A 72,089-nucleotide genomic window follows, 5' to 3' on the forward strand; every position below is an offset into this window, starting at 1 on the left:
AACCTCTTGAGATCATCTAGTCCATGTCTCCTGATTAAGCAAGGTCAGCTAGACCATTTGTCCAGGTCACTGTCCATGCAGAAAAGTTTTTTCTTGTGTTCAGATGGAATTTAATTTGTGCCCCTTTCTCTTGTCCTATCTGTGGTCATCACTGAGAAGAGTCTGGCGTGAATGGAGCATGCAGCCTGTCACTTAACTAGCATGAACAGAGGAATATGCCTTTGAAAGGAGCCCAGGAAGCCTAAGGCATGAGGTATTTGTTCCCATGAGGAAGAACTAAGGAAAGAACTTCTCTGAACTTCAAATTGATTGTTCCCATGCTATGGCTTAAAAAAAAGTTCAGAAAAAAATTAAGACATATTGTGAAGAAGCTTGCATGTCAATTGGACTCTACAGAAACTAGTATGTTTTACAAAAAATATAATAAGGAGAAAAATAGTTCTCTGAAAAGTAAAGATCAAATGTATGAGTTTGATGTGTTCAGAGTTTTGAGTAATGTTATCAATGTTGGAACTCAATTCAGGAAATGATTCTCTGTAAGTCAGAACTAAAAATACAATGCCCAACAGAAATATTTCTTTAAGCTACTTACTGTGAAACTAAAACTCTCCAAATTGTAACCATTAAAGTGGAAACATTAATTATATCAGCATCCCATATTCACACTGTTTTTTCTTCACCACTTAAGACTGTAGTAATTTGTTATGTAATACTGATCTGAAACACCATCTTTGATCCAACTGGAAGCTCCATACTGTTCCCTCTTAACAGAGCTTAGAAACATCTCCATGGGTATTCAGCTAAACTTTCTCAGCAGACAAGGCTTCAACAACCAAAAATCATTTTGTCTCTGCAGAATCCTATTTAGTACATCTCAGTGAATGGTATCTAGACCAAAGTTAATGCTGAGCAAGTCCTGAAGTTGGATTGGAACAGCCTCAGGACAACCTGCTGTTTCTGCTGTCCCTGTATTTCTTGTTGAACAGATTGGAGAGGGGAATGAGATTTCTTTTTATTTTTTTTACGCTTCAGTGTTCTTCTCTCACCTGGTAAGCAATGTATGAAATCACATTAAGTACAAGTCATTAAGAGCTCTTTGAACAGGTCGTTACTTCTTTCTTTCTGAACAAACAGACTACATGATTACTGAAACTCAAGCAGTTATATTCATGACTCTGGAAACATTTATGGCTCCAGACATGACAAGCTGGGCAGCTTAATACTTCTGTGGTACACAGTTTTGAAAACAAGGTGCACACAGCTACTGTTGTAACTACAAGGACAATGGGGTATAGTTCTCGATAAAGTTGGTGTTTGTTGTTTGGGTTTTTTGGTGGAGTTTTTTGTTGTGTTGGTTTTTTTGTTTGTTTTTTTGTTGTTGTTCTTGTTTGTGTTTTGATTTTTTTTTTTTATGAGATATCTTTCTTAAATAGGCAAATGCACCTGTGAAGCATATGCCAAAGACAAAAAAAAAATAATTATACTTTAGTACACAGCAGGATGTCACATGCTGTCAGAATGGGCCGTTTGGGAATGAGAACAATTTCTGCTTCATCAGAACCAAAGCAGATTTCTAGTTATCTGCAGCACTGTAGAAAAGTTAAGGAGACAAAAAAAAAAAAAAAAAAAAAAAAAAGCTTGGGATTTTAAAGAAACCACATTATGACACTGCTGCTATAATTCACTGATTTTTTTTTTTATATTCCTTTTCATTCTGTTCTTCCTCAGTATCGAATGCTTGCAAAATAAGCCCAAATTGGAAATAAATGTTTGTCTTGTGACTTTCCAATAATCCCACAAAGCAAAGAAATTTATTTGAATACTCAGAATTCAGTAGTTCAATGAGTGAGAAGTGTATTATTCACCTGTTCAGGCACAGACTGATGAATTTTAATTTATCAATGCTGATAGATTTTGAAGTAATCTGATTTTAGTGGGTTATTTTTACCTTAAATACAAGATAGCTTGATTTTCCAGGGGTTACAGAGTTAACAACAACTATCACACTGAGTAAAGCTGTTCACTAATAAATCTACTTTGGCAATTAAAACCAGATACACATGAATTCACTCTTGCAGAGATATCTAATCTATGCACACATCCATTATTAGGGACAGGAATCCTGCAGCAGATTTGAAATTAAACTATGCACTACTAAGAGACTTCTTGTAAAGTGTGGGCTTGCAGTGCTGGAAATCAACTAATCCTGACATTTCCAAGGATACAGAGCATCATCTTTGAAGTGCTCTGGGCAAATGGAAGGAGGCAATGTTATCCTGCTACTGCCTGTGCCATTGGTGACTCCAGGAACTGTTTGTTCTTGCCTGTTCTTACTGCTAGCTGAAGCAATCATGCTTCTGAGTGCTCCTGGAGTGGCACAAGGGAGAGCAGAAATCCATTGGCTTCTCAAATGTCTGTTCACACTCTAGAGATGTAGTTAGTTTAAATTTGGGAAAAAATGCTTATCTGTTTAAGATGATTTGAGCCTGGTTACACTTACATGTTGGAGCCCTAAGCAACAAATTTATTTGTCCATTTTAAGAGGGCAGTTTTGAAGAGCTTCAGTGAATTTAAAAGAACTAATGACATATGCATTCAGGTAACACTGAGCATTTTAGACTAGGATTTGGACAAATATTCAAGCGATAGGGTGAAAGGAAACAGCCTCAAGTTTCATCAAGATAGGTTTTTGGGGAATGTTAGCAGAAATTTCTTCACTGAAAGGGTTCTCAACCACTGGAACAGGTTCCCCAGGGAGGTGGTTGAACCCACCCCCGTCTCTGAAGGCATTTGAAAGACAGATGTGGCGCAGAGTGACACAGTTTAGCACCAGACTGGGCAGAGTTAAAGAATGGTTGGAGTCAATGATCTTAAAGGTCTTTTCCAACTGAAACCATTCCATGTTTTCATTATTCAACTTCTCAAGCATCGCTCAGTGCATGATCTCATTGAATCCAGAAAGGAAGAGTATAGCAGGTTATCGCTGAGAATCACAGCACTGGCCAGATGGCTTTCTAGAAAACAGCTGTAGAGCAAGAGCAATAATGTGATCAGATACTTATCCACATCCTAGTTGTTATTCTGACTTTTTCTAAACTCCACTTGTCTCTAGGTTTACTAAGAGTTGGGATCTGGTGTTAGCTACAAACAGACCTATTGAATTAATCCTTTACATAGAATGGCTTCTGGAAAGCCTGATGCTCTTCCAGCATTGTGAAAACTCCTGGTGCTGACAGTAAATGATGATTTAGATGCACATATACTCAAGGAAAACAAATGACTGCCACAAGTAATTTTAACTTGTTTGGTCTGCAGTTAGGGTTTGGAAGAGGACTATAGTAATACTGCACTGACTATTGAACTGCATGTCCCCAAACTACTGTAAAATCTGACTGTGCAAGACATACAAATACTATCAAGTACATGGTATGGACCTCCAGTTTTCTGATCCTATTACTATTTATTCCTAAGATTCTACAAATTTTCTTTACCTTTGTCAGACTGCTATGCTATCACAGTTCTGTGTTCTACCAATGACATTTCCTAGCAGATTACTGCAATCACTGCATGCTTGGGGTTTATTCTAGAGATGCTTAACCTTCAGTTTCTCCACAGTTGTAAGATATTCCTTCTCTGGTTCTACTAATCAGAATCACGATTCTATCTACATAAAAAAGGAAACAGCTAAAAAACCTGTAGTGGTAATATTTCCTGAGTTTTGCTCGATGTCCTTATGTTCAGTTATGTTTATTTAAAAGTACATTCACAATGTTTTGGGAATTATTGTTCCTGCTCATATTAAACTAGAAATCACTGAGGAAATAAAATGAGTAGAGGAATTCACTGGAAGCATCTGAACCTCACTTCTGTTGCTTTGACAAATGATTTTTAATAAAGATTATTACATTTTTTTTCCTTTTCTTTTCCTCTCCCACTTTTCTTCTCCACTAACTTCCATTAGAGAGCTCTCTTGGTTCAGCATCCTTTGAGTTTAAATGTGATTGATTGCTAAGCAAACCTTCCCATCTCTCTTGCCTACAGATACAGTAGGAGCCTTGAACACCACTACTCTGGTCTCACACTTAACAGCTGTGGGTAGCATAGCAGAACAGTTTGTTTAATAAAGACATACTTTTGAGCACTGGGCTCTTCAGCCAATAGTGGGAAAAGGCTTAGCAAACACGCATTAAACTTCAACAGAACTCTGCTTTGCATCTTTCACAAAGCACTTGTAAAAAGCACACCGAACCTCTGGTATAACTGTCAAAGGTCACTGAAAGACATTAATTCCATATAAACAGATATGCAGCAGTGGATGCTCTTTCCTATATTAACATCAAATACTTCATTAAAGCCTGAGAAAACTGTTTTCTGAGTGGGTCTACAGTTCATTTCTATTATAAGGACTAAACTAGAAAATAGGGTTTTTAATTAATTTTGATTTAAACAGCATAAGAAATTGTTAGCAATATCTAATTACAAATATGAAATGCCTACCCTTCGGTTGATGCTTAACAGCCAGATTATTTATATGCATGGTATTAACATTTTTGTGGGTAGAGCTGTATGCTTTTTCCATCAAGTAGTTTGTTTTATAAAGCAGATTCAATATGCCCAAATAATAGGAATTTGCGTCAGTTATGCTGCTCTATTCATTAAAGAATATAGTCTCTCAGAAAAATCTACAAATGTAGTATCAAGCTTGTCATTGAAAAACAGCTGGAATTTTTAGTTGAAAACTGGTTTTCTTAATATTTTCTGCAATGTTATTCAAGATAAGCACCTGATGCCACTTTAAAAGAGCTGATTTCAAATAAAGAATTTAGCTTTCATCAGAACAAAACATTGTGTTAGCTTAAACTGACTTTTTAAATTTCTGAGACAGATACCACCATCCACAGTCCATTATTTACCCAGCTTTACCAGTGATGTGTAATGTTCCCTACTAAGAATGTTGACATTTACTTGATTTTATTTCTTTGACAGAGAAATCCCTTGAGGTTGTTATTGTGAGCAAACCCCTTTTTATTCTGACTGTTAGAGGCTACATTTAGCAAAGAATAGCGTAGAAGGAAGAAGAAAAAAAAAAAGATCTTTGTGCTATGGGTTGGGAAGCAAAGAAAGCTTTCGTCCCAGTTACTTTTTGGAGGATGAGTCAGCATACCAGCTTCCCCCAAAATCAATTTCACATTATGGTCAGTATTGCTGCACTGACTTTGTACCACATCATTCAGACTCCTTCACTTTAGTGGGGTTAATCTATTTCTTCATATCACACAGCTGCTCCCCAATTTTGTACTCAGAGTAAAACACAGCAAAAGATGCTTAAAGACTTGCATCTGTCCCTGATTAGCTATCTTGGAAACTAATTAAGCAATCAATAAACAGAACAAGTACAAGTCAATGGCATCTCTGATAAGCATGCATGATCTTAAACGTAAAGCAACACAGTTGTCAGCAATTACAAGGAAAACTATACCATCCTAAGGTTCATTAAGATACACTTGTACAGCTATTAAATGTCCATCTACTAATAGATTTTTGTACAAAATGTGAGGCAGGGGTTGAGGGTTGGCTTTAGCTTCACTGGTATATAGAATACATTCCACTAAATTATCAATACTAGATGTACTTGCATATATATATACACACACACACGAAGCATAAACAAACCCTTTTTTTTCCCTAAAGCATAGTTGAACATTTCTGTTAAACTTATGTCAGTAGTTATAAGGCTCGGAGTTGATGCATTTAATGTGTTGCTATGGAATCATTATGTCCCCTCCTGTGGCAAAAAATTTATGCCTGAATGTGAAACAGAATCTGGCTGATTTCAATCTTTCAGGAAATCCTGACACAGAAGTTGGAAGATGAGATTTTAAATTATGTGTTTACCTGAAAGCATGCACAGTTGTTACTTTAAGGTAAGAAAAAATGCAAACTTTATCACAGCCCTTAATCTTACTGAAGATGTTATGTGTAATTACAGGGCAAAACAAGGAAAGAACAATCCTGTCCTAATTCACAGAATCACGGAATGTTAGGGCTTGGAAGGAACCTCTAGAGATCATCTAGTCCAACCCCCTTGCCAAAGCAGGATCAGGCTGCACAGGAATGTATCCAGGTGACTTTTGAAAGTCTTCAGAGAAGGAGACTCCACAAGCTCCCTGGGCAGCCTACTCTGGAGCTCCATCATCCTCACCATAAAAAATTCTCTCCTCATGTTGAGGTGGAACCTCCTGTGTTGTAGCTTGTACCTGTTGTTCCTTGTCCTATCGCTGGACACCACCAAAAAGAGACTAGCACTTTCATCTTGACACCCACCCCTCAGATATTTATAGATGTTAATAAGATCCCTTCTCAGTCTTCTCAAGACTAAACAGCCCTGGGTCTCTCAGTCCTTCAGAAGTATGATGTTCAAGTCCCCCAGTCATCCTCATAGCTCTCCATTGGACTCTCCCCAGTAAATCCCTGTCTCTCTTGAACTGGGGAGCCCAAAATTAGACACAGTTTTCCAGGTGTGGTTACACCAGGACGGAGTAGAGGAGGAGGAGAACTTCCCTAAATCTGCTGGACACACTTTTCTTAATGCACCCAGGAAGCCATTGGCCCTCTTGGCCACATGGGCACATTGCTATCCCATGGAGAACTTGCTGTCCACCAGAACTCCAAGGTCTTTCTCCACAGAGCTGCTTTCCAGCAGGAGAACTCCTACTCTGTACTCTGTTGTTCCTCCCCAGATGCAAGACTCTACACTTGTCCTTAGTGAACTTCACAGGGTACTCCTTCACCCAGCTCTCCAGCCTGTCCAGATCTCATTGCATGGCTGCACACCCTTATGCATGTGTTTAAATATATTTCCCAGCCTACCAGTGTAAAGAAAGTGTAGAAAATTATCAGTACAAAAAAACCCTATCATGTCACTTTCCTGAATTATTAGCTTCTGAAATTCTGATCTCAATGTTATGTGTTAATACTTGTATTTTATACAGAAGTTAAATTGCCATGACACTGGTTAAAAATGGGACATTACTTTAATAGAGTTAATAAATGGATCAGGGTGACAATTCAGCAAAGTAGATAAGCATGTGATGGATTTAGCACCATGCTCCAGGTTAGCCACATGTCTAATATCTGGGACAGCAGCTAAAAACCACAACTTGCCTTTTGAAATAGGAGAGGCAATTGTCAGTAGGCAGAATGTAATTTTCCACATTGGAATTTGGCCAGCACAGTAGGTGCTCCTCAGTGCAACTCTTCCAAAAAGTATCTTCTGCTCTTTAATGACTATAAGACATAAAACCAACCTTCTGACTGCTTATCTGAAATCTGGCAGCAAGGTCCTACGAGCTATTATCCAAAAAGTGTCAAACAATCCTATGAGCTTTTATCCAAAAGTGTAAAACAATCGAGATGTCCTTGTAAGGAATCAGCATTAATGACAAAGATTATTATTATTTATAATAATATTATTATAATCATTATACATATATTGTATATGCATACATAATATATAAATATATATGTATATATAAATAAAATATAATATGTATATTATATATAATATTATACATAATTATAATATAAATAAAATATATATAATAATATTCAGCCTTGAAAACAATGTTGTTTTCAACAAAGCAATATAATGATTGGTTTTCTAGCATTTATTCACAACTGTGAATTTAAAACTTCCTCCTTTGTACACCTCCTTGGGTATAACTCTAAACTTATTGCCAAAGCCTATTGAAATACAACATTATTCTTTCATTATTTGGCTTTAAGGACATCAATTCTGTCAACATTGTTAGTTGAATGGTGACATCAAAACCTCTTTTTTTAATATTTCACATTTTTTGTTTGGCTTATTCTTGTGAAATATAAACAATCTATTGATTTTGAAAAGAAAAACAAAGCGTAGAAATCCAATACAAGACAGCCTGAAAGGTGATTATTATAGATCTCATCTTTCTACTTCTTCCCTTTTGAGTTTTTATGTTCTTCCCTTTCTCATCACAGTCTCCTGTTCCTTGATGTTTCCATTTTTTCTTACTATTCACTCCTGCATCTCTCCCAACTATTTTTCCACCTTCCCTTGCTCAAGCTGTTCATGGATCATTACTGAGAAACTTCTGCTAATCAAAAAGGTACATGAAGTAATAAAAATCAACGGTAATAATTCTGCAGTGTACTATGTGATTTCTTAATTAGACCACACAGCTGAGGTTTGTTTGTTTGTTTGTTTTTTGTTGGTTTGTTTTTAATATCATGTTAACTGTTTGTACAGCACTCAGAAAAATTCTGAACACCATGCCCTTTTTGTTTACATATCCATGAAGTGCAGGTAGCTCCATCAGTGATTTGACTGGAATAACCCTAGTGTAAAATTAGAACGAACCCTAAAGTTTCCCTATTAGTGTATCATTTACAAAGAACTTAACAATCTCACACAAACTGAGCAAAGCTTGCAAGTGCAAGTGACTGCTCATGTGGGCAGCCAGATTCACTTAATTGTGGCTGCTGGCATTTGCAAAGCTGCTCACCTGTGAAAATATTGGACTGAATAAGATTAAATACATGGCATGACGACATGGCATGTTGACAGGGATTGAAAAAATAGGATGGCATAGACTAGGAAAAATATTGCAAAATCAAGACTATTTAGAGACTGAATTCACATCTATTCCCACCTTGATGAACTGGTTCTTTTGCTTGTGACATATACATAAGCAAAACCCTACACTTATCAGTGACTTTTACTTACTATGTAGAACCCAAAATTTGCAAAACTTTATTCTTCAGATTCCCTTTAATTTTCTTACCTCCAGCATGTTGCTTTTCTTTATAGCCTTGACATTAGGTTTATTAACTTGGTTCTTAAGGGAGATGAGGCTCCTTGAGAACAAAACCAAACCAAAACACCAGCATGGCAAGATCTAGTATGTAGGTTCTGGTTCCAGAATCTGTTATAATATGAGATATATGCTAAAGACTTTATAATAACAAAGTCAAGAGGGGCAGGACATGAGTTCAAGGACCGACCTAAAATTGCCTGTGTTTAGTTATTAGCACGCTCCCTCACATGGTTTTGCTATTGACAAGCTAGTAATTTCCCAGCAATGATAGCCATGGTTGGGGAGAAACCATATGGAAGGAATTAATCAGTATGGACAAGCCCTGTTTGAGGACAAAGTTTAGACTGGTTTCAGGAAAAAAATCTAGCCCTAGGGATGCAAACTGCGCTGTGTGTCTGTTGGGCCAGAGAAAATTTACCACAATTGTGGGCAGAGTTTGGTTCCCAGCAACCAGCCAGGTGAATACTAGTATTGTGAAGTGACCCAGCAGGGTAAAATGTGCAGACAAGCCCTTTCATTCTGAACAACATTAAGGTGCAAAATGTTGCTGGCTTTGAAACCCTTTTCAGTGCCATAACTCTGTTTCAGTTACAGAACTACTCCTCCTTCCCAAAAGACAGGACTCCACAGAGCAGCATCTAGGAAGGAAAGGCCAGAATTACAATTTCTTTACAGCCAAGGAGAGATTTCAAGTTGCAGATGTTTTCGAAAGAGTGCCTTAGGTTGTTCCAGAAATGGAAAGGTGATAGAAAAGGCTTCTTCCCCATGAAGGATTCACCCTCCACGTTATAACTAAAGATCGCTTGTGCCAGGAAGAACAACAAGAGAGAACAACTGCAGCATGCTGGTTAGGACTTTCACCTCCAGGGAAAAAAAAACAAAAACAAAAACAAAAACACACCAGTCATAAATTGTAACCCAAATCCAAGCCTGGTTTCCAATGATCCTTAAAACCAAGAAAATAATTCAGGTTTTCCCACTCACATCTGCCCTAAGCACTGAGCTAAAGTGTCATGGTCACAAGAAAATATATTCCCCCTATATCTGGGTGCCTGTTTTTTGAACTGTAAACACTTTTTTATCAAGCATATTTACCACACAATCTGTTATTAATTTTAATTATTTTCAGTCTTAAAGGCCCATGACACTATTAGCTGACCATTAAAAGTCATCTATAGCTCATTATCAGTGATTAATCACCTGTTGTCATATAATTAATGTTTATTAAGGGGAACAGCAGTTTAATAGCTGTTCTATATTTTCTGTGCTGGTCAAGAAAACTTAAAAGGCAGTTATAGTGGACTCTCAAAAATTTCAAATGGCATTTTTGGACTTGGACCTTCATGAAGTAAACTGCAGTTAAGGAGTAGATTTACTAGCTAAAAAAACCCATGTAAAAATGAATGGTTCTAAAGTCTTGTTTTACCATAATGATTGCCACTGAAGGACTATTTTCCTTTTGTTGAGACTGCTTCATTTTTCAGATATCTGGGAGTCTGACCATGCCAGAATCAGCTTGCCATGATCAGCTAATAGATCTGTCACCATCTTTCCATATTGTACAATTCTTTTTGTTACATATCTTACTGGAAGAAGCTACTTTGATACTGACAGTCTCCATTAAAAACTACACTGATCTTTCACTCACAGTTTCCTGGTTTTATCTAGAACCATTCAGTGATCCATTAAAAAAAATTATGAAAATTTATGCTTTGTGTCATAGAAGAAGGGATGAAATAAGGACTGAAGTAATGGAATTAAATATCACTGGACAGTTTTTATTTATAGAAGTAGCTGTTCAGATGTAAGCTAAGGTCAGTACTGAACTGAGTTCAGGTCATTTGGAAAGCACTGACATCAAAAATCAGCAGTCTTTTAGTGCAGTTATGAATCTTGTTAGGTAAAAAGGGCCAAGATAGGTAAAGTGACTCATCTGCTGAGATGTAGTCTCCATCTGCTGTCTCGAATCTCTGGGATTTGGGAAATCAGTATGCTACCACTATAGTAGCAAATGTTTAACTTGGAAGGACCTCTGAACATATTGGAGCAGTGCAGTATCACCAGCTTGCAAAATGTTATGAAAATATTCTATAGTTGATACTATGAGGAAAGCAAATAAGACCTTTCAGCCTAACCTGCTTGATCCTGGACTTTTCTTCCCACTGCCTATTAAAACATACAAGTAACTACCCCAAGCAATACACAATACACTGATTGGGTCATCTGTGGATGAATTCCCCATTGATTTGTTCCCACAGAGATATGAAAATGGCTGAGGCCCAGCTTCTGTGCAGCACAACCAGCTCCCTGCTGCCCACAAGAAGAACAAGTGCCACCCCTGGCAGATGCCAACTCCAGCATTCTGAGTATCTAGTATGACTAGCTTTTTTTCCATTACTTCTGGTATTTCCAGAACCACGGTGCTTCAATGAGCCAGTAGCCAACTTCTTACCACAAATTTTTTCCTGAACTATTCTCAATTCTTCTATTGCCTGGGCTAAATTATATTTCAGAAGTTTTCCTTCTTTTTTTTTTTCCTTTCAAGTTCACACATACTCTTCTATCACCACACAGCAATTCTCAGCCCCCAGTTTATTAAGATAAATGAAACAGTGCCCTTCACGCCCACAAGTTCTGTCTCCCTGATGTCAACTGTGCAGCTCTTTACTACACTTATTCCCATTTTAAAAACCATTCCCTAAGCCAAGGTACCATATTTAAGACTAGGCCTTGCCTATGGCTGATCAGTGGGTATAGTTATACTTTTGAAAACATCTCTGAGCAATTTTACCACACACTTGTCTTTACCATGGCTGCAAAGGTTTTGTGCCCAATGGTACATCTGGAATGGCTCTGAGGTCCCCCTCTTTCTCAGTGCCCTATTACTGCCAAACAGCTAATTCAGAATTAGAGGCTTCATTAAGTAACCACACATTTCTGGCCTTGCTTTTTACTTTACAGCCATTATTATACTTCAGGCCATTTCTATTACTCCAGTCTTGGATGTCATTCGCTTCATTTATGATCTATTCCTTTGAGTTAAAAGGATAAAGGATATCCTTATACTATTAGAAACCTCTATCAGATCTCAGCTTTTGTAGAAGGGTTGTGGACTGGAACATTAATTAAAGCTGCTTCTGGAAAGCTCCCCATGGGCTGCTTCCTGGCACAGCAGTTTCCTTTCCTACACTGTCTTACTCTCTTGCTCATTTTATCTCCTCTTTCTTTTCTCTTGCTGATGTTTCTCATGTGACACCAGTAATTTTGAGGAAGCAACTTTAAGAAAGCACCGAAATTCCCCAACACATAATCAACTTAGTATGGTTGTAGAATGCACACACTGAAAGGAATTTTCTCATTTGGAGAACAGCCCAAATTGCTACACAATAATGACAAGCCTCCCATTACTTCAGCAGTTTGGGGGATAAATCTGTAGGGATCTCTGTTGTAGATTTTCCTAACCATCATGTGCAAGAACTCTTAGCCACCAAACATACACTTAACTACAGTCTGCCGTAATGGTTTTGTTTTGTTTTTCTTCCTCTTTTCCCAGTTAAAAGCTTCTTAAGACAGACACTCACTGAGAGAATCACTTTAGGACAAAGAAAACAGAAATACCACTTCTTAAAAAAATACCCTGAAGATGAGATCAGTTGTTTGGTGATCAGTTATTATCTGCATTTCAACAGAGACACAATTTAAATAGCAGTAGTATCACCTTGCATACCAAAAACCACACTTCGTGTCTTACAAATATAAATGGAAAAAAAACATCCAATTTTCATCTTGGTAGACAGTTTTGAAATCAGGGAGTAGGAATGAAAGTCCCTTCCTTATAACACAGTGAGATGTGTGAAGTGAGGATCTTTTATGACTCAGAGGAGGAATTTCAGCTAAGAGCATGAGAGCATGCTTGGTCAAGCCTTTTAGGTGCTATCAAATGCAGTTGTTTCCTTTAACAGGCAGGAGGCAAGCTTAGAGCCCTCTCTACTCTTCAGATGCCACAAAGATGACAAAGCTAAAAATAAAAGGGTAAAAAGATGTTCAGCTTTACTATGATCCTTTTCACTTTCCTTTCTCTCTGTTTTCTCTTTACTTGCACAGAAAATGGCCAGGTGAAGCCTACCCCCTTTGTGTCTGAAGTCTTAAGTTGGGAATAAGGTTGGGAGACATCTGAGATTTCCAAGTTTTGTCCAGTTTTTCCTTTGAAGCAAACTCAAGGCAAGCTGAGAAAGGTTGCTGAAGTTTTTTTTTTCTTTTTGCAATGAAATGATAAACATGGGTTCTTTTTTTCACAAACTCTTATTGGTTCTATAAGGAGATTTAATAACAGAAGTAATTAAAAAAACCTGTGCAGAATTACATGTTTATATGAGGTTATAAACACACAAGCAAACTTGCCTTGTGTTATTTTGCCTGGGATATTTATTGTGCTTGAGTTTCATTTCTCCGTAAGTAAACTTGAGCATAAAGGGAGGTCTAGGGGTTCAACAGAGAAGATGCAGTTATTTGAGAGGTAATGCTGCTTCGAAGTCAGTGCTAACAACATTCTGACTCCAGGACCAAGCCCCAGGAAAATTCTGTGCTCACTAACAACCAGAAAGCATTTCCTCCCAACCCCCCCACCCCCACCTTTAATTAAAAAAAGAGTTTAAATCTAACTTCCCATGTATATTTATGAAGCAAGTAAAGCACACTGTTAGGGTTTCTAAAAGTATAATAACATGGATTAAGGCCATAATACTTTCACTGTACAAATTTAATTTGGTACTTAGTAGTACAGAGGGATGAGAGAACAATGCATTCTACAACACAATACCAAGAATTAAAACTCTGCATTTCCATAATCCTTTAGCTGTTCATAGTTGTTTGTCATTACTAGTCCAGTCATCATTGCAACAGTTTTAAGGAGAAATAAATAAAGATCATGTCCTCACTGTAAAAGCAGGGAAAGTGAGGCAGAGGAATGCTATGAACTCTGACTTCTATAGCCACAAGTCTCATGCTACATCAGTAGTCCTGATAGCAGTGATTATTCAGCTGCAAATCAATGACTTAAGGAAATATTCTGTAATTTGCTACATTAGAATAATGGTTAATGTGTTTTGTCTTGCTGTCCTGATAAAAGCAATGGTAAGATGAGGAGCAGAATGAACCCTTCTGCCATTTTCTGTGCTCTCCTGTTCCTGGGGGGCAGTAGGCTGCATGAAATGGACACAGTGATATTATTATCCTGAGCAGATTCTAGGTGTAAAAAGTCAGAATTAGCTACAATTGCTCTTTGGGAATTCTCTTGTTCTGATGCACCTTTTTAAGTTCACTTTGGCCAGCACTTGCAGATGGTTATTAACAAGTTAGTCTATATTCACCTTTTCAAGGTGATACTCTACTTTCAGAACCATTTTTATTTCATGACAGAAATCTAAACAATTCCCAGTGCTTCAAATAACCCAGTGGTAAGTCTCTGGGGTAAAATGCTGCCCTTTCTATTTGTAGAAGAAAACTCTTATGTTAGAAATGAAACTTTAACAAGTGCCAAGCAAGGTCAGTAAAAGTAAAAGAAAACAATCCATTTCTTGTTCAAAAAGGCAGGCTACCTTTATCCACGTAATTATATTCAGGACCAACTATGTGTTGAATGAAAGAATAATGACTAAAATTCTACCCTTCTCATTAATCTCTGTATCAGTTTATTATTTATTATGAATGTATTGTCTATCACAAATTCCCTACAGTTGAAAGAACTCATATATAGAGAATTACTTTTTCATCTTCAGCATATGACTGCCAGTCATGTCTTACAACACAGGTTTCTGGTATTTCTATTCTATTCTTTATCAGACATGGTAAAAATTCAACACTAGAATAGAATAAATCTAAACTATTGCAGACTCAGTATCAGTCTTCATTCTGCACTCTAAAATTTTCTGGGTTTTAAAAGCTTTTGAAGATTTTTTTTTTTTAACTTGGATATTTGTGCTTATAAAAAAAAAAAATCTCATAATATTAGACAGGAACTGGCTCCACCTGAGAAGCCCCTGTAATATTTTGGCAAGAAAAGCTACTGCATAAGTTCATAAGCTTTGGCCAATATGGCATCACCTTTCTAGTCAGGGAAGGTATCAGAAAGTGATAGCTGAATTTTTTCAACAAATACCTTCTTGAACATTCTAATTTACATTTCTAAATATGAACTTTTTCTTTTTAATTTATTTTTTTAAACCCTTCTGCTGTGCTGTCGAATTTTCTTTTTCACTGATGAACAAGAAAAGGGAAGAATGGGATTGGTGGGTAATGACAGCAATTAAAACAGCCAGTTATATTCACTAGGAAAAAGTCACTAAAATACAAAGTATAACAAACAAGCCAAACCAAATCTTTTAATCAGAATGAATGATGAAGAAGAAAACCTTGGTCATTTTGTATCAGTATCAAGAGGCACTGCTATACTCTAAGCAAAAGGAGCTACATAAGAGCTGGTAGCATCAGTACATGCACATGTGAAACTCCCTCACCCTGCTTTTCCATGTCCTTGTTCTGTAAATTTATGCTCTTTAGAACCAAGATGAGACAACATAACTGTTGTATACTGCATGACTGAATGCCAAAATGCCATATTTGACTTCTTTCTTATTTAATGAAAACTTATGGCTGGGTATTAAGAATGATCTTTTGAAATGATAACACTAAAAAGGAATCTGTAAAAGAGGCTTGCCCAGGCTTCTAAGTGATGCCCTTGAGATTCATCTTCTTCTATCTTAATAAATCTCCCACAGGATGTGTACTTATGTACTGTACCCAGCCTGAAGCCACCTTACCTAAGATTCACTGGGCTTGCACAGCATAAGAAAGGGAAATTGTTACTAAAGATAAGACTAACGAGCAATGATTCAGTCAGGGGTACAAAGCAGCTCCCTGCTGCAAATGTTACCCTGTCGGTACGATTCAGAGGTGTTTGCCACACCACAGAGAAACAGGAAGAGTCTAGGCCATTTTTGCCAATATGTCACCTTGAATGCCCTCTCTGGTTTCAGTGGAACACGACATGAATTCTTGTTTTGCAGCACCAAAGGAGTAAAAGGACAAGTAAGTGTACCTCAGAACTGTCTTGCTCAATAAGACTCTCAAACTCCAGTATTTTCACCCCAGCATTCTAAGATAGCCACAAACATAGATTTGGATTAGCAATATTCAAGGCTACTGGTTTCAGCCTTCTAACAAATTTCAGTCCCCTCTCTCCCTTTCATCTAGTGAATATTAGTTCTGTGAAGCATAACAGTTTCCAAAAGGAAAGAGAAAAATGTAGATATACAACAAAGATGTTTTATTAGTTCAAAATTATCCTGCCCTGGCAAATTGTTCTTAGTGATTAATGTATTTTGTATTGATTGTATTTTGTCTTTAAAAAAAAAAAAAAAAAAACCAAAGTTTTCAACACAGTTTAGATGATGGATTTATTTTTTTTTCTCAGATGTATTCATGCTGGATCATGCCTTATGCTCCACACTGACTACAGCAAAAAATTTGGGGTATAGCTGAGACGTAAGAAAGAATCGGTCATTTACTCTGCAGCCTGAGGGTGAAGCACTGATCTGTGACATGAGGTGCCCCAGAACTGTGCCTGTTCACAAGATATCTGAAATGGAAAACGAGAGTCTGAACTGAGCATCTCTGAAACATTCACTTAATTCTCCTGTATTTCAAGTGAAATAAAACTTCCCAGCAAGTTCACTGGCATCTCTTGTGGTACCTTCCCAAAATCCGAGAAATTTCCTGGTATTTTTAATAAGCACCACTACATTCTCCCATTTTATTTTATTTTTTTTCCACTTGCAAGAATGTGCTGATAAAATGGATCATTTGGAGAAGTCTACCATCATAAATAAGAATGCTCGCACCCTTATTCTCACAAAAAAAAATTAAAGGTTATTTAAATTTGCATTTGAGCTCACACATAAAAGAAAGTTATGCTGAACTTGATGTGATTGTTTTCACTTCAACTTTTTAATACAAATTAAGCTTGCAAACATTACCTGAAATTCATATTTGATTAATAAAATAAAATCAAGACATTGGACCTCTATTAAGTCAATTAATATTACTTTTAGGTTTGATTCAGAAATGCATTAAGTCCTTTTTCTATCCAAGTCATCAAAATCTTGACTTTCACATTATGATATTAACAATCCTTTATATAAATCTAGGATTCTGCTCACAAATGAAGATATTTAAATTAGGTGCCCACATGTAAGTTCATGTTTAAGTACTGGGTGCCAAAGGACCCATTATACATGGAGAGCAAAGCTTCCAGATGCATTTGTGTCACCTTACAACAGACCTTTTGTTAATGATTGCATCATCTTTAAATATAATGATGCTTTAGACAAGCTGGTTTTGTGCAGACAGCTAGTGAAAGATTCAGTTGCTTAAACACAGACTTGTAGTACCACAGGAAACAACCTGCACAGCATCACTCCTCTATCCTAGCCCTGTTCCAGAACAGCGCAGCTCCCTCCTAGCTCCATACTCACTGGAAGCAAGATGCTTATGTTCAGACAAGTCACTTCAATCCTACATGTAGACATCTTGACTTGAGCTTCTTAATCCACAGCTTTAGTTTGACTAAATTTATACTCTTATTTACTGCAATATGGTATTTCCTGGCAGAGTTTCTTCCCTGAAAAATTTCTCCCTTTTTATAAGGTGGGGAAGTGCTGAAGGATAACATAAATAATGTGAAATATAGAGCTGATACCAATTATCTCAGACCAATAGTGAAACAAAATTCTTGTTCCCACCCTGAAAATGTGAGACTACCCATTTAAAATAAATAAATGATGCAAAAAAAGCCCCCACCAGCTTTCTGATAGCTATCAGACTTGCACATATACTTCCCTTACTTTTAGGAAGAGATATTATACCCTTCTCCACTCTCACAATAGTGTTTTTTGTTGTTGTTGTTGTTGTTGGGGGGAGGGGTTGGTTTGTTTTGGTTTTTTTGTGTGTTTTGTTTTTTTTTTTTCTGGTTGACAGAAGTCCTTTGAGAGAAGCCCATGCCATAAGCACAACTCATCATGACTACATCGAGTCATTTATCCATTCAAAGGGTTAGGACATGCTTTAGGTTTGGGGATTACTTTTTTTTTCTTCCCTAATGTGACATCATATTTAGAATATTTTTAACATTTCTTACTGATTTTAATTATTTTCTATTTTTCTTGTTTCTTATTGATATGGCTTTCAATGCTTCAGATATTTGATGTAAAATCTCCAACATTTATTTCTACTGCTTGAAACAAGGTAGAGCACTCTACGGATCTGAAATTCCCAGTGGCTGTGTATGATGTTGTATTTCAAAACTGCATTCAGAGGACAGAACAATACAGGAAATTAAAGTCCCCTTTACTGGTCCCTAAGTATCTCTTAAGCATTTCTTACCTAATATAAACAGTTCATTTATTCTGTTCATTTTTTATTTTTAAATAGGGGACTGTTTTACAAAATGCCAAGGTCAGTATTGCAATAATAACAAGAAATGAGTTTTACTGCTTCTAACAGCTTTTGCCTCCTCTTGTACTGCAGAGGATATGACATTATATACCAGGAAAAAAAAATTCTAATTCAGACACTTTCTGCTTTACTGCTTGACTTTCTGTGAATAAGTAACCTTTCGCATTGCAAAAAAAAAAAAGTTGTGGCAAATGATCTCTCCAAATAGAGTTTATACATACTACATGTCATGCTACAAAAGCAAAAGTGAATATGAGGGAGAAAGATTGTAACCTGTCTTGTAAAGGCCTATCAAGAGGAGAGGAAAAAAAAAAAAATCTGTATATCTTAATGTGGTTCATTATAACTGCTGTATTACCAGTAGTAAATGCATTAAATATTGAGGTCTGGAGATGGTATTTCTATTAATTTAAGATAATGTTGGATCTCATTTTAAGTGTTAATCTTGCCTTCTATATCTGGAACATATTATCAGGTTGCCTGAAAGACCAGCAGACATCTTTCTTCTACTTATTTTTATTTTTTTTTTGCACATGCAGATTAATATCTGCAGTGTTGTTTCCCATGCTTATGCAGAGAGGGACTGCAGAGCACATACTTCCATGTCAAAGATGAATAAGCAGCCTCACATCTGACTCGCTTGTGGAACACTACCACAAGGTACTATTGCCATCAAATGCTTAGCATGATTAAAAAGAAAACTTTTCACAATTCAAAGAGAAGCTACGGTATGCTTTGAATGCAACTTGCAACCTGGCTCTTCAAAGTTTCTTGACTCCCTCATCAGCATGATTTCTTAAACTGAAGTAATACATTAAAGAAAAACAAGGGAGATGTACAATCAGGCTACAGTTATTCAAGCACCCACAGACCAAGATCAGATATACAATGGCATCTAAAAGTCAGCTGACATGGATTAAACACAAGCAGGAATTAGAAATGTCACAATCAGATGTTTTGAGCAGTTTGATGCTGATCTCACTTTCCCTAAGTACTGTCCAAAAACTGGACTCCTTGAATATTTTTAATCTAAACTGCATCTGAAAGAGGATGTGATAGCCAGATCTAGAAGGCGGCTCACAATGTTAATATGACATAATGAACAGATCTATACTCAAAGCAGTTATTAAGCCTTGATTGCTACTTCTCAGTTACAGAAGAACTTCTGTAACTGGGTCTGGTTTCAACATAAAACACATCACAAATGTCTAAAGCTCTCACATACCCCCCACACATACAGCCAACAAGCATATTTCCCCTTGTTCCGAGAAATTCTGTCAAAGGCAAAGCTTGTGGTTTAGCAGGATCAATTAAATTCCTCAACAACAATCCAACAAAACCCAAAACCACACAAAAATATGGACTTAATGCTACCACTGCTACTACAAAATTTCCCCATATCTATACAGCCCTTAGATAGAATGATACAAGTATGAATTCCCTGCCAGTATTCAGCCAATATATAGACCCCATCTGCCATGGAAGGTGGATCAGATGATCTTTCGAGGTCCTTTCTAACCTGAGCTATGCTATTCTATTCCATTTCATTCCAATGATTCCAGTTCAGTATTTTGTGTCAGAAATTACTGAATACAGTGCATTACCAGTTAGCTGGGTTTCAGTTTGGTTCTGTTTTTTTTTCCCCTCTAAGCTGCAATTCCTGAGTTTGGAGGCTGCCTATCTGAATCAGGCCTGGAAAACAAATGTAAGACAAATTCCTCTTCCTTTGTGTCTGCTCCAGTGGGAAGCCTCGTAGAACAGGGAGTGTTTCTCTGGATGGTTTTCATGTGTCCCTGACTGAGGCATCTAACCAGAGGGAGCTGAGAGATCTGCAGCCCTCCATCATTGACATCCAGTGTCCTGTACTGGGAAAAAGGCTGTACTGCTCTTAATTACCATTTTGGCTGTATTCAGCCCTGTGTTTAACTCTTCTCAAGCACTGCCTAGGGAACCTTTACTGAGTGCACTATGGCTCTGTGCAATGGATCTCACCTCGGTTACTTAGTCCTTGTCTAGATGGTAAGCCATGGACCTTCAGCATCTGGCTGAACTGCACGTGCCCTGCTCACAGACCTGACTGACTGCACAATGGCTCAGCATGGAATATCCCATATGTGCAGGTTTCTTCTCAACACACCAGTGCAGGAGGGTGCCTCTACACAGCTGAGCCTCACAAAGGCACTGAGCCAACAGCTGTTCAAAAAAAATCATACCTAAACCCAGCCTCAGGGATTTAGAAAAGATTGATCATCAGGATCCATGCAATGTTCTTCCCTTCCTTTTACTACCGTATTATTTCTTCCAAGAATAAGCCAGAGCTATGTCTTAGTCTTGGATAAGAACATCCCATATCTTATGCAAAGTCTCTTAGGAGGATAATTCTGAAAGTTATTGTGATGGGGCCTGGAGGCTGAGCAACTGGAACCATAAACAATGAATAATAAAAAGTGACACATGACTGCTGATAATAAAAAATAACAACAGAACCCTAAGTACCCTAAACCTTTCAAAGTTATTTCAGGTATTATTCCTTTTCGCATTTTACAGCATCAGTTAAATGGCAAGGGATTTATTTCCAGATTTTTTTTTTCCAGCAGAGTGCATTTCAATTTCCAAGAAATCTCAAATAGCTTCAAGTTGTGAATTCCTAATAATTGAATCCAATATTTTTCCAATCAGAAGTCTAAATGAGAACTCAGATTGTTTTGGTGGTTATAGTGTGCTGTGATATAGGCAACATAATTATAAAAGGGCGAGTACACTCTTACTCTGGGTCTGAATTTTAATAAATGGTTTCAACAAAAACCTATTCATTACCATGAGAGTTGTTTTCCCTTCTCTGTGTTAAAATCCATAACTGAACTATTAAATAATTCAGTTTATTGAAACACTGAATTTACCCTACATTAAGCCAAAAATGTTAACTGCTCACCAAACTACGTCAAATATTCTATAAAGCCTTATTTCCCTATAAACAGATTTCCCATAAATTTAACAGACTAATTTATTCTCATCACAAGAGCACACCAGAGGAGAAAGAAAGAGAGTCACAAAATAAAGGTGAATTTTATTGGTTTTAGCTAGCAGTAAAATTATATTACCTCTTTATTAATATACTAGGCAGTAAACAGCTTCCACAAATGCTCTAACTAAGAGTAAAGATATTATACAGCAGCCATTACCACCAAAACTTGGATGGATATAAATTATGATGTAATTATTTAACAGATTGCTAATATAAAGAATCTTCACAACCATAATTTCTTAGATTGAGATCTATAATACATAAAAGCTTCAGATGCACACAACAGAAGCAACATGGATTTCTTCTTAAATAATGTTTTGATCTCCTCTGCAGAAGTCTTATATCCACTGACACTGTAAAGCTGCAATAATATAAGATTATAGGGTTTTGCCTGTGTAATTTTTAAGATGGAACTCTGAACACGTTTAACCACGTGTCAAGCTTCTAAATAAGTTACTTGAGTGCTCTTGAAACTTAAGCAGACACCAAGTCCTATTGATCACTGCAATTATGTGTTCACAGTTCAGTACACGAAAAGAATTTTGTGCAAAAACTACTACAGAATATCATATAGGGGGATTTTTGTAGGTTTGGAACCAAACTGTATTACAGATCCGTAGCTCTGTGAATATAATTTTAGTATAGCTCCTATGATTTTTTGCATAGACTTAGTTGTTGTCTTTCACTTTAGTTTTGCCTATTTTGATTGTTACTTACACAGCTTTATTATCAACTAGATTCTGTTGAACTGCATTGTCTTCATTGCTCTTAAGTTACATCATTATGGATCATCATTAATTCCACGAAAAATCTCAATAAACAAATACTAGGGGAAATGCGTTTAAAATTAGAGCAGAGTGGACTTAGGTTGGACATGGAAAGTTCTTCACAATAAGGGTAGTGAAGCCCTGGAACAGGTGCCCAGAAGTGTGGTGGAAGTCCCATCCTGGGAGACATTGAAGCAATCTGAGCAATCTAAAGACATCCCTGCTCATTGAGGAGGTGTTGGACTAGGTCACCTTTGAGTGTCCCTTCCAACCTGATGCATTCTGTGATTCTATGCATTTGTGATCATCCATATTTTTCAAATAATGCTGTAAAGATGTGATAACAGTAAAGTTGTATTCATTAACTGCATTAGATTTCTTTACATAAAAATAATTATCTGAGTGTTTGATACATGCCAAACAGATTAAAGAAGTCACTTGGACAGTATTGAACCATTGCTAATTATTCTGTGCTATTAATTAAAACTTAACAACCTGAATCCTGAGAAAATATGGATTATAATTCAGAGACATTTAAATAACATGGCCAAACTAAAGGTAAAAGGGCAAAATGTTAACAGCTTCCTTACTCGCAGAATGAAGTAAGATTTCATAACTGAGTTTGTCCTTTTTGTTCAATAACAAAACAAGGTAAATTTTCATTTGCTTCATGAAGTGAATTTCTGAGGTCCTTTCTTGGCCTGTTTGGGTTCTAACAGGTTCCATCTTTTCCTATATATATATAATTTTTTTTTTTTGCTATTTCTTTTGTTTGTTTTCAAAACTATACATATCTAAAACCTTATATATAAAATAAACATATATATATATACACATAAAATGAGCCTTTTCTCTATTTTTCTCCCTCTATTTCACCTTCAGCTTCAAATGAATGAGTCTAAACAAAAAAATATTTTCCTCTATATTGTTAGACAAATGTAAATCAGTGAAGAAATAGAAAAGTTTTACTGAAGAAACACATTATAAGATTTTGAGTAAAAGTGTGATTTCTGAGATTTCTTGCTGCATAAGGTATGAAAATAGAGATACTGAATATATTGATTCTATTCTGTTTTTTTATGTAATGAAATCAGTAATATCCTATTTTCATTTAAATAAAAAAAATACAAGAAAACAAGATAGTTATGGCTAAAACCAATTAAGAGCTTTAAAAAAAAAACAAAAACAAACAGATGAATTTTAAATTGTAGATATTCATGAGTATATACTTATGATGCTGAGTAACAGAATGGGAAAGAAAAAAAAAATCACTTTTAAAAGCTTTGGCTACAGGGAGAGAGATTTAGTAGAGCTAGGAGTAACTTCTAGGAAAACTGTCAGCATTGCTGAAATAAGCACTGCTTAACTGTTTCCAAAGATTTCACAATTTTAATCCATAGTTTCCTGTGCAAATTGCAATCCTGGTGCTACTACCCGGCCTACAATAACTCTTGCTGTAGTTTAAAGTGGACATGGAATTTTTTCTTCCTATTGCAGACTTTTTTAATCATAGTTAACTCAAAACCGTTTTTGTCCAGAGATGCTACTTCAGATCTCGGTGCACTTCTATGGTTGGTAAAACCCTTCACAACTGACTACTGAAATATTTCTAGGAAAAGTAAGACGGCAATATCAAGCACTGTTTTAGGGCTAGATTCCTGCTGACAACCTCCCTCTTGAGGGAGAACTCTGACAGCGGCAGCCAACTGTAGCTGATTCCACACTTACAAGAAAGAGCAGAGGGCGAGAATGTAAGTTTCACAAGTGAAGATTGAAAGATGACCCTGATCCATTATTTATTTTGATAAAATAGTAATAAAATCCATACAACTCCTCAAGTCCTACAGAATGCTTAAAACCAAGAAAGTTTGTAAAAACCTCCAGAAAGATAAAAACTAAACTTGCGAGTGCATGCGCAAGAAAGAACGGAAAGTAACAACCCACCAACCAAAAAAATGACAAAAGCCTCCAAACCAAACCCCAACAAACAAAAAAACCAAACCCCAAACCCACCCCAAAACCCCCACAGCTAACAATAACTGAAATACAAAGAGGTACTCTTAAGCAGCCAATAGAAAAAGTTGTAGAATTGTTACCAATTATTTTGTGCTCCAATTACATTTGGCTGAGAAACTCCATTATATAGATATTTTCTTTATTATTCATTTATTGGTCTTCTAGAAAATAATTACTTGACATTTTAGTTCTAACAATCCACTTTTATAAGACAAGGTTTTTTCCATTATCTTCAATAGTGAAATTAACTAAATAATAAACCCCCTCCCACTAAAATTTTCTTTTCTCTTTACAAGAAAGCTTAATTAAATTCTGTCATTATTCATTGTTTTAAGTACTATTTTTCATCTATAGTCAATCCTATTAAGCATTGGCGCTTTATGCCACTAATATATAAATTGTGGTATGATAATTTTAAGATTATACAATATATATATGGGTATATAGGCAAAATATTATGAATGTATTAATAACTAAGCACCCTCACCAAAAATATACATATTGGAAGTGAAAAATAAAGCCCCGGTAAATACCAAATAACTTTATTTCTAATGTCAGCATTTTTCACTCATTTCAAAGGCATTCCCTCAAGATATAGAAAAATGCAAAATCTCTGTATGATAGCACTACTGACACTTTTAATCATAAATTGTGCATGAAACAACCCATACAGAGTAAGAAATTGCTTGTTAAACAAGTATTAAGTTAAAATAAAAAATAACATTTTCACAGAATCACAGAAACATTCAGGTTGGAAAAGACCCTCAGGATCACCAAGTCCAGCTGAGAACCCCACTCTGCAAGGGTCACCCCTAAACCAGATCCCAAGCACCACATTCAAACAACCTTTAAACATATCCAAGGTTGGTGACTCAACCACCTCCCTGGGCAGCCTACTCCAATGCCTGACCACTCTTTCTGGGGAAAAAAAAAAAAAAAAAACCAACAACTTTTCCTAATGTCCAGTCTAAACCTACCCAGTCACAGCTTGAGGCCATTCCCTTTTGTTCTATCACCAATTACTGTGAGAAGAGACCATCACCAGCCTCTCTACAACATCCTTTCAGGTCGTTGTAGACAGTGATGAGGTCTCCCTCTGCCTCCTTTTTTTCAAACTAAACAGCCCCTGCTCTTTCAGTCACTCTTCGTAAGACTGATTCTCCAGGCCCTTCACCAGCTTCATTGCTCTCCTCTGCACTGGCTCCAGCACCTCTACATTTCTCTTGTATTGAGGTGTCCAAAACTGGACACAATACTTGAGGTGTGACCTCACCAGTGCCAACTGCAAGAGGACAATCACCTCCCTATTCCTGCTGGATGCAGCATTTCTAATACAAACTAGGATGCCATTGGTTTTCTTGCCCACACTGCTTGCTCCTGTTCAGCTGCTTGTCAGTTAGAACCCCCAGGTTCCTTTCTACCAGACAGCTTTCCAGCCACACTTCCCCAAGCCTGTAGCATTGCTTGGGGTTGTTGTGACTCAAGTGCAGGACCTGGCCTTTGCCCTTGTTGAAGCTCATCTCATTAACACTGGCCCACCAATCCAATCTATCCATTGTACAGTGCAGACAGTCCCATTTAACCTTGAAAATGTCCTCACCTTCTTATAAAAATATTTAGCCTAAGTTTCAAGAAAAAAAAACATTTACTCCAAGTTTCAAACTCCTTTCCTTAAAAACATATTAGTAATTTGAATATGGAGGGATGGTGAAAGATGAGTATCAACCATTGCTAAGTCATCAAATGAATGTAGTGAATCAGTACATGTTCTGGAATCGCTCATTAATACTGAGCTTTTCCCTTCATAATTAATTAATTGAAAGGCATATGATGTTGGATTGCAAATCTGCAAGCAATAGTTATTGTCAGCAAACTAGATTTTTAACTGGGTCAGAAAACTGACTCTGCTGGCTAAAGCGACCTATTTTTCCCTGTAACCACAACGGAGCTACTTTCTTTGGCATGCAGTTTGAATTAATTGTTTTAATGATAGAGTTAATTTTGCTTCCACCTCCATGAATATTTATGTCTTGGAAAAAATAAAAAGACGACATGCTAGAACCGAAGAGAGGCTACATAACCTCCCTGCAGGTCTGGACATTTGAAACCACTCCTGTAGCAAGGAGACGCAAGCTGCTTCCAGCACAAAGTGCAGGTCGTTCAGGGTTCTCTTCGAAAAGCGTTCAAGCATTTAAGTCTTTCACATTAAAAATCCAGGCTGCTGACAGGATGCTCAAAGGGTGCAAAAACCTAGGTAAGGTGCTCATCTTAGTAATGCTAATTTTCTCCTTCCCAGAGGCTCAGAGGAAGCAATCACCATTGATTGGCATTATCTGCGAGCTGTGGAAGGTGGGTTCCAAACACCTTTACGCTGTTCAAGATATTTTTTTTTTTGTTATTTTTATCCCAAGCATTTAATTGACTGACTGCTTATGAAAATCCCTTTGGGAGAAATCTCTGCTACAAAGAGAGACATTTCAAGTAGCTTTGACATTTCCCAGTTAATTCTATAGTTCAAATGTGAGATGAAATTTTGCATTAACACCAGAAAGAAGTGATGTCAGAGCTCATTGTAAACCAGAAACATTCAAATGGCTTCTACAAAGACATGGAGCTCTTTTATGCAGTTTTAAACTGAGGCTATTCAACAGGTAAAAAACTAATCTCAGGGTGCTCATTGTCATTCATTCACAATTCACTTTGCCAAAACTCTGCTCTATGCTCCTGAAAGGTGGCAAGGCTCAGAGGTACCACTGTTCCACTAGAGAAATCCATAATAGGCTTTAGAAAATTCGATCTGGGTGTAAGAACACTGAATGTCTGGATGCTTATATATGCTTATTTTGAGTATCATCAACAGATGGAAGTTTGTGTTCTGCAAGGATTGGTTTAAGACTGTACAGATTGCATGAGATGGGACAGCATTCATTAAACTGCAAAGTCAGACAAGTCCCATACAATTAAATTGAACCATTTTGTAATGTCAGAGTTATATAGAAGTAATTCTTCCTTGTCATCCCCTTTACCATGTTTACTGCCCATTTAAACCATTTAATAAGTAAAATATTATTACAATGCATTATCCAAATCTTAAGCAGAAATGCCAGCTACAGAAAATTAAAAAAAAAATATTGAGAGTTGCTAAAAACAAAGCAAGTTATTTTATGGCTGCCCTATGCCTGTAACTCCTCTGCTAGTGTGGCTTTGTAGAGTTCAAGGCACACACATAAAAAAATCATGTTTCCTCTTGGTTTGCTAAAATGGACATTGCATTCATTCTCAGCTCTGTAAAAAAGAGGATAATATTGTTACTGCCTTGACTGTAGGCTTCCTCCACATCAAATTCAAATTTTTGTCTCCTGTACTGGCTCCTTTGGAAAAATGAATGGTGACTTCCAAGAAAACACAAAGCTTTCTTTATATGCAGTCATTTTCACACTATTTTTCAAAAAACATTAAGGGAAATCAGAGAGAGAATCTCTCTTTATGACCAAATTCCTTGCTAAATCTTTAGAAAATCCCACTCTAGCTGATTTTTCTTAGAGCAGTATCTCTTGAATCTTATTTCAAAACAATAGGTTCCACTCATCCAAAATAATTTTCTCATTTTATACACAGCACTTACTAATTGGATATAAATTATTGGATATAAATTATCCAATTACTTAAAGAAATACAGTTTTGAGAAATATAATTGTCCATGTGTTGACAAATAATTATGTTAATCAACCTTCTGTTCTTCCTGATTATTTCTATTGATTTCCCAGCTCACTCTTTTCCCCCTCCTACCTGATCTGTGATTTTCCTTCTTAGCCCGTAGCAGACAACAGAACACAAGTCCTAAAATGGCACAGAATTTGTTGACCAAGAGAAGAAAAATTATTTTTAGAAACTCTACCTGTAGCTATACCTTGAGAACCACAGCAAAACAGCATCTGACATCACCATGAAAGGTTTCCCTGAATTCCAGATCAATTCATGAAAGCTAGCACACTCCTTATGTCCAAAAACATTTTACAGAGTATTTATAAAGTTCCTGATTCATAAAGGTTTTGGAGTTGATAGTTCTCTTGAAGAGAAAAAAGGTGGGGGACCATGCTTAATATTTGACTAGTTTTTCTGTTTGTCATTCCTTCTTCATTTCGAAGAGTCACTTTTCATCTCCACAACAGCCTTAAAAACTCTTTAGCACTTTGTAAAATGGACCTGTCCTGTAGTGTGGGAGATTCTCTTTCATGAATATGAAGAACATAGCTGTTAAATGCAAAAGGAAGGTTTTGGGGCCAGAGATCTGTGAACTCTTTCATTTAAAGAGTACTATTTGGATCAACAACATTCATTAACAGCAAGAAGCTAAGTTTCAAAGTTTTGCCTGGTTCTACACCTTCAGGGGTCTGTCTGCCTTATTCCTGTATTTCCTTACAACATGCCTTTATGATGGGCTAATCCAAATGAAAATCATAGGTATGCCTTTGGACAGGCATGACCTGAGCTCATCCTCCATTGCATGGAGGAATGAAACTGTCTTACTGATCAGTGAGTACAAGAAGAATCCCAAAGCAACTAGTTTGGAAAAATTAGTTCTGATCTGGCTCTGATTTGAAGGTATTTAGCATGAGCTCATGTTATTTTAGCATATACAACAGAGAAAGTCTAAGCAGGGATATATTATATTTATACATATTTTCCCTTCATCTGAGTTCAACTCATTAAAAAACAAGTCAGTATCACTTTCATTTTCAGGGGTTTATACAGTTGTGCTAATGAGGTAGGAAAAATATTCTTTTTCTGTACGCATATTAAAGCTAGGAATTACATAAGTTGATGTCAAGGAGACATAACACAACTATTTAAAGATCTTTGTAGGAAGAGTTGACAACTTCTGTATTCTTTTACTGTCACAGCCACAACAATTGTACTATTTAACAAGCTAAAGGGGGTTTCAACTATAAATATAAGCTTCATTTTGTTTATGTGGATTATGCTGATTTTGTTGGAAAACGTTGATTCTTTTTTATTTTTGACAAAGTCACTGATTTCTACAACGAGCTGTACTTGAAGCTGATGTTTTTATTACCATATAGAGAATACTTTTCATTTGGTAATACTTGCCACAGCTGGGTACAGGCAGTACTGTAATCCCTGCTCAGACTGTAATGGTTGAAGCTACTGGGAAAAGAATATTTTTTGCAAAACATCTTTTCCACTGAAGTACAATCGAGCACTCAGTGAAATATTCCAGTGCCTGGAAAATGATGCCTCCTAGAAAAAAGACTGGGCACTGCTTCAGCTAAAAGTCTCTCTAACAAGCTAAACCTCTGCAGGTTCTTCACAAAGATTTTCTGTGCAGAAGCACTGCTGTCTAGGGGAACATTTTCCATATCACACACCTGAAGCTTTCCAGTACACAGTTCTTCATTCAGCTCTTACCAGCAGACAAGGACCAGAAGATGCAGCTACGTAATCAACAACAATCATATCAAATTATGTGGATGATCTGGCTCATTAACAACAGGGCCAAAAAAGACCCCAAACAACATCCAGAGCAGAACAGTGTCACACACGTTAGTATAATGTTTTTTCAGTGCTTTGGTAATTTGAATGTCTTTGGTCAAGTCACTGAAATGCTCATACTCTGTGTAGTACATCTGCATACACAGTCACATGCAATTCTTCTTCTTCCCAATCTCCTGGTACCATAGTAAAAGAGATACAGAATCATTTATCTCTAAATTTACCTGCTACACTGCCTCAAGGAGTAACACATTTCTCTTTTAATTCAGTGGCAAAAACTAAGGCATAATGCTGTACTTGATCAATGACATTTATCAAAACTCATTAAGCAACAAGGTAGGCATAAAATTGTGTTTTCACACACAGATCATAAGATGTGAGCAAGAAAATGACTTGCTATGGAAGCTCATTGACTGAAAAACCCTTGGAAGTCTTTAATTCTCTCTACCATGAAGCAGACATGCAGTTCCAGTCCTGAAGAAGGATGTAGTAAGTGCAGAGGAGAAGACTTCTGCCCTGTCAAGATCCAGAGGTAAATGGAGACATGGAATGAAAAAAAGCATGTGGTGATGGAGTGAAAAACTGGATGGAAATGAATTCATGCCTGGGTTGATAATTCAGGTTGCCTCAGTAACCTTGATTCAGCTGTTTCAGTTTCTGGGCTCTTCAGTTGCAGCACAGTGTCCTTGGGCAGAGTAATAATGAGGCTGTGCAAAAAAACCAAACATATAAAGCTACCTGTCCCTTTGGGTACTTAACAAGGATAATCATGATGAAGTTTCTTCAAGCTCTTGAACCAGTGACAACACTGGTGACTAACACAGTTAGCCTCCAGCCGGTCCTGCCCTTCAGGGAACCAAAGCACACTTCCATTGATCTGCTATTTTCTAAATAAGGGAAAGCATACATGCAGGAATGATGGAATTCATTTCTCTCTCTCAAACAAAAATAAGCATATTCTGAGTTGCTTAAATACTTCTGTATCAAGTTCCCTGTGAGCCCTTCCCTTACCCTAGTCCTGAGTAGGTCCTTTCCCACTGTGGCTCCCAAACTCCAGTATTCTCAACCAATTCCTGTCTGCTTCTTCCTGCCCTGTACCTTTACATTTTACCCCACACTTGACATAACAGCCACTATTCCCCCAGCTGCTATTTAATTTCTTTTATCTTCTTCAGGAATATTTATTTCCTCTCTATCTATATTCTTCCCTTCTAACATCTTTCTTTACCATAGTCACTCTTGCTCCTGTCTTGCCTGGCAATTTACTTCTCCCCTTCACCCTTCCTACATGGCAGGAGGTGGCAATGCTGGGAAGGGCACATTTTGTATTCTTGAACTTAATCAAAATTATCTTAATCAAAGCTTCAACAAAATATCTGAGGGATATATTCAGCATAAAGTATTAGAGCCACCATGGTTCACATTTGGCAGAACTTCCAGCAACTGAAAACAGAAGCTTATGACTGAAAGCTCCTGGCTGTCTCTCTCATTAGCATCAGAACTCTGCCACCTATTGCAACAGGCTGTTTATTTAACAGTTTTTGTTAAATTAAATTACTTATCTTTAATCACTGCAGATATATTTATATCTATTTTAAATAACCCTCCAAATGTTTCTTTTAATTCTTGCACATAAATTCTAGTATAATGAAGTAATAGCTGCTGTATTTTCATTAGCATAATAAAGCTCTTATGGTTTGGCCCAAGCTGAATATATCAAGGAAGAGAAAAAGGGATGGAATTGTTACTGTAATCAGGAATTGAGTCACATGTAGTGTGTTAAGTTTTAGGAAGTACTGAGGAAGCCCACAGTGTAAGGAGGAAGAAAATTACATGGAAAAGAATGGTACCACCTTCTTTACAGATGTAAAAAAAAAAATAATACAGACTTTAAATTTATCAGTCTGATTCTGATGCAGTTTATCCTGGTAAAGCTTGTCTACTTTCTGTGTAGAAGGAGCAGTGAAATTAGTGACATCAATGGGGATGAACAGAAGTAAAACTACAGCCACACTGACACTTATGTAAATGAACAGCACAGAAAAAGGAAAATCTTTGGGACAGAGTGGGGTAGCTTCTGTAGGAAAGCTTCTATCACGACCAAGTAATAATGTTTAAGGATTTAAAAAAATATTAGAAGGGTAAAATACCAAAAGTAATAGTTGTGATTATTTTCTGCTTGTAACTACCTGTTGACAAATGGCCCTTGTTTGTGTACAGTATTACCTTCATATTTTACACAAGAGTCTACTGAGAAACCTGACATTTGGCTGGGCCAGCACTGAGATCAACTTGGATTGAGAACACCATCCATCTTCTTATTCTTTCTTTCTGATTTCTAACACAATGTAACTAACCCCCACACATACTCTTTCCACAAACTATTAGTGCTTCACAGAAACATGAGTAGTATGAAGGGAGACTAGAAGCAAAAAGGTTAATTATGCAATCTTGCAATAAACTTCCCAGTGCTTGTAGATTTTCATTAGGTGCATAACCAGGTACTGCGTAAAACGCTTTTTTCTTTACTCTTAGCAGTGTTGTTTGTGTGAATGTGAAGGTCTTACAGGCTGAATCCTACTGACAACAAGTTTAATAGCTCTGCTGTATAGCTTCTTTCTTCCTGAAATGATTTTCACTGCAAATTTATGAGTTTTTCAATATATACGGACTCTCATCTTCATTGTTCTTTATTGAAAGATTACAAATCAAATTAAATGCTGGAAATTGAAAGGGAGGATAAGTGAGAGCAATCATTTTCCAGAATGTGTTTTTGGTATATTTCCTTCCACTAACCAAAAAGTCATGGTGCCCGGAATTGAATTATACACTAACTTGAGGGTGAAAATACGCTGGGAAACTGCAGAGTAGGGTATGTTCAAAAATTATTTGCTAACAGTGCAACACGTGTACTATTTTTCTTTCTCTTTCCCATCAACAAGACCAATGCAAGTGTTAAAGACCACATCAATCATTGCTCCCATCTGCATCCAAGCAGAATGCTCTGGGTTGTGAGCAACTGCAGCCCAGCATCAGCCTCTGGTCCCAACTGAAACAAAACTATTCCCTCCCTGCCATGCCATGGGTGCTGCTCACCTTGCTGGGAGCCATTATAAAGTTTTCTTTAAGCCTGTGTATAAGCCAATGCAGGGCATTGCTGCAGTCCACATACAAGGGATTGTTTTAGTCTGCTCCTGCACTCGGCTACCGCACTACAGGAAAAACTTGATTTGAGATACAAACAGGTCTCCATGAACTTCCACGTCTAACAACCTGGATCTAGATGAGCCTAATAAGAAGTAACACATGTAACACATCAGTGGTGAAAAAAGTTCTTTAATCCACACATATCAAAGAATAAAGTTATTCTCCATTTTTGAGTAAAGCATTAAGAATAAAATGATAGAATCTTGCCACAGTCTTTTTATGATCAATTAAAATCCTTCTTGCAATTACTCTGATACTTCCTTTGCTTATAAGTGATTAAAAAAATCCAGTCTTGTCTTTTCCTACAGTAATTATTTGTCATGTTAGAGATGTAATGACTATAGAGCCAGGCTGATAGCTAGGATAGCAGTGCTTGTGCAAGCTTTCTGTCAAGCATACCGAGCATCAGCAATTATTTCTACTGATGGGCTAATTCAGTGATGCTGAGGTGCTATTTCCTTACATTTTAGCCCCATCCTATTCCTGTATTATTCCAAAAGCAGTTCCCCGCCAAAGGCATTAAGCTAATTAAAATAATAAAACCCCATTTAGCTGAAACAAAGGCTGTACTGAAAAGTCTCAAGAGCAAAGGCAAATGGGCTCACTTAGAGTCGTTTTGCTTTTCCTAACATTTTCCTTGTTCATATTTAGTTGGAATGTCATAGTCTCCCCTGCAGTCCATGGAAATTTATCATTTTTAATGTAATTTTCCCATCTTACCTCACAGTGCCAAAAACCAGTCATATTAAAATCTCTGAGGTTTTCTATCATGTTTATCAAATAAATTAAAAATTAAAAGATTATATTTCCTCAGAACAAATTCTAAAGCAATTCCATTGTGTATGATCAGCCATTTGATTAAATCACAGCATCCTTTAACTTAAATTTTAGCAACTGAAACCTCTCTAAGTTGCTAGCACTATTAGATGCTAAATGATAGCTAACTCTTCCAAGACACCCATCCAATAGCCAAGAGCTGACCACAGGTCAGGCAAAAACATCTGTGCCATTTCCCAAACAGAGATATGTTGAGAGACATTTGTAACCCATCCACTTCTTTGTAAATAAATTGGAAACTTCAGTATTTTGGCATGTCAGAGTTTAAATAACACAGTGATTGAAAACCCTCAAAGGAAAATTAAAGCCCAGTAAGACTGCTGCTAAATTTAATTTTAAGGGAAGTTTCCTGGTGGAAGAAAATGGGGACAAAATTCCCTTGAAATGTATATATTTACTCCTGAAACAATTTTCATTGCTGTAAATTAGATTCATAAATGATAATAAGCCAAAGATACACTCCAATCCAGGGAAATGAGATTTACAAACTGCAAGGAAACAAAACCCAAGTAAATTCCTTTTCATCAGTTTGTACCTCCTCTTTCACAACACCCACAAAGATATCCCTTTTTTCCCCAGGAGTCTACCTGAAATGACTAAGATATATATAAATATCATACCCCACTTTGTCTCACCCACAAAATATTAAGGTATGACACTAAGCTACATTAATAACAGAGGTAAAAAAAATCCATTTTAATGGATAGACTTTAGGCTATCGTAACTGCAAAGTCAGTGAGGCAAAATCTTTCCAAGTAATCACCTCTGCTAATGGTCTTTTTATTATATAAGGTCAGTGACCTTATTAAATAGCAAGACTGGATGCTCAGAGAGCATGAATGTAGTTTATTAACAGAGCATCAATGAAACCTGATAATCAGAGTGTAAGAACACAGGCTGGCAAGTAGATCAAGTCTTGTACATATAGTGGCAAAGGACAGAATTTCTGCTTTCTGAGGAAGATCAAGGAAATCATACCACTTAAACCAAAACAAAAAATAATTTATTTTTTAAAAAGGTTTATTAAAAAAAAAAAAGAGTACAAAAGACAAAATGCAATATTTGAGGGACTGTCTGCTATTCATAACTATCATTTCCATCAGCTAAAACATGCAGACCTGCCCTGTGCTAAGTTCTGTATACTGCATTATCCATATTCCTGCATAGAGATGGCGAGCTCTCGACACATACTCTGAGAGTATACTGTGGGTTGTTGGAGAGGGGCTTAATTAGCTCTCCCTATCCTAGATCACTCTTCACATGAGGTGTCAATTATGACTGAGAACACACTGTGCCTGCTTGAAATACCAGTGGCTTTCAATGTGATGGGAAGCCCAAAATGGTACAAATAGTGCCCATTGTGGTTCAGACCCAGCTGAGCCCCCTTCACCTCCACCCTGCAGTGGGATGGGAAGGAAATCAGAAGCTGTCAAAACCCCACGGGCTGAAATAAGGGGAGTTCAATAGAACAATGCCAAGAGAACAAACAGGACTAACAGTAACACTGATGAGATAGTACATAAAGCAAGCGACAGAAAATGCTGTACTGACCATAATGGCCCTGTCCATCCAAGGGATCCTACCCTGCCACAGCCAGCTGCTCAAAACATCTACACTTGCCCCAGCCAACCCTCCCCTTACATATCAGCCACTATTGCCAGCATGGTATGGAATACTCCATTAGCTGGTTCAACTGCCTATCTTGGTTGTAGCCTCTCCAAGCTTCTTGTGAGAAAAAACAAAAACCAAGCAACTCCACAAAAACCAAGACACAACCAAAACAACATCCAACCACCCACCCACCCCACAACAAACAAACGAAAACACCAACCCACCCTACACCCTATCCTAGCCAAACTTAGGACAGTGCCCCTTGTTGCTGAACTCTGAGGATGGCACATGAGATCCTTTGAAGGACCAGAATTAATTCACAGGTATGAAGTTTGCAAAGCTCATCTCAGTGGTGGCCTTTGAGAATCCTCTAATGGATACAGGAGCATGGCACACTGTCAGCTCACTCTGTAATGACCCCAATGACAAGTTCCTCTTTACCAGATTAGCCACAAAAAGTTGGTGTCTGAACTTTCATAATTTCCATCCTCAGATGAGCTGGCATGGGTTTGGTGTGTTGGTTGGTTTGTTTTCCTGGAGCAACTGCCTGAAAAACGGCAAATAAACTCAACAGCAAGAAAAAAAAAAAAAAAGTGTGATCATCACTATTATTGCCAGTCTTTGACAGGAAGATTTTCACAGTTCTGGCTTATTAACTCTGTGCAGGTGGATTTAGAGTGTTTCTACAGGTGACATAGGTGCTAGACAAAAAAAAAAAAAATCCACCAGGACTTAGCCATGACAGCACCGGAATGGGCTAGCCATGGTTCATAAAGCCAGCTCCTGAGGAAGCTGTGGATATGGACTGCATACCAAGTACTAATTTTTTTTTTCAGAGCCAATGAAAAAGATGCCTTTTAACTGGACTAAATTAGCTCTTTCATGGGAGAGCAACAAACCAGAGCAAATTGCTCAACAGTATTCCTCTTAAAATGTCAAAAGTATTTTGTCAAGTGGAATCATTATTTATATCATACAGACTTCCTCTGCATCTGCTTTTACTCTTATCATGGTCCAGTTCAGAAGTATTCACAGAAAGCATCGTTTCCAAAGAAATAAAGATAAATTATGTAGTTCACAAAACAGAATATCATCTTTCCATCAGAATCCTGTACTTTCCAGAGCTCCAGGTTTTCACTCTGCTCAGACTCCTTGCTATCCCTGAAATAACAAACCTCTATAGATCCACTGAATCTGCTGTTTACAGGCAAAAATTTTCTATTTTAGCTAAGAGAATGTGATAGTCAGAAGAAATCATCATTACAAATCCCTGGAGTGTCTTTTTTTTTCCCCCAGATGTTCTGTTTCTAAATCTGCTTTCATTTTGCATGAAGACCCTGTCACACTTCAAGAAAGATTAGATATTGGAAAAGAGGGGAGGACATACTCTTTTTCCTATTTAGGTCAGGTTTTGTGCTCATGTAAATCAACATAATTACATTGATTTCAACAGACCTTCATTTATTACCCTGTTTGAAACAGACCTTTGTGAAAACCAAGAACTTCCTGCAGTTAGCCCTTTTCTCTATGAAGTTGGGATGCTTTGATTGTATGTTTCTAGTCCATCTTGTCTATATGATGACAACATCTTGGTTTTCTATTACTTCATCTGCCCATCATGCTCTCATATCCCTTGATCTTCAAGGATGCTGAGGAATTGAGTAGACGGTGCAGTAAAATGTGCAATAATGATTCAAATCCCTTGAGCACAGTCATCTCCTGGTTGTCTAATTATCATTGCTTCTAGTGAAGCCTGGCAGTGCAATGGAGGTGTCAGGAGGTGGCATTAGTGAAGGTCTCATTAGTCCCCATTTCCTCATTCATGCCCAGATGCAATGCTGGCCATCAGTCAGTCCTGTGTACAACTCTGTAGCACTCAGGCCTTCCTTATGGTGCTCCTGTCAGACATAATTAATCAGCCCTACTATTGATTGCATTTTGTATATTGGTTTTTAGACCAGAAGAAAACAGGGAAGAAACATGTCTCCTGGATGTTCTCTCCTGGTCCAACACAAAGACCATTCCTATTCCCTTACAACGGTAAAAGTAACCCACACGTTAAGCATACCATGCTTCCAGGGCTAGTCAGCATGCTCTCCCACCCCCACCTTCTGAGTGCAGGGCTACATACACCCTACTCACAGAAAGCCCTACATAATGTACCATAAACTCTACAGCTGGACATAGAAACAGAACTGACATCAAAAGGTATCACTTGCTGTCTTCTGAAGCAAGAGAACCACTTATAGGAAGAATTTACTTCACCCTAATTCAAGGCTTATCTGTGAAGCAATTTTTGATTTCTTCTCCAGGCTTAAAGCTAGGCACTCCTGTACTGTGAAGTCCATGCTTCCTCAGGTTGTCTTGTAACTTGGTGTGCTTCAAAAAGCACTTGTCCTGGTGTTGCTGGGACAGAATGGCAGTCCAGCCATGGGCTGCAGGCCATTAGCAGTTCTGAGTCAGCCAGCACAACTGATTACAGTTGGCTACAGGTATATCCCAGAGCATCAGGATAGAGGGAAGCTTGCTGAGAAGAGGGCAGCCTCCTGCTAGAGTTTCTCCTGAGTTTGCTCTTCATCTCTCCTGAGGACTACCATCCTGTTTGGTGTGACTGCTGTGCCTTTGCTTGGCTGAGCATGGGCAAACTGGTAACAATGTCATTATAAAGCTATTTCATTAAATCCATTTTCATTTCAACCTATAGATCTTCTCTCCTTTTCCTGATGCCTCTTCTCTGCTGGGTAGCAGCCTCTTGGTGATAAAGCAACTGCTGGAGCTTAGCAGGTTTAAATTCAGGCTAAACATAAACAATATTTCCATGCAGATGAAGTTTTCAACTTGCAGTCATCTTAGATATCTTATTTTTTCCATGTTATGTTATTATTGACACATTCACTTATATTTTGCACAGGTATAAAGTTCAAGCCATAACTTTTTTTTTTTTTTTAACTTCTGTATTTACTCCACAGCATCTTGTTTTACTGAAACCTTTGCTTGGTTTGGGGGAGCAGAACAAAATTTCAGGAGGGAAATGATTTATCAAGCTGGATCTGTTAGCTGTGGTGCAAAAGGAATGAGAGAACAAGGAGCAGACCTTTCACTTGAGGCTAGGTTTTTAAGGTATAATGGCCTAACTGGAGGAGAAGGGAAAATACTGATAGGATAGTCAAAGGACATCATAAAGATCCACACATGTTAACCTGGTAGTTAACAGCATTTCTGAACACTTAAGATATTTCTGTGATTCTCCTCCCCCCTCCTTTCTGGTTTGCTTTAAGAAAGGGAAAAGAGTTTCACATAGCATCTCTGCCTGTAGCTAATCACAGGCATGCCTCAACTGCAATCCTATCTGTTAAATATAATTTTACAAGTGATTGCTCATGACTGGGATGTTACACTGATTAGGGAAAAACTGTACATAGTAAAAACATCAACCAAAGCAAAGCTTTTGAAAAACTCAAACGGAACTGATGATCAGCCTTCACTCTGCTCGTAGTGACAGATGCCACATGCACTTGTGGCATAAGTATGCTCGCTTATTCATACCAAAATGGGCAAGAACTGCCCTTTCTGGTTGCCTATTGCCCATTTCAGGGATGAAAGAGAAGTGGACCTTTGTTCCACATCCCTGTTTATTTTGAGGTTTTTGTTTTTAGAAACTTCAGATAGATGCAATATAACACTGTTGTCTTCTGTGGGAGGACAGGCATGCCCTGTTCCGATTGCATGGTAGGTTAGATTAATTGTTCTGGCATCTCAGCCCACATTGCCAACACTGCTGTTCATGTACATTAAATGAAGTGGGAGAAGCCATTGCATGCAGTCCTTAGTGCTTCAACAAGTCAACACAGTGACAACACGCAAGGCCAATGTGAAAGGTATCACATGGTAAGTGATACTCCTGGGTCCTTTCCAGTGTTTAACCATGGGAGATTAGTCTCATGAGTGACATTTCGTTAGCCCTATGCCACCACCTGTTAAAGAACTGGTCCAAGACAGATGTAAAAAGAATAAGGAAGGCAAAGAGACCTATAGCCAAACCCAGAACACTCACCCTACCACCACTGCATGTGAAGAACCTACCAGAAAGGATATACAAACAGTAGTGAGACTCCTACTTCTTGCAATTTGTCACTGAGCAGTTCTCAAAAATTTTCCTTTTCCTTTTAAGCTCCTAAATTAAAATTTAATGTGCATTAGGGAACTGGTTCATGTCTCTATCCATGACTTATACCTTGTTTTAAAGATGGAATAGATTATTATTGATGTAATGGGATATGCATAGAGCACAACCAGCTTTTTTGATTATTCCATGTTGTAACATGAGAATGTTAGCAAGCTTGTGAAGAGCCCATCACAGGGAAAGATATGAACCTGTAAGGTATAAACTTTGTTTTTAAAAGGATAAACTTTGTTCAGATCTACTAATATCCACAGATAAAAGACAAGTAAATATTAAATAATTTCTAAAGGCTAAAATTCAGAAAACTCAGGTTCTCTAAAGTCTAACTGTACACTATAATTAAACTGCCAGAGTTTTTCTATTAAATAAATACAGTATCAAACCCAGCAATAATAAATTGGGCATATCATGTCTCTTCTTGGACAATTTGACAGAGGAGGCTTTGAAACATGCATTCCATTTCTCACCCAGCCATCAGATGAATTAGTACTATTAGTCAGTGCAGATAGTGAACTACACACATATATAGTATTATGACTTCACAGCTATTGTCAGTCATGAAGATAATCTTTCAATACTTCGGGACTTGCTCCACTTACCAGCACTAAATCTCAATACAAATCTGACCTAAGTCATATTTATTAGATGATCCAGAGTTTTTCAGCTCAACATACCACCATATTAGGTTAACTAAAGATATACAAGCAACATGAGTCAAAAAGTATCTGCTATTGCAAATGGTGAAGCAGAAATTATGGAATTATGATCACAAAGTCAAGACTTCAAAAGTAGCTTTTAATTTCTACAGTAATTATCATTTTCCTGTAATGTATTGAAGAGCCTTGTTGCTTTGCATGAACTGGGAGGTCTAAGAGGAACCAATGACACAGGACAACCCAAATAAACCAACAAACAAATAAGACTCATTTTTAATCACAGATGACAAACTGTACTTTGTCTGTTAAAAACCCCCAAGATGGTAATTTGATTTACAAGTACTAAACAATTACTGATGGGTACATTTCCACTGTACACATGGGTTTTCTGGAGTGAAAACTACGAGATGAAGGAACAGAACCATGGATGTGCTCCTGAGAGCATGTCATGCCCTGGGGCTCCTGCTACATGAACACATTCAGCCTGGATGATAGCTGCAAGCCCAGTGATGCAGCATTTGTTCCTGAGCTGACCCGAGTGGTAGCTCTTGCTGGGTGGGTTGCACTTAAACAGTATGTCCTGCTGGTATCTTATCTCTTTCAGCTACTTGCATTCTCAGGGCTGCCTTATTTTTTGTTTGGAATGTGATGTTGCTGTCACTGTGCAACATTGTTCACAACACAAATACATCTGCACATCACTGACCCATCAGCAGTGATAGCTGGCTAAGTCTGCTGCTACACCAGCCCTGTGTGATGACTTAAGGCCACACAGTGTTTTCCATTAGCTTGCATGTGACACTGAAGAGTTTTAATTTCTACAGTTCATAATTGCATTCAATAATATTGCAGCACACGCAAGAGCTCTGCTTCTGCCCTTGCAAAACTTTATCAAGGCACTGGATCTACAGTGCCAAAACCCCACAATTTACATATTGGAATCATCCCTTGAATTATTAATTTGCTAATCACAGAAATGTCTACCTATTCAAATGATGAATAAAGCAGCACTTCAGCTTTGCATGACCAAAAAAGTTATAATTAGAATAGAAAAGTTTCCCATTTTCATCTCTGCATTTCTTTGCCCTGATCACCGATATCCTAGGATTTACGTTGAATTCACAAAGAGGCTTTGAAATGTCTTATAGTGCTCAGGGGTTTAATAAAGCTATTTCTGCAGACTGTCTAGGGGAGTCTAATTAACTTAATTAATAATGCTATACGAAGACTTATAGGGAGAACATGCACTCTGGTTAATTCCTTAGCACAGACAATGTTGCCAATCTGCAAGAAATCCTCCTAAAGGAGTACTCAGGAAAGAAGCACCACTGATAACAGTATTTTATTTTGGTATCTTGAACTGATCTGTGATTCCTGAGGTCTGACCAGTTTTTGATTTAATCTGGGTGAGCATAGAAGAACCTTCTTACCTCCCTACTTGTTTCTGCTACCTCTATTAGCATTTAGGTATGACTGAAGTTTTAACATGACAAGGAAAGTAAATTCATACAGCATTGTCCTGGCAGTCAGACTTGTTCTGCTTACACTGATGCTAAGAGCACACAAATTAGTTTTGAACCAGGCCACAGCTCCTGTCTTTTTCAGAGTAACAGCTAAGCTCGGTTAGCATATTTTAACATAATCAGTCCCATTACAGAAAATGTGCCCATGCCAAGCACTTCCAGCTTTCAGATATCAAAACATGTCGGCAATAATTTAGGTAAGTATTTGATGTTCTCCCCTCAAGCACTCACAAAAATATTCACGTACAAATACACTTTATTGTAAGTGATTCAGCTACAATAGTAAAAACAAATCAATGAGAAAGTGAGATCTCAAGCAGAGCTCTACAGACCAATGATGTATTTCTCATGTACCTAAAAGTAAGATGTCATTGCATAATTTAAAGACAGCTACCTATGCAGAGTCAAGCAAACCCATTTCTAATTTCTGATGGATTCTCAAATTTGCTTAAAACAATTAAATAAAATGAAAACAGTATAAAATTGTTCTTTTAGTTACTTCATTCAGGAAATACATGTATCTATACATCTATATCCTTTTGTTACACAGCATTTCTAGGATTATCCCTGCATTGTAATATAAATGTTACAATAAATTGCATTTTATTTCCCCTACAAAATTAATTTATGAAACCATATTGTGGTTGATGGTGGCAGCTGAACCCCTCAATGGAATTAATTAAAGGATAATCTCCATTGCTTTGTGGCATACAAACCAATAAACAGCTGCTGAGATTAATAGCTGAAGCAAAGCTAAAGTGTTTAAGGAATTTCAAACCCCATTTATTACACACCCTACAAAGCAGGAGAGATTGTGGCTGTACAGCAAACTGGAACATGAAAAACAAAACAAGCCAAACCCAGCCCCCCAACAACAAAACCTACCACACAAAAAAACAAACCCAAAAAAGAAGCCCACAAGGGAGACATTTCCTTCCCTTGCAAATATTTGAAAGTGATGCTGCTTCGTTCAACAGTTCTGTGGCATATAGATGAACTTGGCTAGAATGAAAAGAAAATAGGGATGAAGCTAAAAATGTGTGCTGATTGATTGTTCATCTAAAACAAGAAGTAACCAGGGAAAACACTTTGAAAACAGAAAAGAAAAATAGAACATCACATTATTGATGAAAATAAAAGCAGATTTTTTTTTTTAGAGCTTGTTTACAAAAGCTTCAATTTTTATATTCAAGAAAGCTTTTGCCAAACATGAATTGGGAAATGGTAAGGCCTGCACAGCATTTGGAGGATGTTTTCTTTAGATCAGTGACTGTTGTACCCTTTGAGTGAAATTGCTTCTACATCTTCACCAAATCTCTTTAACTGACAGAAATGAGATTTGTGTGATAGCCAGGCCTCCTTTTGCCTTTGGCAGGAAGCAAATGGGGTACATGTGCTACAGCAGATAGGATGTTGTGCTTTGAAAGTTTGCCCAAGTGACAATTTTTCAATGTTGTTTTCAAAGGAGTTGTATAAACCTCCTTTGACAGCAATCAGTTTATTCTGTTTTTTTATTAAATTAACTGAAAGCTGGTTTTTAGTACTAAACCACACAAATTTGCCTCATTCCCTTAGCTTTGATTACTCTTTGATTTCTTCCTGATTAGAAGTGTTAACAAGAATTCTCTAAATTGAATTTATTTAACAATTCTTTCAATTTTATTCTTTTGTAAAAACCACTGGCAAATTCTTACATTTCTATTTTGAAATAAAATTGCTTTTCATTTTTCAGGATATAGAAAACTAATGAAGTTTAAAGTTAATGAGGTATAGAATGAGGGTTAAATTCACCCTGCCCACTGTGCCTCTTTAACACTAGTAATCTATAGATTCACAGAATGGTTTAGGTTGGAAGTGACCTGAAGGATCACCTAGTTCCAAACCTCTGCCACAGGCAGGGACACCTTCCACTAGACCAGGTTGCTCAATGCCTCATCCAATCTGGCCTTGAACGCCTCCAGGGAGGGGGCATCCATGACCTCCCTAGGCAACCTATTCCAGTGTCTCACCACCCTCACTGTAAATAATTTGTTCCTAGTATCCAGTCTAAATCTGCCTTTCTCAAGCTTGAAGCCATTGCATCTCATCCTATCACTGAAATTGTAAAAAAAAAAAAAAAAAAAAAAATCCCTCCCCAGCTTTCTTGTAGGCCCCCTTCAGGTACTGGAAGGCTGCTTTAAGGTCTGCCCAGAGCCTTCTCTTCTCCAGGCTGAACAGTCCCAGCACTTGCCACCTGTCTCCACAGAGGAGGTTCTCCAGCCCTCTGATCAGCTTTGTGGTCTCGGCTTTTAAAATAAAATGCATTAATTGTCATCTGAGGACAAAATCTTATTTCAGGATAACAAATGTATTTAACAGAGGGGAAAAAAGAAAAAAAGAAAAAGCAAAGTATATGCATCACTGCCTGGTCTGCTAGCATCTGCTCTGGTTTCATGTTTGCCTGAGAAACCTGCCTCAAGAGCAGCTCTCGTTCTTTCATCCATCTGTGCAAGAGGGAAAGGAACAGAAAGCTCCCAGGATGTGTGGCCACTTCATCATTCCTTCTGAGCTTAACCTTTTGGAGAGCAATAGGAAATACAAAGTCTGGAATGGAAGAAGCAGAGTACAAAGAATCTCACGTCTGTTAGCCAGCAATGTTTTGAAGGTAACATAGTTACACTAATCAGCTGAGTGAGAATTATAACCATAATGTTAGGTCCAAAGATATATTTATAATAATGAGATAAAAAGGTCATTCATTGCATTCTCTTGAATATTGCTTTCTCAGCATTAAATCTAGAAGTAAATTTACTTCAGCTTCTTTTTCCTTTAGTTCTTAATTAAATGTGTAGAATTTTACTGCATTACTGTAAATTAATTAGTTCCTAGACCTTCAGTAGAAATGTTCTTGTTGGTCTTCCTTCAGCTTTCCTTAAACCTACAGTTATTTTTTTTAATGCCCTTTTCTTGTAGGAAAGCCTACCATAACGTAACTAATTAGACAAACTGGAATACAGACAGAAATTGGAAGACAGAGGCCTAGGTATTTAAAGTAAGACTTGACGAACTAGCTGCCTTCAGGATCTTTCCAGTTTAAATTTGACACAGTCCTCCTGTGAGCACAGGAAGAAAGTGGCCATATATACAGCCTGCACAGGGCTAAGCTGTTGCAAGCAAGACAGTAACATGGGAAAAATAAATCTCTTCCCCTGCAGGGACTTCTGTGACTGGGCTGCATCAGGAGCCCAGGGCAGCACACAGTGCTCTAGACACTCCCATTCCTCTGGGCCAGCCTATTAGAGCTGCAAAGGACCTGCCACTGATGTGCACAGACTGATTCCTCCTCCTTCACAGGGTGCTAACAAAGCTACCACAATTTGTGTGCATTCTCACACCCTAAGTCAAAATCACAGTGATCATTCTGGAAATGGTGATGCAGAGCCTTCTTTGTGTTAACTGTTTGAGCTTATAGCTTCTCTTTGACCTACTACTCTTCTCTGTCTCAGACAATTTTATAGTTTGGAACCTGTAACATACTTCTGTGAATTGTCTTTAGAGAACAAATAGCTTATTCAACCTCTGAGCACTGAACTGGAATCAGGCGAATCACTCATGCTAAAACAATTTTCTACAGCTACCTTTTACCAAGGGGCACCCTTCCTGGGAGACTCAGACAGCTTCTCAGCAGAGCTTCAGTAGTGCTGCCTATCCCATCAGACAAAAATAATACAAACATGGTAAGGAAAATTGACTTCAAATATTTTCATTATTTATGCTTGGTGCTTCTATTTCATCCTAGTCACATAAATATGTAGGGCCAATTCCTTGATGCTGATAAAGATGGCAAACCCCTGTAGTTCCTAATGCTTACATTCCACAAAAAAAAAAAAAAAAAATCCCTTTAGTGGTCAATGAAGAAAAAAAATGTTAAAATGATTTACAAACTTACAGGACCTTTCCTCCAAGAATCTCCAAGAGGATGCAAAGATCTGTTCCATCTTATAGCTAAGGAAATCAGAGGCTAGAAAGATTAAAGTCCAAATCTTGAAAGATGCCTTTGGAATTAATTTGAGCCTTAAATCTTTCAGGATCTGCATTTAAGTGACTTGTCCGAGGATGCACCCTGTACAAAATCAGAAAATAGAATACCAGCATCATTAACTCCTTCTCTGTTATTTCAAGGTCACCAAAGAGGAATTGGTGAAGCCTGCATATAGAACAAGCATAGTTAAATGACTTCATGAAGTTCATAGAAGAGAGATTACTCCATCAAATAGTCCCATAGCACTCATATGACACCCAACACAAGCTCATTGCCTCAAGTATAACAAGTATAGGTAAACACTGTAAACAAGTAGTCTAAGGTGTAATTCAGCATTGCACTTGGAGAGCCCTCTAAACACACAGGAATTGCTATCACAGGTCATAACCACCTATATGTGTGCATGTGAGTGTGAACATCCACATGCATTCAGCTCCAGAGGTTTACTTGCATAGTGGAGGGAAGTCAGCTCATGAAGATGTTGATCATTTTAGCTTAGACAACTAACCTTCCTATCTAGACAGCAGAAAAAGGGCTGCTTCTTTAAAAAGGTAACCAGAGTCCTGAAAGGAATAGTCTGAAATCAGATGGTATAAGCATATGCCTCAAGAGATCCACATCCTGAATCAGGTCCAGCTGTTTAATGCTTCATTTATGTTCTATGCTGACAGACAGGGAATTCTACCAGCAAAAAGAAAGGGCAAGGAGGAATCAGGTTTGAGTAAGCTAACCTTTTGAAACATTTTACAACTCAGAAAATTTCCATGCTTCACAACATGCTGACATGGTTTGTTAATGACATGGACTAAGATCTGATCCTGCTTCTCTTGAAAGCATTGTTATTTTTAATGGTATAAGATTGTACTTTCAAGGCATTTATATATTTTATTGAACATTCTGGTATTAAATATTCTACTTCTCAAGTCAAATGCTTACAGGATTCATTAAATAGATATTTGACATTTATAGTCCTTTTATACTTTTTTTGTACATCTTTTACATACATAATAAACATGTCACAATATGGAATTTTACCCTTCAGGATTAAGTAAAAAAAAAAAAAATAATAAAATTAAAATGTCTTTGTTTTCAGTTGTGGGTTTTTTTTTTTTGTTGTTGTTGTTTGGTGGTTTTTGTTTGGTTTTTTTGTTTGTTTTTTGTTGGTTGGGGTTTTTTTGTTGGTTTGTTTTGTTTCTGAAATACTAACATGTCTCAAACTGGTGCTTTGAAGAAAATATGGACCTAAACCAGTACAGCATGCTTTGAAAAGTACTGCTATGAAGAAAATTGGAATAATAATTAAAAAAAGCTTCATGGATGAGATTATTCACCAGAAAATACCAAATAGACCACAGTTGAAGAGGAAAAACCCTGGAGCAGGTGAGATTTGCATGCTAATTAGAAAGAAAGTTTATTCAAGCTCTCCAGACAATCTATCATCCATCACAAGACAGCATCTGGTTTAGAAGATTCACCTCCTTTTAGTGTGGCTGCTGGCATTACAAAAGCTGAAACATTTTCCAGCTTTTTTCATATATTTTGCTTTCAGGAGGTTCACAGTTCAATGAGTATTGATTTCTTTCCCAATTTTAAAGCAATTCTGTTTAGAAGTGATTTTTAGTGAAAAACTAATTTCACCATTTTCCACTTGTTTAAAAATAAAAAGTGTGCCTAAGAGGCAACACAAAATACAGACTACCTGAAAATTAGTAATAGAAAAAAAACAGACCAGACTGGAAGGGATCCTAGAGCTGAAAACTGATGTTAATAAGTGAGGTTCACTTAATATTTAATGATTCCTATTACTCCGATCCTAAAGGCTATTCACCTTCCCCTATATATCCCACTCTCTCTGCATTATTGATGCTGTTCTGACTATCTGATATCAGCAAATCTCACCACCAGAATCCCAATCCTAACCAATATCAACAGTGGAATTATTAAAAATTCATATGACCATTTCCATAAAAATTTCAAACTCCCTACAGTACATCCCAATTTGACACTGCTGTCATCTGCTCATTTGTAAACTCCTTACCTTTTTTGATTCTTTTTGCCAAGCCCCCTTTTTTTCCCCCCTTTTAATTACTTCCAGTGCAGCACTAAACTCTACATATGACATTAGCTTCCATACCAATTTTAATATCTAAAAATAATCCATTAATTTGGGTTACCTGCATTCCTGGATATCTATCTTGATTTGATTGCAATGAAAACATTTTAATGAAAATATGGTTCTAAAGGTTTCAAAGTGAACACAACAGCTGAGGTATCTAATATCTTCCAAACTCAATTGAAAATTTGTGCTTCGTCTCACATGAGGAAACTACATCAGAAAATTCAAAAGAATTAAATGAATTCCTTTAAAATTTAATAAGACTTTTAATTCTGATTAAAACAAAATGTGATATACAGGAATACTCTACTATTAGCATAGATGCCTTTCCCAGATCACAACTTAAGTCACACAAAAATACTGGCAAATCTTCCTTAGTCATAAAACACTTTTACTAAGAAAATTAATTTTCACCAGTCACATATGTACAAAAACCACCTAAAATAGTTGTCTGATCATTCCTGCAATTTTAAACAAACACAATGCTCATGGCTATCATTCTGCTTCTGTGGCTAGATGGGCTTTCTGTTTCTACCTGAATTTTTATCCCAATGACATTTGAAGGCTACAATCTTCATTCACAGTTTCCATCTGTTCACTCACAGACACATGACAGCTCTAATTTGAACATATTTAGCAAATTTATTTGACTGCTGCAGGCTTAGTTGGAGATGATGATCACTCCTTTGCACCCAGCCTTAGCAAAGGTAGCTGGGTTCTCACCCACAGTGAGGAGCAACAGCACCTTCCCTTGTTTATAAAAGCAGGGCTGATAAGCACAAATACTGTATTGTCATTCTGTGAAAGCAGTTGTTGCCAATGCTGTAATGTCATTCTGTTAAAGCAGCTGCTGCCTTTACTACACTTGTATTCTGACCCAGAAAAACAACAGTGATAATGACTTTGGTTGTGGCATTCAATCTGTGCCCCTACCTTGCCTTCATACAGATGACTTTATGGTCACACCCCACTGCTTTGCAGTCTGCCCTGTCCTCTCTTGAAGAGTAACTAACTTTCATCCAATACAGGTTAACTCATCAGTCAAATCTCTAAACTTAAAGAGAATTTCTTTAAGTTCAAGACCTGAGGCTCAAGGTCTTACCCAACTACTGAAATGCAGTGCTATATTATTTTAAAAGACCATGACAAGAATGCAGTGTTTCAGAAAACACAAGACTATAGGTTTTTGCAGTATTAAAGGGAATGATATCTAGGTCAGTACAGCTAATGTGGAAAATGTTCCCTCTTTACAAAGCCATGTTTTAAGAGAGCTGTAGCAAATCATCTTAAGCATGATGCCATCCCCCAAACTTCTGCTTGTGGGAGTCTTTCGTAGAACTTGTTTACCTGGGTTTTGCATAAGCAAAACTGATTTGGCCAATATATCTGTCACTGTAGGCTGATCTCAGTATGCCTGTCTAGGACAAAGCAGTTTCAGGCAGGAACATCATCGCAATGGAGCAAAGACAAAATCATGGTGTCTTGGGTGCTAATGGAAACCTTGCCTGTAACTACCCCAGAATGAGGATTTCACTCTCTCAGGTTTAACACTTGTCTCTACAAGGTTGATTTTACAACTGTGAATAGATGTTCACCTACACCCAACAGACAGGTTTTGGAGCACTGCAGTTGCTTTGCAGTGTGCTAAAGGCAGAAAGAAGGATACAGTGTGATGAGCACAGCACAGAGAGATTCCCCAAGGGTGCTGAGCTGCCCATCTGGGGCCACACAATTTCTCTTTCTTTCAACTAGTACCACAAATGGCCAGGGGAAATAGGACAGGACCCTGCCTTCCCAGCAGTGCCTGAATGTGCTTAATAACTCCTTGGCTACCAGCAGCAAAAGGAATTTTTGAGCAGCCCTCCGGCAGAGAGAACTACTTCAGGGAGTGCAAAGATACACCCTTTTACACAAATAATGGCATTCATTCACAACAGCTGTGTGTGACAGGCACAAAACATCATGTTTGCTCCTGACAGCATTATGTCTTTCTCAGTTTTCAAAGTGACCCCTGGATAGTCTTCATTTTTAACTTTTTTTTTTTTCCAGTGCCTGTACAATCTTCATGAGACAACCATAAAAAGAAACTTTCCCCTTTAACCTACATGTATTATTAATGAAACAAGTTCTATTATTTCAGATGGAACAGAAAACAATACACTCCCAAACTTTAAACGTAATTAACAAAATGCCTGCTTGCGATAAATATATTCATTCATTTCACAACACTGCAGTGGGGTTCAAAGGCGTAATTAGGTTACACTTTACCATGAATGGAAACTTCAGGACAACAGGGTTTCAGCTCTTTTAATCACAAACTCCTTTTTCCTTCCTGAGAAATACTCATCTTCTTGATGACGAAATGTAATTAATGCTGTCTTAGGTTCCTGAGTGTAATATTGGTTGGTATTGTTGCTGTTATGAAGTGAAACAGCTAACATTGATAACATTCTGTATTTTCAATCTTTTACAATAAATTACAATTCTAAAAGGATAGAAGAGAAAAAAAATAATAAATACATAACAGATAAAACAAACATGGCTATATACTGATGAATTTTAACAGGGTCTGCCCATAATCTTCCATAGACATGCAAATACATTGTATTATTCCACACTTGAATCTAATTACAAAATCATGAAAGTGAATTAGAAAGCCCTCAAAAAGTTACCCAGTCCATGTCTAGACATGTGATGTCTGATTTGGGGATTAGTCTCAATATGTAAACAATCAGATTTGAATATTGATGAATACACACATTTCCCCTTATATTACTAACAAAAACCTTTCTCAAAAGCATGGCAAAACCCACAGCTTCATATTATAAGTATCAAAACCCACGTTCACTACTTGGGCACAAACAGCACCTGGCCACAATTCATAACTCCTTTCCATGCAGGATGAATTACTTTACTTCATCTTTCTCTGTACCCAATGGTACAAACTGCTGTAGGACCTAATTGATATATCCTGTACGATTATAGGTCTAGGTATTAACTACAGGCTATAACAAATGAGGTGTCACAAACTGGAAGCGAATTAAAGCAAGTATTAGTTATCCACCATGGAAAACAGTGTAAGAATTAAAAAGATGACAATAGCCAGGTTACATACTTCAGAAAAGGATGTTCTGCTAAAAATTAAAAAAAAAGGCATTCAAGATGCAGTCTGCATTTTTTCTATCTTGGCTGAAAATGATTACTGAGCTTACTGGCTGTTTTTCATGAGGACTGTGCCAACTGATAGTAAATGCAGGCAATTACCTGGACAAAGTATTAAGTAAAGAATTTTAAATGCATGATGTCAAGAACTGAGAAAGTGCATTCACAATAACATTAACACGATCGTTTTTTAGAATCTAACATATTTTAATTTCCTCGAGTTATTTGCTGATTTTTTCCAGATATAATGAGCACTATCAGACTCAAGCGAAGTCAATAGCATCTTAGCTATAATTTCTGAAAGTCTGACTTCACCTGTGCCAGAGGATGCACTCCACGGTTAGTTCCACACCCAGCACCGCAATCCACAGCACCTGTGCTACTAATAATCCCAGTGCTGAAGGACAAGACATACTGAATTCTATTTAAGAAACTTCTAAAGAGTCTCCCTCTATTTATTACCAGGGTTTCAATAGCAGAGAACTGTAGTGATGTCTATGAGTAGGAGTAGTTCTGTACTTCCTTAAAATATGCTTACTAAATAAAGTATGATACTAAGTGGTTTATCCTACATCATTAAACCTGAACAATCCCTATCAAATCAACACAATGTACATTTCTGAAAGATCATACTTGGGGAAATTTTTATTTCTAATCCCTAATTCACAAAGGCTGTCCTAATCATTTATGCAAATTAGCAGTTGCAATCAGCAGCATAACTTTAGAAGTGAACTTGTTTCATAAATTACACAAAGTGAAATGGAAAACTCCATCATGAGCTTATAAATGTCAAGTCTCATTTTGTTGCATGTCAGACATCCACACATTCTACATATGGAAAGAATTTGCCATGAACATAATCCACTTCTGTGATTGTGAGAAATGCAATGACATTCAGTACTAATAAATAAATACATTAAACCCCACAGTTAGGTTAAATTTAGGTTCCACAGTGCGCCAGATCTAGCATGGAAATAAATCAACAGAACTTAGTTTAGCTTCTACAATTTTTGACAATACACTCTGGATCTGGCCCTCTGTCTCACTGAAATAATTTTTTTTAATGATTAACTACTACACATGAGGCATTGATTTTTACCATTGATTTTGTGATGGCATTTGAGCCAAGTCTCAAAAAGCTTGAGTGTTTTATGTATTTACAGCTGTCTGTTCACAAAGAATAATTCATTTACTCCAAATGAAACATGCTTCTGAAGCTTATAAAACCAGCATTTTTCCAGACTAGATTTACAAACAGCTTCTTCAAATACAAAGTCATAAAATGTACTTTAAATCACTGAAACAAAAGCAGAAGTCTGATTTTTTTATATTTTTTCAGCTAGTCAAACAAATAAGACAGATACAGATTGTATTTTCCTCTCAAGAGAGCAGTTCCATTGGCAGAGAGCAAAGATCAATGATGAATCATCATTTCACAATAAAATATTTCCAGTCACAAAACAAAGTGCATTGTTCAGTATTTTTGGTTAAATATGTATGCAAAAAGAGATTTGCTTGCCTGACAAGTTTGTTTAGGAAAAAAAGAAAACCAACTGAAAACAAGTCCACACATTATGTCACAGGGATAGCAAACTTGCTTCTGATCAGCCAAAAAAGGCAATTTCTAACACGGGTGTAGAATGAGCAGAACCTACCTGTGATTCATTTCAAAGTCTCTCGTGTCACATTCTAGCTCAGCAATAAAAAGCTGCTACATATACATAAGAGAATATCACCCTTGTAGAGACCAACATCTATTCATTCAAACCACTCATCTTCCCTAAGTCTCCAATTGGTTCATGTGCTGTTTGAAAAGAAAAAGAGACTTCTCTTTCAGAACACGTGTCTACCAATGCCAAGATAGAGCATATTGGTAGCTACAAAGGCTTTGCCAAGAAGGAAATGAGTGATGAAGACAGTTGTTCCACATCTTCTATTTTGCCTTTCTACCAGTCTGAGTTACCCTTGGCTGAGGAAAGCAGAAGCGACTGTAGGCTTAGCAGGATTAGGGGACCCCTTTCCAACATAGCTATAGATAGTTTTGTGACTGGCTGAAAACACAGCAGCTAAAATATTTTCTGTTATATCTTATAAAGATTTAAAACTTGGCTTTTCAACCTTACAGATGGATAGCTCAATACACAAATCATCAAAAATAATTTTTGTGATGGAGGGATTTATTTCCACTTTGGGGATGGGGGGGAACCCACAAAAAAAAACAAGGCAGAGTAGTTCAAAAGCATGAAAAAGACCAGGATAGTCAGGAGATGTAGGCTGAGTTGCAAACCCAGCTCTGCCCTCAGTGAAAACTGAAAGGTATTTAGGAAACGCGTTCAAGTTTTAGATTGAAAAACTCCATCAAATCAGCTTTAAAGGCATTGTTTGGAAAACTCTCACAGATAAAAATTACCAAATTTCAGATTCCTTTGCCAGTTGTCTGTTCATTGGTGAGGCAACTAAGCAGTAGTCACTGGAACCACATGTACAGGTGTACTATTAAAGTACTAATTAATACAAAATTAAAGGAACAAAATGAGAATGTTTATGATTTCTGTCATCCATAAATTTTATTAATTCCATATTTAGATTATTATTCACAGCCTGAATTTCTTTTCTTTTCAATAAGCAATGGTATTTGGTACAGCATTTATTTATGAAGCAACTCCCAGGTAGACTCTTCCAGTGTAACAGGCTGATTTTATCATCTCAGAAATGTTCAGAGAAGACTGACTACAGCTACATTCTAGCAATAACCTTGGTGTTTTTTTAGCATTGAACAGAGTTCAGGAAAAGCTGCCTTTTAAGATATTTAAGGATTCCACCAGTATGAGAGAATTAACAGCAGCTACAGCTTGTAACCATCTCTCATGCCTCTTCTACCCCACGGTAAATGCCAGGACCCAGAAAAATTGCAACCAGAACATTCCATACTTGGACAACTCCTGCCTTTTGGGAACCACTGGTGCAAATCAGAGCAGCTGCTAATATGAAGAATCACAAGAACCAGAAGCAAAATGACATATATTTCTACTTCAACTTTCCAAACTCTTAGGTCTTGCACTAAGCACAGCTTCCTCATATCCCACAGGTACATCCAAATGGAGTTGAATAAAACTTGGTCTGAAAACATTTAGTGATTCCATTTTGCTATTCATACATTCACAGAGCTCCTGCAGAATAGCTTCATTGAAATTTCCAGTTTTGTCCTTTGTTTGATTGTTTTCAGGGATGTTACAATATCATGTCAAAGATCAAAAGTGTGGGCATTCCCTAATAAAATGTAAGGAATCCGTCTTCATGTCACTTCTTTCTCACAGCTTCTCTTTCATAACTGAGGTTTCATTATAGCATCTTATATCCACAATAATGTCTGTGGTTCAAATTAGCAAAAAAATTTGAATAACAAGAACAAAAAGTCTCAGAAAGACTGTGCAATATGTTCACACTACAAGGTCAACAACAAAACCAAATTCACCTCATGGCCCAACTTATACTTTACCCATGAAGTGACAGCTGACACTCAGGTGCTATGAACACACCTCTGTGTTTGATTCTTTATATATATTTAATTTTTGTCCTGCTGCTTTCCTTTCATAGTGAAAAGCTGAGTTTCAGAAAGATTAAGATAAGTAGCATATATTAACTATGGTTCATTACACATACCAATTGTAAAAAAAATAATATTGGTTCTAGAACACAGAAGACAGACTTTTTCCATTTATGGATTATTTTTTTCTCTTTATCAAAAGAGAAAAGGTTCATAATTTGTTCACATAAGATCTAATCCTACAGATAACACTGAGTCCTGTATGGGATGATTCTTTAACCCCTCTCAGTCATACTGCTTCCAAAGCACACTTCCCAAACCAAATTGCAATTCTTGATTCAATGAAAAACATTTTTTTTTAAAAAAGGTATTTTGACAACTGAATCACTTGAACAAGATCTTCTGTTATTTAACTCTTCAAGATTTACCATAGTAACATGCTCCCTCATCTAACAGTCAATCTAAACTGGGTTATTGAATGATAGCACATTTATCTTTTACATTTAAAACATCAGCAGGCCTAATTAATGCCAGAATTTCTAGAATCCATTAATAGACTCTGTTTGTCAATGCAGTTTGTGCTAAGTGGGGCATACCTTAGCCTATGTAAAATGTCTGATTGATTATGATCAATACACTAGTCAAGGCACAGGACAGATTTTTCTGCAATACTGTGTAACATAAAACGGCTGAAAAGATATGCCAGCTTCTGCCCACCACCCTCCAGCAGAAACAGCTGATGTTGGAACTGTTCTTTTGCTACAAAGAATACATTCCTCTAAATCCTCTCAAAACACAAAGGACAAGCTCCAGAGCTAAACAGCTTTCACTGAAAAGATGGCTTCCAAGTTGCTCATACACATCCTTCCATTAGATGCTATACTCCTCTCCCTGCCCAGTACCTTTGCAGTTTCTTACACTATTCTCCTCTATATCCGCAAGAGGGAAGAATCCTCAGTTTGTCCCACAAGATGTGGCAATAGTCTCATTGGCTTCAAAGGTTGAAGCCCATGAGTGAAAACAACTGGATTACTTTGTTTAGCTCAAAGGAGGTTATCTGTAGTGAATGTAATGTAAAAGAATAAATTAGCCATCACACTACCTACAGCAACTTTCAATACAGTGTTGCAGAACAAGGTACTATGAAGGGAATTTTCCCCCAAGATACAACACTCACATTTCAACTGCACAATAATTTTTGTCAACACAATATCTATATATTACTCCTAGACAAACTGGTGAGTTGTAGGATTTGACCATATTTAATTATATGATCATGTAAAATATAAGCTTATTAATACAGAAACTTAGATGTGCAGGTTTGGTAGTCAGCAGAAGTCTGTATCTGCACAACCAAGAGTAGTCCTAACCAAAGCCAAACAGCACATCACTGCCTGCCCCACTGTAGACATCTTTGCATCAGCCAGATGGAGACTAAGCATGCAAATGAAACTACCTGTTTCAGCCCATGCAATCTCACCAGGAATTCACACAGACTCACAGATTGCATTGGGTTGGAAGGGACCCTCAAATGTCATCCTTTCCAACCCCCCAACAGTGAGCAAGAACACCCCCAAGTAGATCATATATTCCTATCAACTAGCATTTGGTTTGACTGAAAGAAAATGACTTATTTTAGCCTTGTTTCTGAAAACAACTATTTTCCTTTTCTAGGCAGCTATGGTTTAATACACAGCCCTGGAAAACAAAAAGAACAAACGACACAACTTTACTCTGTTGTTAGAAAACAGAAAATTACAGCTTATCTCACTACCATATATTATACAAGAGAATACTATGCAAGATACATCTTCTATAATACATATAGAAGGAATAAATATATATATATATATGTAAAGAAACAGCTTCAGCAGCTTCTCATAAGTTCTCTGTAACTGTTGGAATATAACTACTAACACCAAAGTCAGTCCACCCAATCAAAATTGGGTGCAAGCCTTTTCAAAATTCTGCCTACAAAATGGCTGTAGGATTATTCTAAAGATTTCACTGTAAGAATCTCACTATTTGTTAACTTGGCTTTGATGTCTCTTTCTGCTCCACTTGTTCTGAAATATGCTGTTATTATTCTATTAATAAAGACCCATTTTCTCCACACATACCCCACTTTTTTTTTTTTTTTTTTTAGGTTAAGTACTGTTAAAAGATGTTGAGAAAGTAACATACACACTCCCCCCAGTATCTCAAATGAAAGAATTCTCTGGGAACTTCTAAAAAGGATACAAGGACAACAGTACCGTATCTCCAGTATAACAGAAGATATAAATACAAGATATAGAGTATGAAAGAAAATGCTAATAGAAAGAGAGACTATTTGTAGATGGATAGGGATATTTTCAATATACTGCTGGTGAGAGGTCGTGACTGAATGAGTTCAGAGCTAATAACTGCAAATACTTGATTTCACATTGAAAATAATTTAAAATATTTACACTGTGTGCTACCTGGAAAAAAATAATTGTTATTGAACACATGCTCTATGCAGAATCCTGAGCACTCATGGCGAGTTGCAAGTTGCATATAAATCATCCTGGTTTGAGGCTGGAGTTTGCCTCCTAGTTTTATTAGCTGCTAGTCTTCTTTCATGGCTGGGTTCCTATGCACTTTGGCAATGCAAATCAATACAGTTTTCTGATGTTATCATTACTTAAAAGATAAGAATTTGTGAAATGTAAAGGCTTTAAAATTACTAGATAAATTTTGACTAACAAAGTAAGCCTTCAAAAAGATGTTACTGTTACAAAGAAGTGAACACATGGGAAGATGAGGTTCACAAAAACCAGAGGGCTCCCTCTAAGAGTTTCTGCTGGGATACAGGTATGACCATGCTTTAGTGGTCTTCTCTGTTCATTAAAGCATGCTTTGATTTTACTGTCTTACTGGTTTACGTCCTCTTAACAGTAGTGCAAATAGAAAACATGGGAAACTTGAAATTTAAAGCTTCAATAAGAAGCTACAAGGCAATGCTCCAAAACAATTTTCATAAGCATATTTTTATGCTATCACTATTATGTATTCCATAACAAAACTTCAAATGTAATCTCCCTGGGAAAGACACTTTTTTTTTTTTTAAGTGGGGGGGGAATAAAGAAAAAAGGAAAGAAATCAAACCAGGAAATTATGTTGTCAGGAAAAAAAGCTCTGTCATGACACAATCCAAATGGACTCACATCTAAAGCATTGTGAAACTTCAAGTGAGAGCCATATATGACAGCCAGTTTCTAAGTGGGCTCTGTCTTGGTACAAGCTATACATAGAAAGCTACAGATTTTATGTCTGAAGGGCACCTAGTATACCTCATCCTTGGCACATTTACCTACCATATGTGAAGTATCTTATTGACGATCATGGAATCCTTCCTTCAACCTTGTTTCCACCACAATTCTGTTTTCTAGGTCACATAGAGGTTGCCACCATACACAAGAATCTACATTCTACACACAATAAATCTTCCCTAAACACTGTATTTAGTAGTAGAGATGGCCAAAATTCTCTTGGCTTTCAAAAGTACTCATGCTTGTTGCTCTGTGTGAGCAGCAATTAACAGACAAGTCTCATAACTTGGAAACCTTGCTTGGAATTTCACAGACAAGTCATCCAACAGTTTGGGTTGAAAAGGCATTCAAGATGATCCTGTTCCAACAATCCTGCCATGGGCAGGGACACCTTACACTACACCAGGTTTCTCAAAGCCTCATCTAACCTGTCTTGGAACACTTCCAGAGAGAGGAAATCCACATTCTCAACTTCTTTGAGCAACAATGAAGTATAATACTGTCTACAGTCATCCTGTATCTGAGGCTAAACTCCAGCATTTTCTCTATCAAGCAACGACTCCTCTCCAGCAGAAAAGTTGAACCAGGAAAAGAAACTCACAGATAAACCTGAAAAAGGATGTAATGAAATAGCCAAACTGACATCAATATAAAGTATGTAAAGTTATACTCACAGCCTACCAAAGGTTCAGCAGTCACAGCACACAGGAAGGCAGCTTTCCAAAGCTGGTGAGTGAAGAGAAGAACCCTAAGTCTAAGAGCTTCCCCCTTTACACTGTGATGTTTATGGTCTGAGATACACCTGCAGCAACTGGAGTCAGCTGTGCTGGCTGACTCAGAACTGCTGATGGCCTGCAACCCCCAGCTGGCCTGGCATTCTAGCCCAGCAACACCAGGATAGGCACTGCAGACTATGGCAATTTATTTCAAAACTTTTATGTTACATGTATCCAAACCCGCAAGCTATATTTCATATGAGATTCCAGAGGTCACAAAATATTTAATCTGAATGAGGCAGATAATAAACACAGGTAAAGAGCACTACCCTTTCAGGAAAGGATGGAAACTCACCAAGTTTTCATTCGGAAGATCCTACCTTCAAAGTTGCCAACTCTATTACTCTGCTTCTATAAAGGTACTTTACTGATGCACTGCAAGACTGTAACATGTAATAGCAAACAGCTGCTCATAAAAGAAATTGATGATTATGGATTATACTGTAGTTACATTTTGAAGGGAAATTGCAATTCCTATATGAAATTATTCTGTTACACTCTGAAGAAGAAAAAAGATGCAAAGCAAACTACAAAGCTAAAATAAATAGTATATGTGGCAGAGATGATAGAATGCTAGGACTGAGAAAAGGTAAAGCATTTGAGTCAATCCACAGAAGTCATGATCACTCTACCCCTGATGTGAAAAATATTTGCTTCAATTCCATTTCCACAGCTCCTTCTCCATCTTATTTGTGTGGGCAATCTTACTGACCCTCTAGCTTCAAAACATCTACTTAGAGGAGTAAGAAAGTCAGGTTTCTCCCCTTGGCACAGGACTCTAAATTGTAAATTAACGACTTTGCATTGCATCACTTTTCAACAGCAGTTGAGGGTGAATTTCAAATTGTATAACTTCTGTTGTTGTCAGCTGCAGTTACATAAAGTAGGTTTCCCTTAACTGACCTCAAATAACATTTAAGACTGGAAAACAAAGTCTAAATCTCAAAGAGGTATGCAGATTACTTGCACCAGTACTACCTGCCTTAGCAAAAACAAGCTCCATTTCAGACTGTAAGTTCCTAAAAGCCATGGAAGCATTCTGTTAGTCCTCCTTCATCCGAGGAAAAGATCCTAGAGGAGGAATGTGCTAAAACCAGTTTCCTGGTTTAAACAGGGGGATGGAGATGATCTCTACCACACATGTCCTGGTGCATGCAGGAGTTTCTGTTCATCCTTTGGGACAGCCACAGCCCTCAGTACAGTTCTTCAGGAAATCTGTGCCTCACTGTGTTGCCCCGAAGGGTTCCTTCAGGGTACCCTTTTCATAGAGACTGCCTGGAGATCAGTAGTTCAAGGGTTCTGAGTATCCTGCTGAAATCAGAAACCTCCTGTGAAGGTGTAGCTGGGCACAAAGAATCAAAATTAAATGAACTATAAGAATAATTCATCAGGCAGACTCCAAGAACTGAAATACAAAGTTTCCATTATCATAATGAAGCAATAACCTGCATCAGTTTAGAATGCATTTTTAAAGAAAGTGTAAAATTAAATTCTCCTAAATGCTAATAAATTTCACATATCCTTAAACCTACCATTTTTGAAAGAGCTCACTGTCACTTGCTGGTTTGTGTACTTTTATTTAACGATATGTTTGCATTTGAGTTATTGTATTATTGTATTGTATTGAGGTATTGTATTGAGGTATTCTATACCTAACATTTTAATCTACAATGCTTTTTAAAGAAAGTTTTTGTAAGATATAAAATTTATTTCATCATTTTGGACTTAATCATTCTGCTCTGGACCTGTTCCACCAGCGTCTGTAATGAAAACCTGTTCCACCTGGAATCTGTATAAATCTAACACCTTTCTTCACTCAAGTACCATAACTGATTACACTATGTAATAGGCAATTGGGAATTCTTAGTATCCACCATTTGAAGAACTAAGGCTACAAATTTGTTACTGAGCTTTGGTTTGTATTGGCTCAGTGGTTACCCTTTGGCTTTTTTGTATCAGGCAGACTGGTACAGGAGAGTCCAACAACCAATTTAAGCTCTAGATTTAGCAAATACCTTCTTAGAAAGACCAATTACCAGATCTACCCTTTCCATCAACATTCCCAAATCAACCTTGTCAGGTATAAGGGATTCCTCATGGGAATGGCTATGGGGAGGCAGGTACATATAAGGATGGGAAAAAAGGTTTGCCTAAAGCTCTTTTTAATTCAAACACTCTTCTACCTTCGCCCTCACATTCATTCCAGTTGAGAATAAAGGCCAAGTGCTGGACCAGCAGTGAGTAGTGGGGTCCCTATTTCTTATCTGTCTGACAGTCATGCTGCACAGCAAAAAATCAGATTGCATTTTTCACTCTGCTGGGAGCATTTGGCCTACAAACCTGAATAACACACCGCAAATTTCAAATTAACTGAAAGAATTTGGAATAGTGTTGAATTTATACTCTTACTAAGGTCAGGAGGAATAAGAAGGACTCCTGAAAGTAAAGCTTTGAAAGAAGGGAAGGTGAAAAATACACATGTAAATAAAGCCCAGTAGAAAGTCTGCTTTTGTGTCTAGTTAGCACTGACACATAATAACTTGAATGCTGATTTATAGGATTCACCTTGGGTATAAAAGGAAAGAGAATCCTAAACATTTTTTCCACATGAAATATGAAAGCATTCCATATTTTCCTAGTTAATAGGAAGAAAGTAATTCCTCCCCTTCAAGAACCAGTTACATGAATAGTGTCATAATTTGTGAGAAGAGGGTTTACTTTGTTGTTTGTAGACTTTAATTGTTCTGGTTTCATTCTTTAATAACAAAATAGAATAGTAGTAAAATAACAGTCAAGGTGCTGGAGTTAGAGATGGGCCAGAGCACAAGGGGAAGGTGAGGAGAAGCAGGGACTGCAAACATTCTCATTATCTGGAGTCTTAACTGGGGATTTTTTATTCAATTTCTATTGCTGCCTCTCCTCATTCTCTTTCTACACCTCTCCCTTCTTCTGTCCTTTTCCTATTGCTTCCTTTTCTTTCATCCTTCTGAGCTGTCTGTGAAGACACCAGGGGAGCAATCCAGAGCAGGAAGGAAGGTCCAACGAGTCTGAAAGAAAAAAAAAACCAAAACCCTGCCCCCCAAGACCTCCAAAACAAAAACCAAACAAAAACAAAATCCAGAAAAACAAACCAACCCAAACCAACCCAAAAGGTAAAAAGGATCCAGAAATTCAAATTATCACACCCAACATTTTAAAGTACACTTGCCTCTGTTTGTCACTGTAGACCAATGTGACACAACACAGGTCTCTATGGTAGGGCTGAGTTTGATCTTAAAGGATCTGAAAGTGAAAAGTAGCCACTCTTGTTCAGATTATGATGAATATTTGCAACATTCATTAATACTTATGACCAAGTACCAAGAATTTCTGAACCCATTTTAAAATTTCTGAAGTGAAATGTCACACTCTATAGGATGTTAACTTATACATCAAAAGAAAATAAAACCCCAAACAAACAGGCATTCCTGAAATAACTGATTTCCTTTAACTAAACTGTAACTCTCCTTTCAGAGAGTTTTTCTTGTAATCTCTCCTTTCAGAAGTGTGTTCCTGAACAGATCATTCAGGGTCCCTGCACCTCCTGCTCACCCAGAGCAGCCAGCAGAGTTAGATCGAGTGACATCAAAGAGCAGAATTTGGCTTCTATGTCTTACTCTTATTGAGAAATTCTGTTGTGTTCATCTGTGTCCTGACAATCTAGGGTCATCAGACCTTTATATTACTGTGACAAGACTGTGCTCCTAACTCTGAGTCGAGATTTCTGAGTGAAAAAGGAAATGTTATGGTGCATAAATGAAACAGGGAAAGTGAGCAAAAACCTCATGAAGTCAGCGAAGCATTTTATCCTTATAAATCTCTTTTATGTGAATACTGATCAGAAAGTGCATTTTTGAGGGACAGTACAAAAACCAAGAAGAAAATGAAGACCAAGTGGTGATTAAGTGTACAACATTCTGTGACACAGTAGCTGCAGCTAACAGTTTATAGTCCCCACAGCGCATTACTGTGTGTATTTGAAACAGTCATTTCAAAATGCTGAGAACTCCAACTTTTTAACTCCTCAATTCTGACAAGTCCATAAGATTTCCCAATCTGTACAAACCACTATAATGTGGCTATTAGAGCCCAGAGCTGCATCTTGCTTTATCATGGTAGTGACACCACAGTATTCAGGCAACTAACTCTTACTATGCTGAGTTTTGTGTTTATTAAGCCAAATGGCTCATTTCTGACTTGGATTCGGATTTGGTTCAGTTTGAAACTAATCTGTCAGTGAAAAACACAGCCTTTGTGAGCAGCTTGATGACATTTGCACAGGCACTCAGATAATGCTGCTCTGAGAACAAGACAAGCCCTGTGATAGAAACATGTTCACATATTTCAGCACCTGGACAAAAGCTTACAGAAAGCCCAAACCCATATTGCAAGAAACAGCAGAATTCATAACTGGTGGGAAAAGAGGATGATTTCACAGTATACTGGGCAGTGGTACAGCCCGGCCACAGCTTTTGCAACATCTGACAGATCTAAAGCAAGTGACTGAAGTAAACTTTCACAGAATGGTAGGGGTTGGAAAGGACCTCCAGAGGTCACCTAGGTCAATCTCCCTGCTAAAGCAGGTTCACCTAGATCAGGACATTTCCCAGGACTGCAAAGTCCAGAAAGGTTTTGAAAGTCACCAGAGATGGAGACTCCACAACCTCTCCAGGCAGCCTGTTCCAGTGCACCAGCATCCTTCAAGTAACAAAGTTTTTCCTTAAGTTCAAGTGAAACCTCCTGTGTTTCAGTGTGTACCTATTGCCTCTTCTCCTGTCACTGGGTAACACTGAAAATCCCACCCCATTCTCTTGACCCCACCTTTTAGATACTGATCAACATTGATAAGATCTCCTCACTCTGCTCTTCTCCACACTAAACAACCCCAGGTCTCTCAGCCTCTTCTCACAAGGTTTTTGCATAGAATCATAGTCACAATATGGATTGGGTTAGAAAGGAACTTTAAAGGTTATCTAGCCCCATTCCCTTGCAGTGAGCATGGACATCTTTAAGTAGACCAGGTTGCTCAGTGCCCTGTTCAACCTGACTATGAACATTCCCAGGGACAGGGCATCTATGTCACTGGACAACCTATTGCAGTGTTTCACCCCCTGCACTGGGAGGAAGTTCTTCCTTGTATCTAGACTCAATCTACCCACTTTTAGTTTAAAACCATCATTCCTTGTCCAGTTGCAACAGGCCCTGGTAAAAAAAAAATGTCCCCATTTTGCTTATGGACCCCTTTAAGTACTGAAAGGTCACAATAATAAGGTCTCCCCAGGGCCTTCCTTTCTCCCCGGGGCCTTCCTTTCTCCAGGCTGAACAGTTCCAACTCTTTCAGCCTTTCTTCACAGGTGGTATTCCATCTGTCTGATCATCTTCATGGTCCTCCTCTTGGACCTGCTCCAAGTTCAAGTCCATCTTGTGCTGAGGAATCCAGTGCTGGACTCCTCAGCAGAGTGGAGTAGAGCAGCAAAATCATCTCTCTTGACCTGTTGGCCACACTTCTTTTGATGAGGCTGTGGTTGGAATTCTGAGCTGTCAGTGCACATTGCCACCTTTTGTCCAGTTTTTCACCTACCAGTACCCCTAATTTCTTCTCCACAGGGGCTGTTCTCGATCCCATCATCCCCCAGCCTGTCCTGGCACTGAGGATTGCCCTGACTCGGGTGCAGGACCTTGCACCTGTCTTGCTGAACTTGACAAAGTTCTCATGGTCCCACTTCTCAAGCCTGTCAAGGCCCCTCTGGATGGCATCCCACCCCTGAGGTGCCTCAAATGCACCACCCAGCTTGCTGTCACCTGTAAACTTGCTGAGGTGCATTCAATCCCCTTCTCTACATCACTGATTGAGGTACTAAACAGCACTGGTCCCAATACAGACCCCTGAGGGACAACACTTGGTCTAGGAGCTGATTTATACAAAGGTTAGCAATCAGTCTAATAAAATCTCAATCTTCTCTAGAAAATTACCTAAGACAGGGGAAAAATAAAATCTACCTGGATATTCAAAGGCATGAGTTTTACTGGAATCTTTTATAGCAAGCATGTACGTGAGGATATTAGCAGCATGCCATTCATGGCTAAAAACTTACATTCTGTAAAAAAAATTACTGCTGAAGCAGAAAAGAAAATTGGGTAAAAACTTAAAGCCACAGAGGTTCTAGTGGTCAAAAATGAGTTTTCGATCAAATATTTAATTACAAATGTCAACAGATGGAGGTGGTGAGTAGGGGGGAAGCATGAGATTTATCTCCTCTAACTTCATCCCCTCAAAAAGTTAGGAATTTGGTTGAAATGTCCTTTCCAGGTCCTCTCTCAGTGAAAAAACTATCCATAGCTGTCTGTCTTGGAATGTAATCCGTAATTCTCTGGAGGTGTCTATATATCTCCATTGACTACAAAGCCTTGAGCGACTGTGTTAGACTTCAATGACTAACTTTTAGATGGCTAAAATGATGACTAGCTCAGCTCTGAAAACCTATTTTTTAAACATCAGGGTTAAGTGAGATGAATCAAGCTTTTTGTGTCAATCAGTTTATCAAAAATCTACAGAAAAAAAATGTTTTGACAGGAAATTTTGGCCAGTGTATGTTTCACTGATTTTAATAGGACCAGGGTTTAGTTCTGCACCTTTGTTTCTACATCACCCACCAGAGCAGGGCACACACTGATGAATGGTAGAACAGTATGCTTTTCTCATTAAATATTAAACAACTAAAAAAGCATCAATGTCCTGACAAACTCTTCCCTAAAGTACTAGTGACACAACATCAAAATTTCAATGCAGTTTCTCTCTTCGTTGTACATCATGCACATTAATTGTCTACAGCTTACAAGTACACAGCTAGAGGATGCTAACTTCCTCAGAGCCAGTCTTGCAGTTGTCTCATTTACAGAACTTCCATTTAGCTGGATGTTGCATATGCATATGCAGCTTCTTCTCCACTTTGAAAACAAAAAACAGCTGTGAATTTATACAGCAGAGAGTACATTAGAAAACTAACCTACTGTGCAATACTTCAAGCATTGGGTTTTACCCTGTGTAATCAGTAGGAATTACAAGATGAGAAATGAGATAATGGCACTAATATTTTTGTTACTTAGAACACACTAAACTTAATCCCCTTTATAGATACCCAAACAAGAAGTTTTGCTTTAGTTGTACCTTCTGGGTGTCTGTTTCATAAACACAGCATGACAGCTTGCACAGTGCATTTTTAAATGTTATATAACTTCTATCCTAATATTTATTGAATGAAGGATCTTTTGGTAAAATATTGTGACTAGGTAGAAATCCTTTACTTGTGGAAAAAGTACCTCTACATTAGGGTTCAAGCTCCGAAGCATGACGCTGCAAGAACTAAAAGCACAGTGTTCTGTCAAAGGTCAGTGAGTTACTCTAACTCCCTCTACTCAGGAGGAGAGCTGTTAGCATTCAGTAACCCTTGAATGCAGGCTCTGTGTGTGAAAATGCACAAAATGATCTTTGTTACATTCATGTATTTCAATTTTTTACACCTATTTTAATAAAGAGGACGCCTAGGACAGTGCGAACAACGAACTCCATTATAGCAGGACCAGCATTGTCAACACCATGCACACAGAAATGTTTGAGACTGAAACACCAGTTCTTAAGTCAGCCTCAAAATACTGCCTGCAAGGTGTACATGTGCAGTGCCTCTTCCAAACTGCAGTTACCATTATTTAACAAGGTATCTGTCTGGTCTGGTATCTGTTTGACATAGATGCTCTTCAGCTTCTCTGCAAAACTCTCAGAAAAACCACAGACACTTTTTAACTGAATGAACTGTGTTAGTGTGATGTTTTTCTACAGAACAATCTTAAGCCTTCCTTCAGCCAGGTGAAGAATCCCAATAATATTTGCTTTGTGCCAGGCAGCCCCTTTTTGTTGACCCTGCCCAACACAAAGCATGTGCTTGACTCAAGGCAAGAACTTGACAAAAGCAACCAATATAAGCAAAGGCTGTTGGTATGGTGCACAGCTGGGAGACTGGGACCTGACTTTCACCAAGCTTTTAAATAATTATCAAGGTCCAATAATCATCATTGGATCCTTGATGGTTTCTTGGTCTTTGAATAATGGACTGTACTGCCTTTTATAAGCTATGGCTGTCCAAGGGATGGTAAGCAATTTTCAGAGCACCACAGAATTACCCATTCAAAGTCTCAGCTGTTTTCAGACCTCCACATGTTTGCTCATAGACTGGGAAAGGCCACTGATGTAAAAGAAAAAATAATCAGAGCTTGGATATTTATGGAGAACGACTCTCACAAGTGTGCAAAGGAAAAATAAAGAGCCCAGGACATTCATATTCCACCATGTTCATACCAACTGCTGGTCACCACTCAGATGAAATCCAACTCTGCTTCTTCCAACCTTTATCAGTCAAGTCAGAGTAGAAATTTCATTTAATAGCATAACCATGAAGGAACTAAACCAAGGTAAAAAACTCTGTTCTTGAAACTGAAATGCAACTACAGATTGGTTGAGGCCTGACATCCCAGTAGACTAGTGGGCAAGCTAGGAGCCTGGACTGGATGCTGGGGAGGCAGACACAGGAGTACCATGGGGGTAGTTTTAACTCTGTAGCTTTTGCAAGAGGCAGTAGATCATATCGGTTGTATAAAGTTGCCACACAAAAAGCTAAACTGTTCACTGTTAAACAAAAGTCTTGGTTAAACCCTCAAGGATAATTAACTAATGAGAGATTTCTGTTAATTCTTTATCATACTAAAAACATATCTAAAAAAATTTCTCTTTTTATCCCACAATATCACGATAATAAAACCGAAGTAATTGTATTCACACTAAGCAACCTGTGACTTACTTAATAATTTGAAGGTCTACTTATTTTTTCTAATTGTTGGCAGGTGATTCATGGCAAAAAAAAAAAAAAAAGAAAATCACACTTCATTGTGCAAAAATAAACTTTCTCAGAAAATATTCCCAAAACCCCAGTATAAATGCTTTTAAAGGATTAAGTACATTATAGATAATTCGAGTTCTAGTTTGAAATAGGAAAGAGTGAAGACAAGAAAGGGTACAAATTATTCTAATGTGCCTGTTGTGCAAAACAACAATCTTCAAGCCATTTTACTCTGGTAATTGTTCAAAGATGATAAAATAATATTGGTACCTTAACAAAGGTGAAAATGTTACATTGTAACCTTCATAGTATTTAAAACCAGCATTTTGTTTTCTTCTGTCGGTCTGGATCTGAGTTTAAGGAAGATGCAAACTGAATGACTGTGCATACTGTGTCACAGTTGCATAATTTTTCATCAGGATATAGTCATCTTTAGCCTTCTGTTCAGAGATTCTGTTCAGTACTTAAAACATAAAGGATTCAGCTCCAGAATTTGACAGAGCACTGCATCCTCTAAACAGACCAGGGGAAGTTAAAAGCACTCATCAAAGGGCAGAACTACCAGTCTTTACAAAAATTTTAACACTATTAAGCTTTTTATCTTTTCATCTTTCCAAACCCACAATGGAGGGAATGAAGAAAATAGCAAAAAATTACATTGTGAAATAGAAGTAAACTGGTTTTAGAATAATGCTTTAGAAGACCATAGAGCTAAGCAGCCTGGGAAGAAACTAAGGAAAAATATGTCATAAAAAGCATGAGAGCCAACTTTCACATTTACTCCTGAGAGAAGACAGCCCCTGGTCCAGCACTGATTCAAGCCCATTCAGGTTCCCCTGGCTGGTATGAATGTAAAATGCTAAACCAGTAAGTACATGATTCTTTGGAGTCTAAGTATCAGTGCTGCAGGAGGAATTCCTGAGAGTAATTTGCTGGTATGTCCTAAGCAGAAAAATTCAGATTGGTTAGGCAGAGGGAAGGGAAGGTTTGCAGAGTACAAAGCCTGTTTCACCAGAAGAAGGCATGTCCACAAACACAGCTCCTGGTGGAAACGTAGGCTGACATGAGAGCCAGAAACTGGGCTGCCATGTCTGCAGCTGGAAGCAGAACAGATCAGCTTGGGTAGAAGAGTATTTGAATGCAACTGCCCAGCTCCCTGAGACTCAGTCTCAACATTCCTTCCCAGTGCTGGCCACACTCCTGCAAACCTTTACCCAGTTAGTACAGCAAATGTCTGAGAAGTGGTCATGACTGTTCTTTAGAAATATACTTTGAGGAGGAGCAGAGATGTAAATAAGAAACCTTACTGTTTAAGTACAGCACAGCCACAAAAAAAAAAAAAAAAAAAAAAAAAAGGAGTAAAAGGAGTGAACACTGAGAATAAATTTAGGACAGGTACGAGGTTTCTAACAGCCTGAAGAGCCACTGCAGACAGCTAAAAACCATGTACTTAGGAGTCAGAGGTCTGGGGACTATACAGTTAGCAACTTGTGTTCACCTGGTCACTTTTATTTGCTAGTAAATTCTGATAATAATAGCTAGTTAAGGAGGAAGAAAAATTGCTTTCCAAAACTGTCCATTTATAAACTTTCCTAAAGGTACCTTAAATTTCTAAGCACTCCTGAATGCCAAACCAGATGTAAAGAAAACCAGAAGTCATCAAGTGGACACTCGTCAAATTCAGGAAAGTGCAAGTACAAGTACTCCTCATGCTATTTATAAGAAATGTAATTATATCATCACTTGCAGAAACAATACTGCACTTCTTATTTATCTCAAAAGTACAAAAGGACAATTGCCTTTTAAACTACAGCTTTCCAAACATGCTTTCACAGCATTAGTCATAGCATAGCTATGGAAACCCCAAGATGGAATTGATTCGACCAACCCAAATCCTGCTGTGCCCACATACTGCAGGAGGTAGAGGTATCCTCTTTCAAAATTAGCTCCTTTATTCCTACTTTAATGTCTCTGGGCTGTTTCATACATATAAAACCATAAAGCCTCAGGCTGCTGCAGATGAAATGGTAACTATATTCATTACCATGGTGCTTGGACAACAGGTGCCTTGCAGATGAAATCTGGGTGCTGAAAGTAGTGCATTCCTAAAACTTTCTTTCTCAGACTTCAAGACAAGACTAAGTGAGGAGGATTAGATTTTCAGTCAGCAACTATCTGTACAAAATTACTCACATAACACACCTGCAGTATTAAGAGAAAAGACGAAAGGCGCATCATTCTGGAAACTGCTAGCCTAGTTACTTTGTTATAGTGCTTTAGCAATATATTTTACTTACTGGCAGTTCCACATAATTTCAACTTTAATTTAAAAATAAGGAGGGATGGAAATAAAAAGGAGAGATGGAAGACAAAGTTTCAATCACTCTTGTATTTTAATGGCTTACTTTCAATTTAAATCAGAAAAAAAAATAAGCAAGCTGAGTCGTCTTAAAATGTGGAGTATTGACCCAACAGATTGTAACTATTTCAGAGAAGTCATCATAATTTATCATGCAGATATCTACAAAGTGGTTTTTAGACACATGGATTATTAACCATAAATTTTTTATTACATTTAAGCTGACAAAAGGCACCATAAGTACATAGGATATGTTTCTACAAAGGCAAGTGAATTCATTTATTTTTCAACATAACTAATTGCATGAGAAAATGCTGAAGACTTCTTCTACACACTTTCTTCTTTAAAGGAAGCTGTTATGGGAATGTAAATATAAGTGTCAGACTGCAAACTTCCAAATGCCTTTACAGTCCTCTGAATTATTTTTTGAGAAAAGAAATATATCCCCTGTAACTTACTTTAGTTTCCACACCTGAATACACAGCGTATCTTTATAGTCAGTTACAGATCCCTAAAAGCTGTTTGCATGAAATACGTTAAGCAATTCCTCCACAATAAAGTAAGCAGCAGAGAACACTGCAGATCCAGGTATTCAGCACTTCAGCTTGAGCATAATATTGCACTATCTCTCTCTCTTTGGGAAATAAATAAATAAACCACTAAAAAAAACCCCACCAAACAGAACCTGTCATCTGGAAAAATCTTTCCAAATCGTGTTTTAGTGAACCAATATCCTGTGTCTCTACAACAGGGGCAGCTTCTGATAAGCATTTAAGTGCTCTCAATGAAAAGTAACAGTTTCTTCTCCAATCCTGAACTCTCAGTGACCGTCACGGAAAGTAGCAGTTTCCCCATTCCCTGTCAGCCAGTGGCATTAATAATCATTACAACAGAACCGAAAACCTTCGAGCAAATATCTGCTTCTGATGAATCTCAATCCCAATGAGATAAATCCGTAAAAGGCAACCTGCTGTCGTGTTTCTGCCTTTTGAATATGAGGAGCAGAAGTTGGGTGGAAGGGTTTTACTGCCCTTAGGGCTCTGAAAGACGCCTGATCTGGCAGTGAGCCAGCTCTCCGAGAGAGCCTCCTTTGCTGTTTTTCTCACGGCTATTTTCTGATGGATAATTTTTAAACAGACACACACAAGCACAGGAGACACCACAACACAGGGCCGGGGGTTTTGTTTTTGTCATGTAAGTATTTGTATTCGTAAGGAGGAGCCCAAGGTTTCATCCGGTTTCGGTTTGAGATTCTGTTGGTTTTTTTTTTTTTTTTTTTTTTTTAAGGCAAGGGGGAGTCCTGGATTTTTTCTTCTCCTCAGCTGCCTGCACCTCTACACTGAACAGCAGATAAAACACCTCTTTTCAGCTTAACCGACCTAGGCTCAATTAGTGCAACATTTTGCACACATCCAGGCAATCACTAGGCTGAGAGATTTAGTTCACTCCTCGTGTTTGTTGCACAGAAACCTTTAGTTAAGGCTGGAAAGAGATTTCTTAAAAAAAAAAACAAAAAAAAACAAAAAAACCACAAACCCTCTCACAATGTAATTTACACAGTGTGGAAACGCCTACAAGGAGATGAAGTACCTGCACTGGGGAGATGTTCAGTTGTTCACTTCATCTTCCGTTGACAAGGAAACCAAACCGCACTTCATTCTCCAGAAAAACCTTCCACTGCCATCGTTTGAAATTGTATTTATTTGTATGTATGTATATATCTATTATCACCATCACGATAATAACCATCACAAAATACTGCCGGCAAGAGTATAAAAAAAGTCAAGGTGCAAAATGTGCAAAAGTAAGGATCATCTCTTTGGCTTTCTGTTTTGCTTTGTTATCTTTAAGCAGAAAAAAAAAAGTATTTAAAAATGATAACTGTAACAGGCTGCAAGAAAAGTTTCACATTATAAACAGGCATCAAAAACTGAGAAAGAAGAAAAACACCCAAAACCTGATGATTGCACCGAGGAAAAAAAAAAAAAAAAAAGAAACAAGCAAAAAAATTAACATCTTGCTCTGTGGCTTCCACAAGTATTGCAAGATTACAAACTCTATGTAAACACTGCTGTAAAATGCATTCGCAATTCCCATCTTTACCAAAAAAAAAAAAAAAAGGCAAACCTTAAAAAAAATAATTTAAAAATAAAACCAAAACGTCACCAGAGAAAATCCTCT

Source organism: Indicator indicator, chromosome 12 (genome assembly GCF_027791375.1).
Source record: "Indicator indicator isolate 239-I01 chromosome 12, UM_Iind_1.1, whole genome shotgun sequence".
Lineage (NCBI taxonomy): Eukaryota > Metazoa > Chordata > Aves > Piciformes > Indicatoridae > Indicator > Indicator indicator.